We start from the raw sequence: 72,089 nt of genomic DNA on the forward strand, positions 1-72,089 counted from the left end.
TATCTCTTGGTTAATGAATTGTATGTCCGCATAATAAAATAAAATTTTATTACAGCTGCAGCTGTTGCATGTTGCATGTTGCAACTAATGAATAAGTGTAAATTCTAATGAAAAAGCGTTAAAGCTGCAACAACAGTCGCAACAAGAGCAAAAGAAGACATCTCTAAAGAATACCAACTATGGCGAAAATTCAATTAAAAATGTAAAACAACTCTAAAGCGCAAGCGGCATGGAGGCGTATCAAGGGGGTGCGGCAGTGGGGCAGGGCGACAGTCCGGCAGTGGAATGGCCAGCTGGATGGAGCGCAAGAGCTGCGACAACGCAAACGAGCAACACAGCATGCAATTAGAGAAGGAGGAGGAGATGGAGATGGCGGCCAGGACAAACGCAACGGATGAAATGAGGCCCAGACGCAGTTGGCTTTGATTGCTCAATATGCCACACGCCACACGCCTTCCTCACACCAAGTTGTTCACTTTGTTGCGTATTTATTGTAACTGCGGCTTTAGTGCGAATAGTTGCCGTTCACATAATGCCCATGGAATGGGCAGCTGGCCGACTGGCTGTCCAACAAACTTGACAAAGAACTTGGCTAAGCCGAATAGCATCTGTGGGCAGCGGCGATTGCATTGCAAATCATCGCAGGCCGGGTCCAACAATCTGCGGGGGCTGGGGGCTGGGGGCTGGGACTTGCTACTAGGCTGCTTGCAACGAAATAGGAAAAACATGGCACAATATGGGGATGAAGGTAAATGTAGTATCACTATGCTATTGTTTTTATGATTATGTGTTCGTTTGTAAAGGGTACAAATTCCAAGTAGCCCGAGAAGTGGCAAATGCCAGTTAAGTACGAAATAGTAAACTGATAGCTTTTACTGCTCAATATTAAATTAGCAGTAGACCTCTCTTATGGGAAAATGGACTAAGTTAAACTCCCAGTTAAATTTTTGTGCTAATAAATGTAAGTATGTACAATTGTTTAAACATTTTTCGCCTACTTCAAACTCCTTTTCTGGCTGAATGCTTTTTACAGTAGCCTTATCGATTTTTAGCATTAGCATTATCTATACTTGTCGAGCTTTGCTCCAAAGTCAATCTTTTATTATCCTGTTTAAACAAATTAAATTTAGCGTAATTTGGAGTAAATCCCTTTTTCGGCATCTTCTTTCCGTTTACAAATCACAACACTTTTACCCGGGGCTATAATTTAAACCGGAATAAAGAACTTTTACGTATCTCCCTCGCTTTCTCTCTCTCACTCTCTCGCATTTTGTCTGCTTGGCCTTTTTAAGCAGTTTGTTGCCAAGATTTATTTGTCGAGATTTGAAAAGAGTTGCCGCAGTTCCCAGTCGCGTGATTATCCAGTGCATTGAACGCGGCCAGCCATTAATTACCAGCAGCTGTTGCTGCGGGGGTGCAGATGATCGGATCAGAGATTCCCCAATGCCTCTCTGCCCATTATGAAATATTATTTTAGTGGCAGTAACTAGAATGAGGTGAGCATTTCTCCACGATGCAACAAACCAAAGGAATTTCCGTGTCATATTTTTCTTGCGGTTGCTCGCCCCAAGAGAAAATCTGAGCAAATATGCTTGTAGGTGTAGGGCGCCTCGGATTTCCATAATTGTCTTGTGGATTGTGTTTTTGTACATTGACTTGATGTTGAGGCGTGTTCCACCCGTTTATGGGGCTTCTGTTTTTATGGTGCTAAAGACATTAAAACTGTCATAGCAGCGGGCACTTAATTTGATATTCGAGTGCGGCATAATTGGAACAGACCCCGACAACATGTGTAGGAATGGGTATACAAACATCCAAACATGGGGTAAAAACTGTTTCGTGTGGCGACGAGTATTAATTCTGACGTGTTTGGGGTTTCATGGGTGGCCCACTCACACTCACACACACGCACACTCAGCCACACACACATACACTGAGCAGAGGATGGCGTGGGAGTGACTTTCACTGTGGGGGCCACTCGACATTGAAGTGGCTGTGGGGATGATGCTCTATTTTTGTTTTGCGCCTTGTTTTGCTTTCAGGATGCTGATACCTGAATAAGCATTTGACATGTTTATATTTAATGTCTGTTTACTGGCGGTAATGTGAAACGAACACCCCAAAAATTACGCACATATTGTCAATATTAATTATTGTTTTTTTTTATTCGATAAAAAGTCGTCGTATTTCATAGGAAATGACGAGCTTTAACGTGTCTTTAACCCAAACATCATTAACGGCAGTAAAACTCAACAACTGCTGACTCAACCAGAAGTATTTTTACTTGTTACTTTTTCCTCAATCGAATTTACACAGAATACACTGCTGTAATTAACGCTCGTTTATGTCCATTTAATAACTTTTTATGTAGTTGATTTCAGATAGTCATTCTTCCTGGAACTTGCTCACATTCTTATTCTAGTTGATTTTGGTCTGTCGCTAACTAAAATTATATGATTTTTTTTTATTTTATGGATCTAAGTAAAAAATATGTGAAACAAATATACAAAAATTTTAGGCTGCAAAGTAAATACTTCTTGCCAAGAAGAATATAATTTATCTACATTTAAACTAGATAATATCACTTTAAAAAATGTTTCACAGTCATCTCATTGTAGCATTTAACAATAATCAATATTTAATTCTGAGAGACTTAATTTTGTATTATTTTAAAATTAAGTAAAGTTAGGAGTAGAAAGAACTCAGACAGGAATTTAATTAAAATAAAATTAGTTGGGTCTGCAATGTCTTCCTCATATAAGCATGTTAAGTAATTACTCTCGACAATAGCACGACCGACTGTTTCCATTACTATCTTTCTCTCTCGCAGTGCAGACAGTGTTCCAGCTTGGGCACATTCTTATCGAAATCTCTGGCATAAATCAGAATCACAATCCTCACTAGCTGACGTGGCATGAGCAGGGCCTCACATGACCATGAGCCATGAGCGGCGACTATTCCCACGCTTTGCCACAAACAGTCATAAAGTCTGCCACCCAAATGGTTCGCGAGCCGTCAGCAACTGGGTGGAGCTGTCCACACACTAAGACACACTGAGGGAGGTGAGGGTAGGGTGGTGGGGGCGACCATGCTGTTGGTCATAAAACAAACAACGCAAAAACGCAATGTCCTCGATGGGTGAAGCACACATAAAAAAAAGTTCTTCAACAATATAATAAACAATTTCCTGATAAATCGGCAAAGACTGGCATACAAGTCAACCTCAACCTCCACCTTAAACTCCACCTCCACCTCTACGTCCACCTCCACCTGCTCGTGCTGCTACTCTGTCTCATTGGCATGCCGAGTGACGGGTACGAGTCAAAATTTATGGCGCACACAAATTTATGCATTTTAAAATGTAAGCGAAATATTTAGAAGCCAAATACGAGGCGTACGTGTCTAATGTGCGAATAGGCCAATGGGCTCTAATGAGTGTTGAAACTGGCCCCCTCCAAGTGGCTGTGCCAGGCCAATTCATTGGTCGATTGGTTTGCCTGCTGCACGCCGCATTGTTGCACAAATAACTCAAGTTGCAACTAATTACGACGCATTTCGTACTTTACAACTGTGGCAATAAATTTCAAGCGTGTCCCCTGACACGACATCGCCCATGAAGCAACTCTCGGCTCCACACTCCACACTGCCACCAGCGACTGCCAACTACCAACAGTCAACTGCCAATTTGCAGCCGGCGACGACCGACTGGCGACTGGGGGCCGTTGCCAGGCGGATTTCAGAAACTCCTCTCCTTTAATTTTTTTTTTTTTTTTTGTTACAGCATTTAACACGCCTCGTCATCATATTCGGAAGCAATGCATCATTCGGCGAGGCAGGCCAGCATCAGCTACGCAGAGGCCGAGGCAGCCGAGGCATGTGTCATGGCAGCCCAGGCACTTGCCGCAAATTGATTTGCATTTCGCTGAGAATCGCTACGATGCTGTGGGCTGCATCAGTGCGTTAGTTATGTTGCATGTGTAAATTTTGCGCATGTTGCGCTTTTTACATGACACGTTGAAGGAAGAGCGGAAGCGAGGATTGTGGCAGATCAGGGATAGTATGCATCAGGTATGCCAGCAAGCTGTAAATGAGTTTAATGCTGATGAAGAAGCTGGCGACACGACAACTACTCAGACGGCATCCATTGCGGAAGCCTGGCCAAGATGTCATTGTCACGCTGACAGCGCACACATTCAAATGTAATTGGGCCTAATGCAACATGTTCGATGTGCAACGAGGTGAGGTAAGAGTGGTGGCGGCGCAGTAACAGTTGCACTTAACAAGAGAGAGATAATTAAGCGGACATAATACTGCAATACATTGCATGGTAAATATCCATTAATTATTATTGTTATTGTATTATCCGATTTGCCAGCCCATCCTAAAATGCAATTCAATCAAAATGCATCGCACCAGTAAAACAACATTTTTCGCACCTGACCACAACACTTGCAGCCCACACAAGTCACGCCCCTTTTATCATATAACAACATGGTGTACAAATTCGCGACAAATTTGATAATGAGTTGTGTGTTGTAAATGCATATACGAATGTGTGTGTATCTCCGTGTATGTGGGTATGAACATACACACATTCGCTATTAATTGTAAGTCAAACATCGCAACAACTGCCGGTCACGCACAGACCCAGACCCCAGACCCCAGACCCCAGCACAGACCAAGACCCAGAGCTGGAGACGCGTGGAGCTGCATACGAATCGACAGCAGTGACTGCTGCCACGCCCACCTATCGCCTAATCAGGCAAACACATGTGTGCTCCATAATTACATTGGAGCTGTATACGTGCCCGCCACCGAAACCCAAAATTAAGAGCACTGCAACAGCAACAGTGACAACAAAAACAACAACAGCAACAATAGCAACAGCAACAGTAATAGTAACAGCAACAACCGCAACAGCAACAACAACACCAAATGCAGCATGGCATTATTTTGTCCAAAATGAGCTACTCTGGAATAGTGCAGTGGAAACGGCAACGGTAAAGGTGTTGCATAGTTGAGCACTCTCGTGTCCCTTTTTGGCTCGGGGATGTGCACAAAATCACAGAACTTGTGGTTTTTCATGGCAAAAGTTTCCAATCGAAATGCCCAAAAAATCACTGAATATGAGTAAAATTCTTTACTCTAATTCTGGTGAAAGTTTATGTCCGTTGACCAGAATTTAAACTACGCATTGCTTGTGTCTGAAATGGAACAGCTAACAAAAAACTATTTTAAAGTTTAACTAGACTCTTGATACTGGAGCATGAGCAAACCACAGAAAATATTTAAAAATGAAGCACTTTTATGACTGGATAATTTAATAATGGTTTATGGTTGACATTAAAAATTGAAAATAATATTTAATAATTGTAATAGTTGTAGTCATAACCATTAAAAATATATAAAAAAATAAATATTTAGCTGCTAATTAAGTTGAATGAATGAAACTACATTAACTGTAAAACACAAATATTTTTTTATATATTTTAGGATGTGAATAGCTGTGTATTATTAAGCGCAATTGTTGCGGCATTCATTATTTAGTCGTATGTTGAAAAATGACATTGTTTGCAAAATCACAGTTGCCAGAATGACTCATCCCTGTTGCCCTCGGTTGCACGTGCAAGCAGCAACAACAAGAACAACAACAGCAGCAGCAGCAGCAGCAACAACCAGAACAACAACAGCAGCAATAACAATGACTACAATTGTAACAACAACCGCACAATCAGTTGACACTCGTTGAGCCCCCTCCAATCCCCCCGTCCCCTCGCACATTCATGGCCATCTCCTGGTGGCACTTCCTATAATTCGGCTGCGTAAAATCACTCAGTGAGGAACATCGGGTCGACGAGGCTATTGAAGTTTTATTGGGCAATGCCGGCGGCGCTGCTGCCGTCGCCGAGTTTCCGTTTGACATTTTGTTAACAATTTCGACCACAATGCGTTTTCATTGCAACGCATATTGGGCCAGGGGGATTGGGTGGGGGGATCGGGTCGGGACTTGCGTGTGAATGCGAATGAATGCATGAATGAGTGCGACGCACGCTGCAATGGGACACAGGTCGAGAGGGGCTTCCATGGGTTGTGGGAGCACAATCAAAGGGCCGTTGGCCGGGAGCTGATTGGAAAAACGGAGGAGGGGGTAAGGGAGATGGATGGGGGCAAGCAAAGTTATTGCCCGAGTGAAATCAAACGACAAATGTCACGAAGCTAATGAATTGAAACGTGCCAAAGATTTGTTCGCATGTGACTGCAACCGCGACTCCGATGTTGATGATGATGATGATGATTATGTGAATGTGGCATGTACAATGTGGCTGATGTGGGCGTTTTGAAGTGAGAGTGGCATGGGAGGAAAGCGAAAAGTGTCAATAGAATTGCTCTTGATTAGATGAGCGAAAAGTTGTTAGATTGTTGTGCTTACTGAATGCAGTCAGTTTGAATGTATAGAATCAACTGGCGTCGATCTTATTTACACGTGGCAACTTATTGAAATTTAAAAACTCATTAACATGTAAAAAGTCGGTGGTGGCAAGGCTAACGAATGGAAGGGCCAAATGGCATGGAGGATAGAGAATAAAAATCGTTGATAGAAGGGCAAATTTCTAAGCGGCGAACCCGCGAAAGTGGCCCGGCTAAATAAATGTTAAACGCAACGAAGAAGTGTTAAAATATTCACTAACTTTGTAACTCTTTTTAACGAGGAATCCGGTAGGCGGTGGGCGTGGCAACTAAAATAAACACACTTAAAGCGAAACTTTATGCAGAGCCAAACTCATTTGCATGTTAAATATTTTACCAACGGCTGTCAAGAGGTGGGGCAATCGACTACAAGGGATAGCAGAGATTCCAGGGTGGTAGAATCTCCATTTAGGAGCTGGAAAAGTGTCTCGGAACTTCACACTTTAAGGCCAGAATGAACGAGCACGAGAACTTCCACGAGAAAAAAAAACGACAAAGCGCTACGAAAATTTTAATTAAAATTTGCGCTCAAGACGAGCGCGTTGTGCGTAGAAAAGTGGGCGGGGTCGGAGCTGGGTGGGCGTGTTGGGAAATTTCAATTAAATGTGCACATGCCAAAAAAGAAGGAACCAACAGCCAAACAGCCAAACAACCGACTACCGACTAACGACAACCAACAACTGAAAACCGAAAACCAAAACAACAACAAATTGAGTGCAGGAACTCGCAAAGGATTGGAAGGGAGTCGAACACTCGAGTTTGCGGTAAGCGATATAGATAAACACTTCAAATGACTAAAGGATTTTGGCTTTTAAGCTGCTCTGGGGTGTGGCTCCAAAATGGAAATGAGTCAAAGCTTTAAAGCCAAGCGAGAGTTGAGATGAGAAGCGGTCATGTTAAAGACCGTCAAAGTAATCCAAGCCAAGGCTGCACCATCCACTCGGGAGTGGCAGTAGCCGGGTCTGCAGTCAAGCGCTAGTCAACTGTCTGCTTTGCGTGCGCGGTACAACTGCAGCCTGATGGGTTGTTGTGGGCTGCACGGTCGCATGGATGGATGGTGGGGTCGACTTGGCTGCTCAGGCAGTTGGCAGTTGGCAGCTGGCAGCCACTTGACAATGCTCAAGTGTTCCGCTGGCATGTTTAAGATTAAAGCAATGCGCCTTGCAACAAAAGTTGCACTGACAATGGGCGGCCGGGCATGCGACGACGCTTACAAGTGGGACCCGGCTAAGGGAAGGACCCACAATGAAAGTGCTTCAAGCATTTTGCAAAAGAATGGCAACGCAATTGCAATGGCATTTTGGAGTGTGACAGAGGCAGCTACAACAGCCAGCAAGGGTCTATTGCATTGTTGCAAGCAAATGGGTGCCCACTGGGCACGAGGGTTGCTGGGATGCAAGCGGATGTGGTGCGGATGTTGATGCGTGTCCTTGTCCTTGCTCAACCAGCTGGCAGAGCCGATGGATGCCAGCCAAGCCGAGCTGACGTCACTCACTTTGCAGATTTGCTCTGCGATAAGTAGTATAAAACTGAAAGGTTTCCACAGATCAGCACTTGGATGTACTGCACACTACATGGAGATGTTGCCACAAGGGTCCTCGCCTACGATTGTCTAATATCTGTTTTAAGATTTGGCTCAAGTGCTTACATAATTTTGGCAGCAATAACATTGAGTTGCAAACTTACAGACTTAAGAACAATTTAGATAAGCTAGGTGAGGGAGTACTTAAGCACTTGATTATTACTATACATAATCCATGTATAAAACAATAATAGGTATAGGAGTATCAAAGCCATTTTGATCAATAATCGTTATTGTTCCTTATTATTATATTCCTTACACACTCCGAGTTGCTCTTAGACAATTTCATTGGCATATTTTATATTAGAAATACCGTTTAATGGAACTTTAAGTTGCTGTGACCGTCACAGAATTGAAGTGTTGGCCTCACTTGAAATCTTGTCTTTATAATTTAAATCATTTCGTGTTCGAAGCGATTTGCACAATTGATTAATAGATGAAACTATGACACATCTATAACAACAAAAAGAACAAGAACATCAACAACAACAAAATCTTTGGTTGAGGCCCCACCCAGGAAACTCTTCGAAAGCCACAGCTAGGCGTTAGCATTACGCTTAGCTAAGGCCAAAACTTTTTGCATTAGCAGCTGCTTGCATGCAACTTGGCCAACTCAGCAGACTCGCCACCTCCTCTCCCGTCTTCTCTTTCCCCTCTATCCATGGCGTATGGTACTTTACTGCAGCTTTGCTCCCTTGGACCTGATTGCAACTGGTGTCTGTGGCATAATTGATTCAGCAGACACTGCTCGGTAATACGTGTGGGTGTTGGTCTATGTGTGTGTGTTTGTGTTTGTGTGGGTAGTTAGAATAACTCTCTCTATGTGTGAGAGTGAGTGTGTGAGTGTGTTGGTGTGTTTGGGTTTGCCACTAAACGTTTTGCTGACAAGCAGTCACTGCATCTGTCCATGTATGCAACTCAAACTTCAACTCCAACTGCATGTCGGCAACTTTTGCCTCAATGCCGTCCTGTTAGTCAATCAGTGACTTTTCCTCGGCAACAAATTTTCTAAATGAAAATGCAACATCATTTATCAACATCAAAGGGCAAACGGCAGCACATTGGCCACATCAAGTGGATGCCAGCTGGACGCCTGTGAAGTGACTAAGGCTATGGCTGAGGCAAAACTTTAACTTTTGAAGAATGGCATTATGGAGTTGATGTTGCTGCTGTTAAAGTTGGATAAACTCTTGAGCAGTTTGGTGCCACACCTTCGACCATAGCTCGAACTCATTAGCTGAAAATCAGAGGCGAGTCTCATCTCTCACCAGTGGATTTGCATGCACTTCATTAGCCACAGCATTCAAACGCCCACAGGACCAAGAGAGAGAGATAGAGGGAGATGAACTTAAAGTGCTCATCGGTGGAGTCGTTACCACATCAATGCCCAAAATTGCAAGTTGTCTTGGCTGTCTGTTTGCCTTTGTCTCCACGCCGGGGTAAGTCAACATGCCAACATACCAACAACCGGCAACAGTCAACAACGGCTAAGAGGCAGAGGAAATAAATTACAGACGACTTTGTCATGTTGTTCACTTTGCTCACAGCTCACAACACTTGGGCAGGACGAAGAAGCCACTGCCTTCTTCATCGCATCGCACATTTTGGCTAAATAATTGCAATTTTTATCAGAGAGCACAATAAATGCCAGGCGACCAGTCACTTAGGAATAGTATCCACCATCTCATCTCATCTCAGCTCAGCTCAACTCATCCCCCATCGAGATAGTTATTATCCTCATAGACATCGATGATGTTGTCGGTGAAAGTTGTCGTTGTGGTTTTGTGTTTTATTTGCTGTTTGGATGGTGTGGTGCTGTGGTGACTGCTCCCATCTGGCATCGGGTATTTAATTGGATTTCTGCCCAAATTGCGTTTATTACTGCGGTCTTTATGAGGTGTGAAGGGTCCAATTATGGACAACATTTTTGGACCAGCCGCTGACCAGAGAGTAATTAAGTTCCTCGACGCTGTCCATTAGATTGTATTTGGTTGGCCTGTGGTTTGGCGGTGCACATAATGAGAGACAACTGCTTAAGGCGAATTGTCAATAGGCAACTTCCTTAAAGTTCAAATTGATATATGTATATTTATTCTTAGTGACTTCCTTCCTAGGCAAAATGTCACTTCATCAATCTGACAGCCGAAAAATGTAATGTCAATTGCAAGACATAAGTCAGCGGCAGCAGGCAGCAGGCAGCAGCTAGCTGCTAGCTGATGCTATGAAATGTAAATGTAAATGCTTTGAAAGCCACCCAGGCATGGCCTCCATTTATCCCACATGTTTATCTACGACCGTGGCTCCAAGTGGGGCGACTGCGGCTCATCTCGTCTTCTCGTGCACAGCAAATGGCGACAATTTGTGAAAAGAGTCGAGAGAGCCAAATGAAAAAGAAAAAAAAGAAGAAAACAGAGGAAAAAACTTCAATGGAAACTGCGTTGGATTGCAAATACTTTCATGTTCATGCCACATGCTCGTATGAGGAAGAGATGACATGCTACCTCTGCTCTTGCCCCCACACGACCCTCCCTCGAGTCTTTGGATTTTTATTTGACTGACCCACTTTGCGGAGCAACGACTTGATTACAGTTTTCAATGCATGCGACTTGAATGGCGTTTTGATAGCCTCTAATGCAGCTATCTGGCATCGCGATGCAGTCCACTTAGTGCCAGTTAAGCTTGTAACCTCCTCACCTCACCTCACCAGTTAGCCCCAACACATACCCCCTTCAGCAAATATCTCACAGACACTTTCACTGCCAGTTTGGAATACATTTCACTTATCTTTAGCAACAAATTCTCTGCACTTGCGTGCAAATCCTTGCAGGCCGCATAGTCCTTGAGCTACGAGCAGTTGTGGACTCAACTAGATACAACTGCTTCCCCTCCAGCCCTTATATATCTCTCTTTCTCTCCCTGCCCCATTTGTTACAGAGTCGCCTCGTACTCAGCTGCCATAATGTACTTGAAATATTTTTGCATCTTCTCGTCGTTGTTTCATTTGTGACAAAGTGTCCACATCCGGATCCGTACAGCTGTCATTCTGCTAGCATATCTCTGAGTTATATATATTAAAAACTGCCGCTTCGTGTTTAGCTTTGGCTTTAGCTGGTGTTTTTATGGTAGAGAGAAGCACTTGAAATTTATTGTCCTGTGATTATTGCTTCACTTGTCTGCAGATATCGCAGCCTGCCTGCACATAAATCCTTAGCTCTGTCGCATTCGTCTAGCACTGAAATAAGGGCATTAGACTTGTTTAAAGTTTAAGCCGACAACTTCCTTTCTCTCTATCTCTCTCTCTCTCCCTGTCTCTCTGAATCTCTACTTTTACCTCCCTCTGCGTCTGTATCGTTTCTGTTACCTCTTACCACGTGGCCATGCATTCATCCAATTAGACGCTTAATTGTCTGACAAGCAAATTGCTTTGTCAATATTTTCATCAAGTCATCTCTCGTTCTCTCTGTATGCTATTTGCCCGTACCCGCCCCCGCTCCCGCCACACCTCCTATGACTGTCTGACACACGCACTTACTTCTGACAGTTTCAAGTATCGGACTTTATTACCCAACCCACCAGCTGGCTCCGTGAGTCATGAGGTAACCATCAAACAGGCTTTCAAGATTGACCACAAGTGTTGTTGTTGTTGTTATTTATTGCTGTTATTATTGCTGTTGCCTTGCCCAAAAAGCATCCTTTTTTAGGGGGGTGTCGGGAGCCAGACTCGTGTCACTTATAAACTTCACTTTAAGTTGTCAATATTTATAAATATTTACACGCCCAAGAGGCAGACGCTTGAAGGGATGAAGGCTTGTCATTGTATAATGCCACTGCTTGAGATGTCTCTCTGCTTTATATCAGTCAGCAACAGAAGCTATTTTCAAACTGACATCGAAGAGACTTAAAGGTCGCTGGCTCCAATCCAAGAACTCTTACAAATTCAACTAGATAATCCCAGAGAGAGAGAGAGCTCCTTATGTTTGTTGAAACGAAATAAAGGGGTCAATTTACATACCTGCTGCGCCATCATTAGATATAATAAATATTCTTTCACATCTATGCTAAGCCATTGTGGCTCCTTTTTTTATGTGCCCAGATAGCCCATTTTGGAATTACAAAAGAAACCATAAACAGCAACATTTCACTTCCTTAAACCCGGTTCAATAGCCGTAAAAACCGAACATAATTTCCAGGCCTCAACGATGATTTTATGCAAATCGTAATCAAGAGTGAAAAAAGGGAGCACACATATGCCCAGCAATTCGGTTCAATAAAAGGCAACAAATGCCTCTTGATAAGTGTAAAATTTACAATTCCAATTTTTACAACAGTTGTGCAGAGTCTTTAAAATGACACCCCGACACCCCAACCACTCCCCGTACCCTCAAAAAAAAATAGGACTTAACAATGATATGAAAAAATTGCGTAGGCTTACAAAATGCGCCGTTAAATACAACGTTTGTATTCGCAGCTTGAGGCCCAACAAAGGGCCCGCAATTCAATTGAAAAATCTGTCGGAAAAGGGGTTGGGCCGTGGAAATTCTCTCAGTCACCTAATGCACAGCTGTTATACTGCAAGAACATTCGTACATAATTCTCAATTGTCTGAGCTGTTGCTTTTGACGCCGGGCAATCAAATTAAAAATTAAGACACACTTTTTTCTCTCTCTCTCTCCCTTTTGCCCCGCATAGACAGGGCGGATCAGCGGACTTAAGATAGTCGACTTGATTGCTGGCATTGTCGAAAAGGGGTGGTTGCTCAGCTCCTCTAATGAAGTCATTAAGGGTAGCTGCCAGTCATAAGTTCTCTATGCATATCTACTACATCCTAAAAACATGTGTGTGTTTGCCAGTGTGTGCCAGTGTGTGCCAGTGTGCGTTTGTGTGCGGTTAACTTTGAGCAACTGAGGTCCATAAATGTTGTTGCTGATGTCGGCAAATGAATAAATTATCAACTATGCGAAGGTACTTACGAATAGAATGAGTGCTTCTGTAGTGGCTGTTGCTTTTTGAGGGTAGTAGTAATTGCGAGCGGCTTGTCGTCTAGGCCATTAGAACCTGGCACTAATGGGCCTGTTGCCTGTTGCCTTTTGCCGCTTACCACCCAACTTACGACTTGCGACTCCTGACTAAAGGTGGGTGGTTGGTGTTGGTTGCCAAATTTAAGTTAAGTTGCTACCCAAAAGCCACAGCGATATTAGCGCATAAAAAAGGCATTTGTAAGACATGAAAGGCACTCAGTCAATGGCGGGCAGGTGGCTTTTAAGGCAGATGCTCGGTGGGGCGACCCAGGGATACCCAGGTCCGGGGACAAAAAGGAAGACAAATCAATGCAGGTGTCACAAATGTCAGACGACAGCTTTGGCCCGCCCGTGAGGATATTAATGTCGCTGACTGAATTGATGATGACGATTGTTGTTTGCTTGTTTGTCGGGACGAGATGGGATGAGATGCGGAGAGGGATGTGGCAGACGAACCTGAACTTAAGCCGATTTGCCATCTTATCACAGGCGCACGAGCAAAAGCGATTCCGATACCAATCTCCGCCTGAAGCGCCTCAGTCAGCTTTCATAATGTGCTTTTCCTGCCTGGCTGCCTGCCTTCCTGCCAGCCAGCCAGCCAGCCTGCATGGCTGCCTGACTGCCTGCCTGTCAATTGACAGGCATAATAAATCATGTGTTATAGTATTAATCAACTTGAAGCCTTCTTGTTGCGCCCGTCTTTGTAGATGTTCCATGTGTTGCTGTTGTTGTTGTTGCGGTAATCGCATGACATTTATTGCAGTTACCGTTCTGCCTGCCACTCAAACAGCCTTCACTTTAAACTTCCTTAAAGCCAACTTTGTCTTTGACTTCAAGTATCATTTAATTGTGTATCGCTGCTCTCTGCTCATTGTCCTGTTGCTCTAACATTGCCATTGTCTTGAATGGTTTCTCTAGTTGCCACTTGTCGCAAAGTCTTCTTAGGGTTACCCTTTCTGTCTGCCACACCCATTCCTCAGCTGTCTGGCCGGCACATTAAGAAGTTGTAAAGTTAAATTAAGTGTTTCGTCTTCTATGCAAGAAATTAAAAGGCAGCTGAATCGTGTGTGGCCAGAAAAGTTTCAACAACTATTATTCAGTAGGGGTAAAAGGGAGTTGGCCGTTTGTTTAGTGTTTGAATAGGGCTTGCCTACTTTATGTGTAGTTAGTTAGGAATGTGAACAATTCTTCGATATTTTGGATACCAGTGAAGCAATTCACATCTTCGTTCCACAACAATTGAGTCAACCCATGCTAATTACTGGAAAATTATTCTTCTGCTGCCACGCGTTGGCAACTACAATTGAAAATAGCTTATTATTTAATTTGCAGACTGTAAAATGTAATGCAATTAAAGGATTAACAGGGAATGCCATTAGGCTTTATTGTCATCAACACACTTACCGCTAGCGACAGGTTGGACCAAACAATTCACACGGACTTCCCCGTCTGCTCCTAATGAATGGGACTATTGAAATATTCTTTTCCATCTTAAGTTCCTGAACAATAGGCCACAATTTGGCTGGGTTTTGCAACAATTTCGCTTCAGTATTGCTGACAATTGATATATTTTCAATTATTGAAATGACAAGCAACAAATCTGAAGTGCTTAGACAAATTGTCCAAAATGTGACAACACGACACAAAAAAGGGCAAAACTGAAACTATCTGAGCCTTAATGTAATTGCTGCCCCTCGCCTCGCCTCGACTCGTCCCGCCCTGCCCGGCCCGTCTCCATTCGTTTCGCTTCGGTGCTTGGGGACACGACACGCAGTAGGACCACAAACCGAAACGAACACCGTGCTGGGGCGGGAGTTGTGGGCGGTCAGATGGCGGCATTTAAATAAACCAACGTTGACTTTACCAACTACTCACACAAATACACACAAATATGTACGACACAATTTTTCTAAAGGAAAATAAATTTCTTTGCATTTTATTCTGTTGCTAGCAAATTTGATTTGATTTTTAGGCGAGAGTTGGTTCTCCGTTCTCCGTTCCCCGTTCGTTGAGCTTAGTTCTTCAGCGGATATCGGCAAAAGTCGCAAATCAAATAAAGTAAATTGAATAAAGACAAACGACACGCCCCCTCCCATCCAAATGCATCTCAACCAAAGAGGCGAAACTTCTATGGAAGTGGGCGTGGCAACGGCGGCATGAAATTAGTTGCTAGTTCTCTGACTCGTGCCTCCCTTCTTGAGCATCGAGCTTTGAGCTTCGAGCTCCGAGCTCCGAGTTGTAAAGGCGAGGACACAAATCGAAATCAAAATGTTCCCATAAAAGAATTATCTGTGCTTAAGTTAGATTATCTCTGGCCATAGAATCCAATTGCCAATTGAATGGAAAGATGCAAGAGATTCGATTTGTCGAGTTGCCGCCGAACGTAAAATTTATTCGCCCCCCAATCGACAGCCACTTGAGAAGTTGTCCATATTCTTCTTAAATGTTTATTCGTCTCTGTCTTTTTATCGATTGTCATTTGATTTGGTTGGGTCTAAGCACAAATTTATGAGACACAAACATATGTTTTGGGATTTGAGGGTAGTTAAGGGTTAGTCTGACATTAAATAAAAGTCTTTAAGGCAATAAGATGACGTAAGACAGTATTTTTTTTTGCGCAATAGAATTAACAAAGCTTTCAACTTTAATCATTATTCACACATAAATTCTTCTTCGATATCGGCAGATTTGCCGCCTTTGTCTTTGCCTTTGTCCAGCTCATGTAAGACGAGCGTTAGAAGCTCAAATTCACGCTTAATAAAATCTAAGCATTTCTCCACTTCGCGCCTATTAAAAGTGGCGTCGATATCTATGTGAATATCATTGTCAGGTCATAAAGTCTAGGGTGTTAAGGTGTTGTAAGGCAATTAAAGAGAAACGCACCACGACGCTTGCACAGCATGCGGTAGATTATTTGAATGCCATCGAGTGCACGTTCCTTGTCCAAATCATTGCTCCTTACAGTGTCCTTGCAGATGCTCAATGTCTTCTCCCACTTGAGGCCTAAAGCGCGCGATTCGTTATAGGATCGCTCCAGCTTGGCCAGATCATTCTTAAGGCCCAGCACTGTGAGAGCCGCTTCATTGGTGATCTTCACCATTCTCTTGCGCATCTCCTCGATCTCCTGCAGCTTTTTGTTTTCCAGCTCAGTGATCTCAACCTGGGCAAGCACTGTGCAGCAAATTTAAGCATAGTATAAGGATCTGCAAACGGCTTCTCTAAGATGTACTCACTTAAGGCATCACAACGATCAATGCAATCTTTGGGCGATACGAAAATATCGGATGCGTCCACCACATCATCCAGGACTCGCTCGTATTGCACAAATTCGCTGACAGTTTGCTTGAGAGCAGCTCGAAATGTATTCAGCGAGCTGAGCGATCTTCGGAACTCATCAATGCCAATGGTCAGCTCGTCATGCTGGGCTTCCTGCTCTCGAATGATCTTCTCGGCAGAACGCTTTTTGTCCGCGCAATCCTTAATGAAGCCATTCACCTCAATGAAGCGCTTCCGCAGCCGCTCCTGCATCTTGTACATCTGTGCGATGCGCTGATTATTCAGCTCCTCCTGGTGCTGGGCATCCTCCAGCAGCTGACGCTGCAGCACTAACATGGCCTCATGCTCGCGACTATTAGCTATGTACAGCATCTCAACGGAGTCACCAGCCGAGTCCCAGTTAGGCGGTTTCCTAGGATAGGATGACGTTGAGTCTCTCAAGCAAACTGACTGAACCGTTGGAACTTACACGAAGAAACGATCCTGTTGGCGAGATATCATATATTCGCCCACCGCAGTCTCGGGACTTAGATCCAGGTTACCGAGGACATCGGTCTTCGTGGTGGGCTTACGGCGTGGCATTTTTCGAAAATTTCACCCGAACTTTATTTGAAAAGATATAATATTTATATTTGTTTTCAGCGATCTGTTGTCGACTGTTTGTTTGTGTGTGGTATGAACAATGTGACCAGGTTTTAACTATTTGACAATAAACACACATATGATAGTTGTATGGAAAGAAAGCAAGAAAGTTAAACTTAAGTTAGTGAGATGGAGAAGGGTAGCGAAAAATCAGTTATATATATTTCATGATATTGCACAGATACTGGGTATAATATACATTGTTTTTGACAATTTCAACCAATTAATTGAAGCTCTGTTAATGAAGATTTGATGTTATGCTTGAAAATAGTGAATAAACTGCGCTGTACTTTCACCATTTTGCAGCTAATTCTACATAATAATATATGAAATATATAATATATATATACTACTATGAATGCCGGATGCATTAAAATAAACACGTTTACCTGGAGATGGTTGAGAAAATTGCTTGTTGGTAAAATTGGCTGAATTTCTGATGTTCACTGCTTACCCAGTTAGAAACTGCCCAGGCATGGATAAATGTTATAAACAGTCGTTGCCATTAACTCATCATTGCCCAGGCAACCAATGTTGTTGAAAATAAAACACAGCTTGGTTGGCAACGTTAAACATGTTACTTATACATTTAATCACTTTGAACACTTACAGAGTTTATTTTTTCTCGTTACTTTATATTGCAATTTTGGAATGCCACGCACTAAGCCAACAAAGACTCTCGATGTCCTGGGCAATCTGGATTTGCGGCCGGAGGAGGCGGTGGGCGACTACTTGCTATCGAAGATACAGGACAAGTATTTTATGTAAGTGATTCGTTTATAAATCCCCCAGCAGCAGCCATTGTTAAGTACATTCCAACATTCCACAGCAAACCGCCGCTTGTGGATACCGCTGGCGATTCTATCGAGCTCCTCCACATACATAATACCCGGGAGCATGATAAAATGCTCGAGCTGCAACAGGAAATGCTGGAGAATTCAAAGCGCCAGTCTCAAATAAATGAGGATCGAGTGAAACAGATGTATCAGACTCAGGAGGAACTCAGACAACGCTTTATCGATGTGAACAGCTTTATCAAGGACTGCGCTGACAAGAAGCGAATCGCTGAGAAGGCCATTCACGACGAAGAGCAGTTGCACGAGGAGCTCAGCGAGGATATCAAGAAGTTCAAGACCTCTATTAGTGAGTTAACGACTTTTCGAGAGGCGCTCAAGGGCACCGTGGAGGAGTTCCAACCCTATGAGAAGGTTCTCGAGGAGGTGGTGAAGGTCTCTGATATATTCAGCTCGCCCAAAGATTGCATGGATCGTTGCGATGCACTCAGTAAGTGTGGAATAGGCATTAATTAACCTGGACTAACTAAAACCTTGTGGCTTAGTGCTCGCCCAGATCGAGATCAGTGAATTGGAGAACAAGAAGCTGCAGGAGATCGAAGAGATGCGTCAGCACATGGTTAAAATAACAAATGAAGCTGCTCTTACCGTGCTGGGCCTCAAGAACGATCTTTCCAAGCTGGAGCGATCTTATAATGAATCGCGTGCCTTATGCTTCAGGTGGGAGAAAATCCTTGCGAGCACTAAGGATGTTATAGCCGCCAATTTCTTGGACAAGCAGCGAAGTCTTGGGGCGGTTAATGCATTATATGGTATTCTATGTCGCCGACGCGGTAAGTTAACTATTCATTACAAATATCTTTGACTTTTCTGAGCTCATCGAAAATAAAACCACAGGTATTAGTACTGATATTCGACCCCAACATATGGAAGCACAATTGGATTTCATCAAGATTGAGCTGGAGTTGCTACAAGAGCTACTGAGGGAGTTTGAAGAGGAAAATGAAGCAAAAGGCAGATTGGAAATTTCAAAAGGGCATTGAGTCTTACTTCTGATTTGAGACAATCAAATTTCTTGCATTATATTAAATAAATATATGGGAGATATAAAAGGTTATCGTGTTTAGCTCGTGGAATTTGGCTTGCTTAACTTGTTCTTAAATAACCTTTCAACTTGTTATTCCTCTTCCTCTCTCTGTCTCTCTCTCTCACTCTGTTTCACTATTACACTTTCTGCTTTGTGCTTTCACCCTTGCTGTAGCTCTTAAACGTTATTAATAGTGCCCCACTGCAATCGCTTGTTGATGCTACTTTCTAATTGCTTTTACCTCATAAATCTTGCTCCACTTGGACGCTGGCTATTCTTTCCCATCCTCCATTTTTTTGTTGGAGTTTGTGTTCCACTCGGAGTTTTGTCGTTCTCTCTCTCTTTGTCCCGCTCTGTCTCGCTCTATCTAGCTCTGCAGCTACAGTCGTCATAAGTCACAAAATTGTCGGACACTCAAGACAAATGTGTCGCTGCATTGGCCGTTGGCTCATTTAATTAGAAATCTGGAGACAAGCTGAAGAAAAGAGCTGGAGAGTAGTCGGTTCTATGCGGGACTGCAGTTAACGGCCTGTCGCATCAATTGCACATTACGAAGTGCACAAAACTCCGCTTGACGGCATTTTAATTACGTCAGCCCAGCTATTTCCCAACACTGCTCTTTTCCAATTCCCTCTACCTAGCTCACAATTAGCGGAACGGCTGACAAAAGCTAAAAACAGAAAACAAAAACGCTAAGAAAAAAAACATTATCAATTGCACCAGTTGACACTCGTCGGAGGCATATTGAAAAACTTTTTTAATTACCCCTGAAAAAAAACGACGGTCGCTGGATTTCAATTATTCATTGACAGGCCTTCGTTGCGCCATTTAACCTGTCGACCACTTGACATTGTGGCACGAACGATGCCCCAATAAAATTCAACAAAAGCAACAAAGTTCTAACCAAAAATCAGTGGCTAAAGTGTTAAGCTGACGACTTCTGGTTAAAAGTTGAATGCATTTTTGGCCTCAACTTGACTGTTATTGTTGAATTCTCAGGCCGAAATGATATTTAATATTTTTATTAACTGCCAGTTTTGTTATTAAGAGAAAAATGAAAGAAAAAAAAACTGAAAATAATTAAATTAAGAATACGATTACTTAATTCTGACAATTTCCATTCCGCCGAGCAGATATTGAAAAATTAGTTTCCTCCAACGCGGCGACAAATTCAATGCCCAAAATAAATTTCAAATCTCCAACTCTTTCGGCTGGGAGTTGGGGCATGGGGGAGTTTGACATTTTTATGCCATGTCGTCTTGTGTTCGTGTTTTGATTCCCATTGCCGAAGACATTTCCGCCCGTTGGAGCTTGAAAGGTGTTAGAATTCAGTCGTTGCCGCCGCCGTTGATATATAGACGAGTTTGGAGTATATGAAAACATTTTAATTAATGCTGACAGCTGAAAAAGTCGCGGTTGCTTTTGTTGTGTAAATTTCTCAACTCATCGAGGCATTGGGGTCGATAATTATTATTGGATTTCCTTCTGCATTCACTACTGGTTTTCTTTTCGCTTCGGCTTGTGTGTGTGCTTTTTTTTTTTGTTCTTTGCTCTTTATTCGCTTTTCTATTGAGCAACACGTCAACAAATTAATCCGCTTAGCCTCGCATTTTTACCTTATTGAGTGGGTGCTCCCGCTGGGGTTGCCAGACTAGACAACTGCCAGACCCTGAACATGATTCAGAACCAAGAAAGCAGAGCCCAGACGTATTGCCAGACGGCTAAGCTTTAATCCTTAATAGTTGGCTCCGGCTCTGTCTCTGGCTCAGGCTGGATGGGGGTAAACCAGAGGCTAGTGTTCGAGTTCAGGTTTTCCTAGGGTTTCCTTTTGTTGTCGCCTGGTGTCAAGGTGAATGATTGAGCCACTGGGGAATGTGCCATGCAGCAGCAGCTCAGTTAATTAATGATTTCGATTGTTAAAGCATACAACCATAAATTGTTGCGATAAGCAGGATTTCTTGATTATATTTATCAAATGACTAAGCAGTCCACATAAATACATAAATAAATCACGTATTCAAAGTATAGGATAGGATTTGAAGCATTAGAATTCAGAAATTCTAGAAATATACTTGAATAACTTTGTATTTAACAGGAACGAAATATCATTCTGGTTGGATATGGCTTAAGCTTTACAGTATTCATCGCATCAGGATAGTGGTAAATATCTTAAGATCATATCTTTATATTCTTTGATAGTGGATAGTAGTTTGTGTGGCATCAAATAAGCCTTCATATTTCTGCCATTATACAAATATATATCCAAAATCTTAGTAATTTCGGCAAACTATATATAAAATTATATATTTGCTGATGCAAAGTTTAAATAATGTGAAGAATCGAAGTAGAGTTGCCAACTTCAATGGACGTCTATAAAATCGACTTGTCATGTCATTTGGTTGCTAACAACAACATTTGCCTGTCGGCCAATGCACTCTCCTAGGGTGCAGACACAGCAACTACAATTTTCACTCTAATAACAATATATAACACACAAATTTGAATAACAAATTAACTTGCACACAAACACACACACATACATACTCACTCTGCCATGCAGTTAGTAAGGCAGTCAGTCCGTCAGTCGAGGCTCCGACTTGCGGTCACAACATAATTGAATGCCTGCAGGACACACACGACAAAGCAGCGCAGGAGCAGTGTAGAAATACATAGAGCAATAGCCACAAAATATTTGCTTATGTCGCTGGCTGGGCTGGCATAAGGCAGCCACAGCCACTGCCAGAGCCAGAGTCACAGTCACAGCAACGGCCACAGGCTGGTCATGAAACGTTCCAGTCGCACAACCACCAGATTACACCATCCAACGTCCATCAAGCATCGAGCCATCGACCAATGCGACTTGCAGCAAAGTCAACGTCAACGTTGCATAAATCAACACAACGACAGCAGCGACTACTGCGATGGCAGCAGCAACAATGTTGCAAAGGCAACTGCGCTGCCAATTTCGATGCAGTCAGTTGCTGGCCCCAAAGTTGATTGAATATTTCAAACTATGCATCTTTAATAAAGCACAACAATAACAGCAGCAACAACAACAGCAACAAGGACGCCTGTGGATATTTGTGGGCGCAAATGCAAATGCCCAGCAGCAACAACAGCAACAACAGCAACAGCAGCAGCAACAACAACAGCAGCTACAGCTGCAGTGACCCTTAGTCAATGTAATTTGGACTTTTGACTAACTGACCGTTGGCCTAAACCGGCCCATTCCGACTTGGCCTTAGACTGGCTGTCTATCTGTCTGTCTAGCTGACTGACATCCAAGACGCCTCCTAATCAAATGGCCATCTGGAGAAAGATTTGCTGGAATTTTTTTTGCCGGCTAAAAGTTGAAGCTATGTCTGGGACTTGGCCGCTACTGAGCAGCATCTAATTGAATCCGACCGCATCAAGATGAAGTTTGTCGTCTTTTGGCGACAGTTTTGTTTGGGACGAAAGGCTGTTGGTTGGGTTGGTTTTCTCTAGCACTTTGTGTTTGTTTAGTTGACCACAGTCAAAAATAGCTTTGAAAAAGTTTCTACTACGAAACTCTCGACGTTGCTTGACGCTGATTATGCGTCCCGTCCAAAAGATTCCTTCGCATCTTTGTCAAAGTCAGAAAGTTTGCCATAGTTCAAGTTAATGTTGTGTGACTTTTGTGTACTTTCGGCCACTGCTGTCAGGCAATGAACCATGTTTGATGCCTTCAATGATGCCCTAACTGACACGATATTGGCAAAAAGTTTCAATAACTTGGCCAATTGCCTGCATAAATTCCATGTTGGCTAATACAAAGTTTTCAATATCATTGGCCAATGGAATAAATCCTGTGATCATGAAGGGAATAAGACTGCATATCAAATCCTATTTAATTTTAAACTGTAATGTGCTCCAGTGCTCAGAGCAGACTCTTTAATCATCTACAGTTTATATTTCATTCTTGAGTCTTTAAAAAGGACAAAGCAGCGATAAGCAACAGATAAGAGTCCTGGGTATCTCTCAGTCATACAGCAACATTATTAGCTGTGACTCTTTTTGTGTGAATGGTGTGGCAAGGGAACGATGAAAACCATTTTATGACCATAGACAACAAGCGCTTAATTAAAATTCTGTATTAAAATTAACTACTGCGGCAGCTAATGCGAAATAATTCCAAGCGCTGCTCGCGACGTATACGCAACGTGGCAAATGTCTGGCCAAAAGTTGCACTGCGGCAACCCAAACCCATCCACAGAGAGCCAAGCAAATCAGCTTAATGCGGCTCAGCTCAGCAAACCTGGCTGACCGGGTAGCTGGCTGGCTGGTTGGCAGTCCATCTCAGCATTTTACTGGCAAATGAAAAACAAAATGAGGAAAAAAAGAAACTAAAATTTGCTCACAATGCGAAAATTTAATTTAGCTTTTGCTTTTCTCGTTGTTAGCACCATGAATAGGTGGCTGTGGCAACAGCAACAGCAATTCACTCGCAACATGAGACGCATTACACATACGCAGTGTTATCCGTTCGAGTCTCTATTTTACCTCTGCCCCACCTCTCTCTACGTCCTCCTTTCTATGTGTACTCGCAACTGTGTGCGAAACCACAGGAGATTAATTTCGTGTCTGTGCATTCTTTTTACAATAGACCATGGACAAACCACCGACAACAATGGGTCGAACGACTGAACACGCCCTAAGCCCAAAACGGGGCAGGGTCAAAGGCGACGCATTGAAGTCAATAGTTGCGACATGAAAGCCACGCCCATCCGTCACAAACATTTCAAAATTATTGAATAATTCCAAGAAAATTACAAATTTCTTGAGAACTGCTGACAGTCAGTTGCAATTAAAATTTCTTTGCAGACTGTTGCAGACAACTTTCCTCCCCCCACGCCAACCGTATGATAACGTTGAAGGACCCATGAAATGCCTGACAAATATCACACTCAGGCACAGCAGGTGTCCATTAAGTAGCAATTAGCTGCACGTCCGTTTAGTGGCTGCCTTGATTACTGCTGCTGTCATGTGGATAAGTGGGCGTCTGGTTGAGTGGGCGTACCCGGTAGGCTCAATCAAAATTACACGCTTTCCAATATTATAAACACGCACCAGCCCATCCTCAGTGGGGGGATAACCTCCTGCTGTGCATTGCTGCTGTTGCTGATTTTGATGTTGATGACATCCTGCTGCTGATACATTCGTGCGCCGCAATCTCAGGCGACCTCCCTACTTTGATATGGGCAACTGTGTGTGCTGCGGTCCAAAAGGTGTGACCAGTGGACACTGGATACTGTGCATAATTGCCAAATTGGGAAATAGTTGACCAGCATCTCAGAGCGGCTGCCTGCTGCTATGAAAACGTTAAGTGGCTTTTGTCCAGAAGGCAATGCACAGATCCTTTGGTAAGTGGTCACCTAATTTGTATTTGCTTCAAGAGGAACTGATATCGATTTGAAGTACTGCCGAGTCGACATTAAGGAAGTATGATATTATTATCAGAAGATATTCCAAGAAAATAACATAATGTTACTGTTATTATTGTTTATTCTGTTTTTAAATCAGCACATTCCTCTCTCTTTCTCTCTCTCTCTCTCTCTCCGAGGAACCATCTGCAAAACTTGATGATATCAACATTTGTATTTTAACAAAATATATCGAGCAACTAATATACATCTACAAAGCTAATGTTTGTTCCCCCATCTCTAAAAATAATTCTACTTTCCCAGAATATCCGATTTATCGCTGTTAGGTGATTTGTTTCACGCCTTTTCTAAAACACTTAAATTTGGCGAAAAACCACCTTTCAGCTAATTGCCGTTGAGCACATCAAACATTATTCTTGCCAAACTTTGGCATCTCTTCCAACCAAGTCTAGAAAAGTTTCAGCCCCTCGCAGCTTTTGCCAAATTTAACTAAAAAAGTTTGTCGGCGTTGCCTCATAAATTTCAGATTTTGGGCATAAAAATAAGTTGCCAATTTCAAAGTGGGGCATCTATTAAAGCCTCCCACAGGACGTAAATCCAAAAACTCATTACGATAATTAAGCATTGGTCGGATGGCGGACAACAAACGTAAAGAGACAATAGATAATAGGCGACTCTGGTTCTAGGACATTCAAAATACCCAATATTGAAATTGATTTTTGGCCACAAATCCATCCAATGAGTTTGGCTATCATTTAGACCAATTGGCCATACCCACAAAGAGATGCGCTAACAAATTGAGAAATTTCGAGTATGATCAACAAGCTCTTGGACAGTATATCGAGTGGCAAACTATATACACATATTACCACAGAGTGCATCAAATGTCAGTTGCATTCTGACACGATTCCGCAACCGAGCACTTTATAAATAATTATTGATTGCAGTTGTTGTTAACGACAATTGGATTATAATTATGAGTTTACATCGATAAAAGCGATATAAATTGTATTTAAATCCGTTCACTTCAATTCATGTTAATAAAAATGTCGTATTATTATTGCTCATTATCGTTGTAGTAGTTGCGCCTTAATCGCATTTAAACTAAAGTGACTTTTACAGACAATAATTAAGCGGTTTAATTGCATGACAGGCCATTGAACTGTGAATATGAATTCGACACCACACGCACTTATATTTGTGGGTGCTCACATACTTGCTAGAGAGCCGCAGAGTTGCTCTTCAAGTTTCAATTCTTCTCATAGCTGGCAGCTATGGTGGAATGGACTGTCGCTCGCAGCTTTTGTTTGCCTTCGCCTCTTCAATGGGCGCCATTATGTTGTTAATATCTGTGCATGCAACGGACAGAAGGAGCACAGCCATGGCCACGCCCATAGTGGCGTGTTGGCTTTTGTTCCCAGTGGCGCAGCGGCAAACCGCATTAAAATTAACTTTAGTGCCATTTAAAGTTATGCGCTTCATAAATTGCGAAAACAGTTTCAATTAAAATGCGGCCATCATAAAAGGGAAATGCTGTCGACTGGCACAGCTCCTACAAATGCGTTGTTCTCGTTGTTGCGGCTAGAAACAAAAGGCATCAGCCGCCGCTCGACACTCTAGCCAATAATGCATAAAATGCAGTGGCGTCGACCTCCCAAAAGGGGTTAACGCAGCCATGGCATTGTCTGCATATTTCAGCCAATTCAGAACACAAATGAGAAGCTGAATTTCAGATACATTATGTGTAAGCCCCTCTTTCCCGTTAAAGCACTGCCTATGGTAGCTGGTGTGTGTGTTCTGCGTACAGTTGGCTCTTCCGTCATGGTCATCGGCATAATTTAAATGCAACGCATTTAATTGCAAACTTGCATTAATTATTATTGAAAAATGTTTTAAAATGCGAACGCGCACAAAGCGTGCCCGAGGCATCAACTTTTTGCGGTACCTGTTATCTAACGCCCACCTTAACCAGCCTGCTTCAAGCCAATTCCATTGTCTGCTTATCGGCGCTTCGCAAGAAATTCAAAGAGCCCGCGGCGACGCGCTCAAGTTTTGATTTCCGCTTTTACGTGTTTCGTTCACATTTCTCGCTTATCGGCCATGAAATTGTGTAGGCTTTTCACATCCTGGTTCTTCCCGCAGTAATTGTTGCTGTTGTTGTTGCTATTAACTTTGGCATTGCTGCCGGCACTTATTCCGATAAAATGCGACCAAGTTCGGCGGTTACATTTTTTGAGTTCTTGTCCTATTTAAGCGAGTCTCGCAAATGTATTGAATTTTACAATGTGGCCAAACTTTTGAAATGGGTGTGCGCTTTATTTGGGGAGAGGGATGACAGAATATTAAAAACTTTACACAGTTAATACTTGATACTTCGCGACAGGATAGTTGCTATATATAGTAAAAACAAACATAAATAAGCCATTTAAAGCCTTACAACATATTTCAATAGTATTCAATTAAGGATGATATAAAGCTCTCAATATTCATGGATTATCAGGCTAATGAAATTATATGTGTCCACAACGTGAAACCTTCGACCTAGCACAGACGCAACCTGTTAAGAGTTGCTGCTGGTCCAATCTCTACCGACACCACCAACCAACCAATTGCATTCACAGTTGTCTGCAACCAAAAATGTTACACTCGGAGAACATTCACTTTGTAAAAGCCTATGACAAACAGGCCAAATTCTTGTTAAAAATAATAATTCCCTATTCACTTCTGTTCATGTTGTGTAGAGTTATTCAAAGAAGAGTATAACTCTAGATTTAGTATGACAATTCAGTAAAGGGTATTCGTTTGTCGACAGACATTTTAAATATTCAATACTTTCTGCACTTACTAAAAATTATAAAAATTAAATTTACAGTTAATCTGCTATAAACAAACAGAAAAACGAAATGAAAAACCTGGCTAACGATGTAGACACTCGTTTATCCCTCTTACCAAAAGGGGTTGAGGGTTGGCTATCGATAGGAAACCATTGCGCACTTTCTGCAAAGCAGCTGCCGTCAGCTGAACGGCTTCTGTATTCGTTTGCCACCCACTTACACATCCCACCTACAACCTCCCACCTGCCATCAACCAACCCGCTTTTCCGCCTGCCAACGAGCGCAGCACATTGAAAGTCATAATTGTTGAATTTGCCATGGAGGCTGCCTATAAAATAAATCAAGGATAATGCTGAGCGGAATTAAAAATTAAACGAAGTGCGCCATTTACTTTTGCACACGGCATCGATCCTGAAGCTGGAGCTGGAGCTGATGCTGAGGCTGGAATCCCAACTGGATGAGGATGCGGGTATTCTCATATTGCATATATCGGGTGCGTGCGTGTGCGAGTGTATGTATGTGTGTGTGTATGTATGTGTGTGCATTGCCGATTTTTATAGACGATTTTTATTGCGCATTTCCATTGATGTTGAAATTTTCGCCAATTTTTTTTTTATATATTTTTTCTGCTTGTCTTTCGCTGAAATTTTTTCCATTGCCCGCTGATTTTATTTGAATGAAAATTGGCGAATTGTATGATAGACGTTGGTGTGGGCGTTGTCGATATGGGCGTGGCGCAGCGTATGCGTAATATTTTACCAACTGATAGGGTCTAGAGTGTGAGTAGGGAGGGACAGGGCGAGGAGGTAGCAAATGTGTGCATTGAATTGAGTGGCAAGCATCGAGGAACGAAGTGCGGATAAACATTTGCTTCGGTGCGCATCTGTTCAAGTGGCTGATTATATTTAAACTCGTGGATTGGCAAGCTTACATACAGCGATGAAGGATGCACTGGAATGGACAGGCAGTTGTTGATCTATTCGTAAAGAGTCTGCATCAATTTTAGATGCGAATCGATAACAAAAAAAATAAAACGCTTACACAACTCGAATGTGTACCATTCGATTCGGGCGCCCCTTTTGGGCCCCACGTGCCATTCAAAAGTTGGCAATGGCCATTTGCAGCGCCTCGCCCGCATCTCAATTTATAACGCAGCAAATTTGTGGCAAAGACAAATTTGTCAAAGCGAGCTCACAAATGTGTGCAAACAAATAACTTAAAGGACACACGCACCACTCACCCACTCACCCACTTATTCACTCGTCCACCCCACGCACCCAAGCTGCTCCCCACGGCATCCGCCTCTGCTCGCCTGTATCGCTTATGCCAAATGACCCTCATTATTTTGTCTTATTACCAAAATAAATTGAGTTTGGCTTAAAAACTGTGTGTGGGGGATAGTGCAGACTGTGCAGACTGTGGACTGTCATATGTAGAGCCAAATGTGGTTGGGTGGGCTTGCATTGAGACAAATGGCACCTACGCAGATGGAAGGCAAGTTTTGTGGGACAAAAAATTAAATATTAAATTTCTTATGAAATTGCTCTGAAATTGAAATGAAATTGAATTTACCTGAGTGGGCTCGCCCCGCAGAGGCGCATTGTAAATCCATCAGGGTAGCTGTCAAAACGGCGCTCCCTCCCCAAGCCGCCGCCCCTTTCCACACCTATCAAAAGGCACGCACTTTAATTGATGTTGCCATTGCCTTTGCCTGTAGGCCTGGCTGTCAGTAAAGTGGCAGAAATGCTAAATCAAATATTGACGAAAGTAAGTAATATTTTAGACTGCTGCAGGGTATCTTCCACTTCTTCGGCTTCTTCCGCATTTAGTAAGTAAATTCGATTAAGCGCCACGCCCCGAAGCCATTAGAAAGGCCTTGTGCGAAATTGAATTAAAAATGCATCATGAAAAGGCCGAAGATTTGATTAATGGCGCCTACCAGCGTACGGCAAAAATGGAAACGAAATGAAAAGTGTCATGGAGAAAAGGTCCTCGAAATAAATGGCACAGCAGGCATGTCGGACCGACAGGACAACTAATCATAAAATGGTCGCCAACTTCTCAACGGCAAACATCCCGACAAATGGCAAATGGGAAATGGGAAATGGGAAATGGCAGCATCCCAAGTAAAAAACAGCAGCCCTATCACTTGGCTAATGAAGCCATTCCACTGCCTTTTCAGTCTTGACTTTCAGAAACTTGAGCTTCTAAGTTTCTGGGGAAGGCGCATCGTAAAAATCAACAGCCATATGGTGAGGTAACAAAAATAACAAGCCCTCGTAACGGGTTCCCTGAATTGCCAGCTACCCCTAGCGACACATTACCGTTCCTGGACTATTACCCGTTCCTGTCGTCCTGTCGGCCTGGCGTCCTGGCGTCATTGTCCCTGCTGCTCACAGGAGGCGTGCGTCTCAACCGTAAAAAATATAAAAAAAACGTATATACATATATTTCAATTAGTTGCGTTTATTTTCTGTGAGTGTTTCGACTCAAATGAGACCATAAAATGTCTCTGGAGTGGTTTCCAGTTCATTTGTCGGAGTCCCTCGTAAATTATGCCAAGGCGATCGTAAATAATTTTGACTTGTAATAGGTTTTTTCTCTCGACAAAACAGATGTTCCCCGCAATAAAAAGAGAATGTCGCCTGATACGAATAGACAAAAAGAAGTTCATGGAAATGAGAGGTACATAGATATAAAACAGACTGTTCAAATCATATTTTATATCGAATTTGCCAGCACATTAAGCGCATTATAAGGCTATCGCTCATAACAGCCAGCCAGTCCACCCCTCCCAGCGGTGGGATGCCGCTTAAACCTGTCAAAGCAATGCAAATAAAATCAAATCGAATTATTTTCATCTGCAGGACAAACTAATGCAGATATGTCCTCTCAGCAAACACATAAATGTTGCCTCGCAACTATCAGCCGACAACTGGCAACTGGTGCAGGCTGAAATTGTATTTTGTGTGCATTGAAAATTCGCAGCAAATAAATTCAATTTGTGCGTTTAGAGAGAGAAAAAATGCCCATCACAGCCCAAACCCAATCAATCGAGCGAGCGACTGACAACATTTTGATATGCCCAAAACAAATTGAATTTGTCGTAACCGAAAAGCTTTATAGTTGTATATCAGATCCCCATCCGCCCCTTATTCACCTGGCCGCCTCCCAACTGGCAGGCTGGGTTCTTGCTCGGAAATCACGGCAGTTTCATGTCTGGACAGCGTCTAGGCCGCAAGGTTCCGTTGGGCAGGCATTGGGTAAGCCAATTTTATGCAAAATTGCCTGAGAAATTGAAAAGCAAAATAAAATAGGTTTCCTTGTTGTTATTTTTATTATTTTGTCCTGTTTTGTTTTCGGTTTTTACGCCACTTATGTCATTATTTTCATGATGTTGACTGCGGTTCGGTGATGAAAGTAAATAGAAAACACGGCAATAGATATAATAACGCAGAGGCACATCAACTTGGGCGTGTGCTTCTGATGAGCCTGTAGTGTGGCCGCAAAACTTGGGGTTGCTCTAGCTCTAAGCACTGTGCACATTCGAGCACCCAGTGGTGAATGAGCCAGAAACAGAATTGGATAGAGCCGAACTTACAATCATTTTACTCTCTTGATTCAAAAATCTTGAATGAAAATTATGAATTTTAACTTACAATTCAAATTCCGAATCTGTACAAAAGGTGGTTAGGTCTAGAATAAACGGACTCATGACTTAAATTAAAAATAAAATTCTTTATATGCAATAAAAGTGGCAATAAAGGTGGCAATAAAAGTGGCAATCATACTATGTTGATAGTATAATCTCTCAATAATAGTTAAGCGAATAATAATACTTTTCATCTATTGAAGTGTATCTCCTTCTCAACTTCTTTCACTCAATATTCTTTATTGCAGTGCATTATATTTCCAACTGGGATCTTTGGCTCTGCTCTGTTCAGTTGTACTCTGCTACTGGCTTTGCTGCAGCAGGCAGTAGGCAATTTCAGTAACGACAGTCAGCAAAATAAAATGATTTCTTTTAGAGGTTGAGCGGCGCGTTTGCTAAAAGAGAAATATCATAAAATACGTAACGACGATTTGCCTGCCATCTACACGACCGTTTTTTCTTCCCAGCTTTCTGTGTGGAGGCCCACATGCGTGTCCTGTGGCTGGTCGTAGTCCTAGTTCCCGTTCTGCTTCTGGTTCCGTTTGGTTTATTTCTTTTTGTTGCTCTCGGTTTTTGCATGCTCAGGCAGTCGACAGATAGAATTTTAGCTTTGTGTAAAAGTTTTTTTCCCAACCGCCCCCTACTCATGCCCAGCGAAGCGCATAAATGGCGCTGACAATGGACGAGGGACGTGAGTATTGCGTGGAGGGAGGGCGGCAATGGGATGCGGTGGAGCAACATCAGCGACAGTGGGAAAATTCCATCTATCAACAAATCAGCTGCCAAATTCTTGTTGACGCGTGTAGCCGTTGACAATAGAGTTTCCCGTTTTCTCGTTTCCCGCTTCCCGCTTGCCGGTCCCGGATTCGCGCCTTTCGTTTTCCAGCTCTCCAGTTTCCGATTCCTGCTGGTTATGCAATATCATCGCTTAGTCTTTCACTGCCTCTCCCTCTAGCTTGCCCGCTGCGCTGTCTCTTGTCTCACACAAACTGCTGACGCATGCGGCTGGCAAAAAACAAAAAAAAAAATATATCAAACAAAAAGCGCAAAAACAATGGCAAAATGGCGATTGGCGAAATCAAATAAAATCGTTAAATTGAATTAAAATCGTGAGCTGAAAAACTGAAAAATATCTGCGCATTTAATGCAATTGACAGCCAGTGGCTCTCCCGGAGCCTCAGCTGGAGGCCAGATGCTACATTTTGACCAAACGAAAAAAATGATTGCGTAATTAATGGCCTCTCCCCCAGTCTGTTGGGCAACTACATTAAGGCCCACATTAAGTAAATGACCAGGCTACATTGTGGCTGAGGAAAAACTCAAGCTGAAGTAGTGGAACAGGTGGGCAAGTATCAAAAGGTAATTTGAGGTGATTTGCAGACTAAAGATTAAAATGATCAAAGAAACCTTGAAATAAGCTACGCAGTTCTTTTAGTTAAGCTTGGAATAATAGCAGCGTCTGCTACTGTGTTGAGAACTCTTGCTCTTGCTCATATTTTTTCAAGCAGTATTATTATTCAAAACGCTTATTAAACGATTATTTCAACAACATCTTTAATTAGAGAATAATTTATATTGGATTTAATTTAATTTACGTAATTTATATTGGACTTCCTAACATTTTGTTCTTGAATTTACTCCATTGCGCTTAAGTGGTCAACTCCGCTCCTTCGAGACTCTTTATTCAAAACTTTAACCTGTACACTGTGTAATTAAGCTCGAGCAGCTGTGGTCAAAAGTTTTTCTTGATTAAGCACATTCAAAAACGTACATTTGTTTTTCTATTTCAACGCAACTACAAATTGTATTTACAATTGCAACTGCCAGCCTCCGAAGCGACGTTGGGGTTCTTGAAAAAAGCTGAAGTCCAGAACTTATTCGATTCAAGTTCAAGTCATTAAAGTTGCGGTAAAAACAAAAAATCAAAATGGAAGCAAAATCTTTCGTAAAGTTCATCGCGTCCCGAATTCATCTCAATCTGGAGAGACAAGTCTCAAGCGGCGATGTACACAGTTTTTTGGCCATAGTCTCAAGCAGTTCGTGCAATAAATGCCACAAAAAGGCGATGCGGCGTTGAAGACGAATCCGAAAAGTGATGTTTCTTCTACCTCAGGCCAACATAAACGCAGCAAAATCGTCAAAAATCGCACTTATCGCCGCCCAGCGCAAAAGTGTCTGGCGTGGAGCGCAATACAAAGAATGGGTCGATGGGAGGAATAAAAAGGCTGTGATGGTCCCCCCTTGAAACTTAATTTCCGCCTTGACTGTGTGGGGGGCGTGGGTAAAGTTTATGGCACAGCCGAGTCCTTGGAACAACAAAATGAAACTTAAAATAACAACAACTATTTGCTCGTAAACAAGAAATTTCGCTCAACGCCAGACACTCGAAAATGAAAGAAGTCTGGAGTCTTGGGACTAGCTTATTCCGAGTTTTATAGATGAAAACTTTGAACGAAAAAAGCAGAGGCAACAGCAACATCAACAATAACAACAACAACAAATTCACAAGCCAGACCAAGAGCAACACCAAAACCAAACTCTGAATTTGTTTGCCGGAAATCCGCAGGAAATCGCTGGATTTTGTCTCTTGTTTCGAGACATGAGACAAACTACAAGTTAAACTGAAGGGTTGTCCACGTCTCTGACAAATCGACTGCACTTTCCCTTGGTTACCCCGCAAATTGTCTGGTATTTAGTTGAATTTCTTGGCCCTTCCTCACGTTCGCCTCGTAATTATGCGACCAACAATTGCCGTTTGTTGCTTGAATTGGATTGCCAAACATCAGCATTAGCATCCAGTCCAGCAATCAAACAGACAAACAATCATACAAACAGCTAAGCAGCCAAACATACAATCAGCCAAACAGACAAAGAGCCAAACCGTTTTCCCTCTAATCGTTTGACGTACAAATAATTTCCAATGAGTTTGCAGCTCATTGAGTCCTGGACGTGAGCAGTGAATTCGGCCAGCAGCTCCTTTGTCCAGCATTGAGGAAATACTCATGAATATTTCAGCCAGAGATAGAAAGAAAGACTGCTTCATTTAAGCACAAAGCTTGGAATTGCTTAATTCTTTTAAATGGAGATCTTCCATCTCGTTAACATTGCTTGCTAACTGAATGAATGTCTTCATTTGCGGCCAACTTTAGTTTTGTGGAAATCCAAAAACATACATTTTTTCAGTGGCAATCAAATGATTTAAATATTCATATATTATAATATCTAATTATACGCCTAAAAACAAGCATGATGGAAAGCGAGAGAGAGAGAGACAGCTTATCCAAAGCAATTATAAATTAAAGTCTTCAGTTATAGCCATCATTGCTCAAGTTATAACATCATTCAATCAATTAGTATTTAAAGATATTTGTTTATGTATTTTGTACAACTTTCAAGATTAGCTACATTAATTTCATTAAAGAGACCCAAAAGGAAACAAGATACGACTAGACTGATTAGAACAATAGAGGATTTAATGTTCGTATCTTATTGCATTTATATATATTTTTTTTGATTGCCTGATTCATATCATCTCAAACTCAGCTCGCCATCTGTTAAGTTGTAAAAGTCGGCAAGTTAAAATACATTTACTTAACTTACCACATACACCACTCGTACTCATTATTCGACAATTTTATAGTTACTTCACACCTAGCTACTAGAAATTTGTGCCCAGCCACCCCCCATTCCCCTTGAGTGTCATGGAAAACTGCCACTTCTGAAGTGTCGCGACACAAATAAGCAGAAGAAGGAGCAGCAGCAGCCGCAGCTGCAAATGCAGGGCTCTGAGTTTTGCATTTTCATAAATGCCACAACATAAAGGAAAGTTGCTGAAGCTGTTATTAAGTACATAATTTTCGCAGGCATGCCACGCCCACCTGCTCACATTCTCGCACACACACACACACACACACTCATTGCAGCATTTTTTCATGCATTTTGTTGTTTCTATTTAATATTTTATGAAATTGCAACGCGACCAAAGCTGCCAAAAGGAGGCGAAACTTTTGCCATGGAGGTCGTTAACACGTTTACTCCACAGACCCTCTCCAACCCCCACTCTCACCCACCGCTCTTGTTTTACGTTGCAACGTGTTCGACGTAGGAGCAACAGTTAACGTGGCGTATGCGCAACGCATGCATTTAATTTAATTTCATTATATTTATGCGCATCTATAGAATTGTGGGATGCTACCGTTAAATGTGAGAGAGAGAGAGTGGGTGGATGGGTGGCCATATGGCTGCAAGCATGGCATGCATATTGTAAAACTTTTGCACACTTTGTTAAATAATTGATGCATCAGTTTAAGAGCAGCGTTTATGAATTTAAGATTAAAGCATAATGTAATTGCAATTTCAATATATAAATTTATTAGCTCGGTTTTTTTCTATTTTTATATTTTAAATGGTAGTAAACATGTTTATCGGACAATTAAATGAACTAGCAACAAGTTTGTGCTTTAAAAAGCTACTAATATTATATAGATTGCTCCACAGTTTCCATGAAAAACATTTGCGAAATTTTAAATGTGCATATGAATTTAATTAGGCGTCCAAGAACCCAAACCATACCAAACAGTTTGTTAATTTTCATTTAGATTTTAACACTCATAGAATACCATATTTGAATATGCATTTATCTCACCCCATCCTCATCCATAAATTTACCCCGAGCGTGAATAGGCAAATTTGCCGTCAAAGTTGGGTGTCATCTTTAGAGGCTAGCGACACTTTCATAAATAAACATTTAACGAGCAAATTTATGCAGTGGAATTGCGAATGCATTTGGCTTTTAACTCCTTTCTATGCATTAATGTTATTGCAATTTAAATTATGAATCAAGCCTTTGGGATGTTAAAGAGGCGCCTGCCAAAGAGTTTCACAAAATTCGAAGGATTCGGGAAATTGCTTGGTGGAATTTGTTTAAAGAGATAACGACAACTTCGAGTTGCCAACTTCTAAGTGATTAGCGGTCTCTGTTTCTCTCTCAGTTTGACTCGTTCGCTCTCATGTTTGACCAACTTATTCACAAGCGAATTAACTTATTATCCATAAAGTAAACCCCATTTGGAAGCTTTTAATGTAACAAGCAAATGCTGCTCTCGACGCTGCCTTACTTTTCTTTACCTCATTGTTCGACTTGCCTGGACTGCAGTTTTCAGGCCACAATGGAGCAGCCATGCCAACGACGTTGATGCCGATTTTGGAATTCACAGGAGTCGTGGAAGTCAAGCCAAGCGGAAATGCAGCTCTTAGCTAGTTTTTAGCTCGTTTCCACCAGCAGTTGTTGCATTGTTTTTTATTTTTGTTTTCTCTCCACGAGTAACACAGTTTTTCAGGTCTTCAGAAGCTATAGTTATGGCTTTCTATTTTTGTTGTTTTTCATACAAGTCACTTTTTAAGGCTGCTGCTGTTATTATATAGATTCGTTAGTTGCCAACAAAGTGGCCAACGGATCGCATTAGGGGGCGTGGCAGACCAGTGGCTCATGTAAATGTGAATGATTTAGTGCGCGAATGGAAGCGCTAAGCACGCTTTTAGCTAAATTAAGCATCCGCCGCGTTGGCCACAGATGCGACAACTATTTTAACATGCCAACAAACCACTCAAGCCTTGAGTCGCATCATTCTCTCTCTCTCTCTCTCTCTCTCTCTATTTGTTTAAATATGTATATTAATTGCACAGAGGAACGATATGTAAGTCCAACAAACATGCTGAAAAGCTCATTTGATTGCTTAACCCCAAAAACAATTCCCTTAATAATTGAATTTCAACTGGTAGGCTATGTCTCTCAGCCTTATTTATTTCTCTTTTTCCATCCTCTCTTTCTCTCTCTCTCTCTTTCTATCTCTCATTGTCTATTTGCTATCTTGTTGTTGGTCCAAACAAAAGCCATAAATGCGCGGCAAACTTTTTAATTACTTTATGTTCCAACATTTTTTTGTTGATTTAAATAAATTTTCAATTGTATTTTTGTTGTTATTCTTTCTTGTGAGTGAAATATTATCATAAATTTGTATAGCTCGACAGTTCCATCCCTCGTTCTCTTGTTTTATTTTTATTATTTTTTTTTTCTCACTAATTAGAAGTGTTTTTCTGTGTGGGCGTGTCACCCACCGCCCTCATGACCCCCGAGTACGTGTCCGGAAGTTTTTCCACAAACTTTTCCACATTTCTCTGTTGATTGCTTTGACACTTTTGAGTAAGTTACTTGTTATGTTTTGCTGCTGTTTTTTTTCTCAAATTCAATTGAATTGTTTAACAAAATGAAATATGGATATGATTGCCTGGCATTGTTTTCCGCATCCTTGCAAGACAGACAGAGAAAAACTTTTCCTTTTTCGTGCTTGGCAGTGAGGAAAATGCAGATGAGATATAAGATATAAGCTTTTCTTAATTTGATTTTTAATGATTTTAAGACATTGCTTGAAGATTTCACCAGCAACCCAAATTATATTTGCTAATTCGCAACACAGCCAACTTGATTTGTCACTGGCACTGATTTTGAATTCAGGCATGAAGCAACAGCTAGAACATTGAAAAACTTTGCATTCCAGCTCATTAACTGGGACAAAGTGCAAACATTCCGTAAAATAGGAATGCTCAACTTAAACGCTCCCAAACCACACGTATTTGACCTTCTAACAACAACGCTGGCAAATAACTGCAAAACTAAACACATATTTTAAGAGCCTGGCTGCCAACTTGTTTGAAACCAGACATACCTTAAAACACAATTGGTGGAGTGGGGGAGGGGCAAATGGGGAGAGGGGAGAGGAGAACAGTTTTTGAACTTTCTAAGCTGAACAAACTTGTTCAGAAATTGATAAAATATCTTTAAGTTGCCCCGGCTGGCATTCCGAGAGATCAGGGACCTGATTCTCACTCGCACTAAGTTTAAATACTTATGCAAGCAAATCGCATAATCATTTGCAAGTCTCATTTGTGCCAAGCAGTAGAAATGATGGCTCTGGGCGCGGGGTGTTGTTGGTGGCACGGAGATTGCAACCGCACGCAGTCGCAGCAGCAGCTGAAAATTTGCATTTAAAACTGTTGACGGCATTTTATTAAGTTGAAGATAAAACCAGGAAAGCCACAAACTAAAAGTAAAACACGAAACTTTGCCAAAAACATCCCAAGCGAAGCTGTGAAACAACAACAGTAACAGCAACATCCACAGCAATTCAAAGAGAAACTCTGAGAGGAACGGGGAGCAGAGAACAGCTGGAGAGCCGCAGAGGCAGCGACGCGCTCTGGTCGCTCCTTCAGCGACCGGCTCAGCGGTCGGCTGTGTGTAAAAGGATATGTAACTTGTGGGCTGCCTTACACAACCGCCACACCGATTCCCCCTTCCCAGCCAACCCCATACCAGCTCCGTGATCCCGTGGCTGCTCGTACATTGGTTGCTGTTTTCGGGTTCTTTTGGGTGCACAAAAAAGTTGCATGTAAACGAAAGTGTTTACAAAATGAAGTTGCCACTTGAGCGAGTAAACAAATGAATGAATTCATTGCTTCCTGTAAAAGCAACACAACACCCCTCGTCCCTAACCCAGCACCTAGGGTTGTGTTGTATTTGCCCGACTCGTAGGTGTCAAAAGTTAAAGCATCGGAGCGCAAAAGTTGAGCAAATTTAAATGCTTTCGCATTTATACATTTGTGAACGTTCAACTTTTGGGTCGGCTCCAGGCAGGAAATAGGTCTTAACACATGCAGGATGTGTCCGGGGTGTGCGGTCATTGCTCGAGTGTGTGTGCCAAAGCAATTATTTTAGCTGACAGCAATTTGCATTTGTCTTCCAGATACGTTAATAGATGAAGTGGGGCCAGCAATCTGCCAGATGTTAAAGCGCTAATATCGTGAGTGGGCTGGTTAACAGAGACCACCACACATATAGGAGACTTAATTAAACTTAGCGACCCCTACATAAATATAAAACATGAGGGTCGTCTCTGCTGCGGCGAATTAGCAAGTCAAATCTCAAGGAAGCCACTTTTTAGGGGAGCTCCAATCTCCATTAAAGCTTGAAGTCCAATGTGTATTTGTGTTTGATTAAATATAATTCATATTCTTTTCGGGCTCATATTCTTGCCCAAGTCTTTTAGATAACTTTGTTAACTTAAAGCGCTTTGTCCAGAGATTAGCTGCAATTCTTTTACTGATTAGTTCTAAACTAATTTGAAAATGATGCCGTCTGCAAGTTGAAAACAGTTTCATATTTTCCACTTTCGCACTTCATGACAATAAAGCAATTGCTTTACGCCACGCTAACGAATTAGACCAAGCCCAACAAGCCAACATTTACAACCCAAACAAAACCCCAGAGCTGAACTGAACTGAACTGAACAGAACAGAACAGAGCCAAACTAAGCTGAAAAGAACAGACTGGAGAAGCAAAGCTGAATACGGAACCAACTTGAACTTTCGCCCCGAAATTGCGAAACAAAATGCAAAAGTCAAATTCTGCGGTGCCTCTACAGGAAGTAGGTGGCTATAGGGGTGGTAGAAAGGGGCGTGGCTATAAAATGAGCGTTGCCAAAAATTCGGTGCTGTTGAAACCAAATGCATGCATAATCAACTTTGTTTAAACTTGAGCTCCATCTTCATAGTGGCTGTTGTTGTCTCTGTTGTTGTTTGTGTTGTTCATATTGCTGTTGTTATTATTGTTGTTGCTACTGTGTTTGCTCCAATTGCTATCAGCTTCATTGTTGTTGCTGTAACTGTCGCTGTTGTTCTTGTTGTTGTTGCTGCTGGCGCCTTATCTCTGGCAAAAGGCGCCAAGTTAAACTCAAGTTAAAGGTTCATTTCATTAATTTGCAAGTCGCATTTAGTGCGTCGATGTCGACTGAAATTTGCATTTAAATCCCGTGGCAAAACGAGCAGAAAAAGCAACGACGTCGAGAACGACTTGAACGACTTTGCCAGGCTGCTTGGCTGATGCTGCTCAATGGGCGATTGCCTGGGAGTTGCACTTGGCCTTCGACTTATCAGGGGAATTGGGGAACTTACAAGGAGAATGGGGCTGTGGGGCAGGATTGTGGGTAATCATATGATGAACTGAGCACTGCTTAGCAACTTGAGCCGTTGGCAACATTTTGATACCCTAGCCAAAATCATTAGTATGATAACTTTGTCAGTGTGTGTTAATAGCAACCTATTAGCGCAATGTCAGGCAGAGACAAATTGGGGCTTTATTATCATAGTATTAAATTGACACTAACTGTAAGCTAGTTTGTTGAGGAATAGGAATGATAGGAAGATTTGTTTTATCAGTTAAATATTTAGTATTCTACAGCATATCACATATGCATATTCTCTTATTATTTCATATTTAAAGATGTAGATAGTAGACAAAAATAATATCGTGCTCTGTAAATTCAATTAAATTAATAATCAATGTTGAAATAGTTGGTAGCTTACATTGCATTATAGAAATATATTTGTAAGATGAAATTAAATTAGTCTACATCCATATATATGTGTGTCTAACTAACATAATTGATGGATTTATTTTAGGACTGAGCTTGCTCAATAATGCAAATTTATTATGCAGAGCATCCTGATTTCGTATACCGCAAATAGTTTTCGCCTCATCCTCACTGGCTTATTTTAAGGCAAATTGTTTACCAAATAAAGTTGTTACTTGAGCGGATTGTATGTATCCTCTCTTTCACTCTCTTTATCTGCTTATTAGTCATTAATAACTTGATATCGATGAGCTGGCCAAGCCAAGGACCGGATATAGGGTCAGTTCGGCAACCGCAGCACACAAATGAGAGGGGGACAGCGCTGCTTGGGCAAGCGGATGCCTGCGGTTACACACAAAATTATATTTGTACGGAGTGCGCGTAGTGGCCAGGCTTTCGTAATTGACTGGCATTTAAGGCTTTAAGCTGGACAACACGCATACGACGCGTGCACCATTACAGGACAAGCAGCTCACTTGGCAGTTGATGCGCGCGACGTTCCTTTGCATAATCAGTTGAGGTCCAGCTGCCGACAGTGGTGCAGTGCTGAAGTCGTCTCCTTTTAGCTGGAGGCCATTAAGTGCCGCGTGGGAAGCGACGCAGCTGTCGGAGCCTTTGGGATATTAAGCGTCGCAGTAGCTGTTAAAATAAACACAAATTATTTGTGTAAACTTTGCACAGATCTCTCGCACTCGTCCACTCCCGCCCCACACCCATCCCCATCACTTCCCATCTAGACAACCCCCGCTCCAAGTTGAATGAATAAAAGGTTTTTGGTGATGGCTAAGTGCCTGCTTCTGGTTCAGGCCTCCAGCATTTTGAGTACGGAGAGAGCATGACTTTGATATGGGGATGGCGAGGCATTCATCCAGCAGTTGATTGATTGAAATTGATCGTCTAGTTGTACGGGATGGACGGTCGGAGATGGGGCAATACCCTTTTTTGGTACTTTCTTAGCCGTATTGATAGCAACTGAAAAGCAACTGAAGTTGGCGTGCGCCTGTTTGCAGTTCCGGTTTTGGTTAGACCGTTGTATTACTTTCCCTTGTCTGGCTGGGCGAAACATGCAAATCGATACGTCAATTTGTCATGCTATTAGCAAGTATGTCAGCTGTTGGAATGGACATGCAAACGGAACTAAACCAGCTCAGCAAACTACTTTTGAATAGTTGTTCTCCTTGTTATTGGGTCTGTTTCTGGTTCTGGTTCTGCTTCTATATCTTGTTATTGTCTTTGTACTGTTTGTTTGCCGCTCAACTTAATTGACTTCTTCTACACTTTGTGCTGTATTCGGTTTTGGATAAGACAACACCCACGCAATGGAAAATTCACTCGTAACTCATTCACATTATAAACGATGACAGGCACGGTGCGTAACAGCCAAGCACCTAAGCCATTTTCACACAAATCTCCGACAAATGTCAAATTCTACACCAATTTTCCGATCCGCCTTCCCCTGCCCCTGCCCCTGTCCCTGTCCCTGTCCAGTCTCTATTCGAGTGTCGGTTCGCTTCTTGTTCTTTAAAACAACGCCGCATATTGTTGTCATTAATTAAAACGTTTTATGGATTACATGGCCAAGGGAGCGTGGAGCAGCGGGGAGCGTGTGTGTTTTTGTCTGCATTCACGGTCTGTGCTATGTTTTTCCACCTATCCGACGATTTTTCACAATTTTTCAACTTGGCGTCGGGCAAACACTAAATCACTTTAATATTCAACAATTTCAGCAGTTGAATACGCAACGAACAAAAAAAAAAAAAAAACAGAAAAAGACACACCAAATTCAAACAATAAAACATAAAAATGTCAGACAAGCGCCCGCGACAGGAAATCACCAAATGCAGCCCGAAACTTTGCCCCGGCAGTGCTCGATGTGTGTTCAATGCCGGCTAGTAAGGAGATTTGGGGGGGAAGCCCGTGTCAGAGAGCGCGCAATGCTCGCTATAAAAATGTCACAATAAATACCCAAAATGCCAAGACGAACTCTCGTCCAGGGCGCGTAGTTTTCGGGTATTGGCTGTGACCCAGTTTTCTTGGGGCTGGGTATTTGGCTGGTTGTGAAGAGCGCAGGAATTTCAATTTAGCCCAGCGGGATGTCTGCATGTCTCAGCTGCCTCGTTGCCCCAATGCCTCGATGCCATTACCGGCGGCAGCGGAAATTAAACCCAATGACAGGCAGACCACGTGGTGAGCCAAAGGAAGGATGTGCACCCACATGAGCGTTTTAACCCTTTGTTAACGCCAAGCAACTTCGCTCACACACGCCTCTCACGTCAATGCCTGACTGACTGCCTGCTGCCTGCCTGTTTGCCTGCCTGCCTGCCTGTCTGCCTAAAGAACTCCTTCACCTGTCACCTGTCCCGTATTATGTTTATGAAAAATGCCGAGCCCGCAAAACGCTGAACTACTTTTTGCCCACTCCATTAACTGTACATCAAAGGCAATTCCAGGTAGACTTCGCTGACAACAAACGCAAACACTTTGCCGTTGTCGAATAACAACAGGTCTAAGGTCTGAAGCTGCTTTTCGGTGGCCAACTCATTTACTCTGTGCTGAAAGTGACACGACAAAGGCAAAATGCAAATGCAAAGTGTTTTCCATAAAGCAGTTCCCATCTTTTTGTAATTCATTTTATGCAACTTGCGAAAATGTCAAAGGCATCTATTTCCAAACCCCCGCATAAAGTTCTTTCATCGACTACAATTTTTAGACAGAAAATGCAAAGCTCTTCTGAAGTTTGGGAGCCACTTGACAAGTCGGCAGTTTTGCAGCTCTTCCAGGCAAAATCAAATAATGGGCGATAAATTAAAGTTAAGGGAACAAGGCCGTAATAAGAATTGAATTATTACCGAATTGGTTCTCTATGATTGGCTACTGTTACATTGCTGCTGAGTACTTTTCATTTGCTCACAATCATTGACTTAATTAATTTATATAAATTTTAAGTTATGATGTCGAATTGCAATGCCACTTTTTATGTGGTTCAACTCAGATCTTCATAATCACTTCTTATCTAGAAGTGTTGCATTTTTATACTTGTTTCTCATCTCAAGGCAAACAGTTTTTCAAAAGCTATCATTGTTCACATTATCTGATACAAGCACTCCACATGTAAGTTTCAGGCGCGGACTGCAAGTGTCAAAAACTTAATTAAAATCGCGCTGCCTCTGCTGCTGCTGCTGCTGCTGCTGCCTCAAATGCAGCTTCTTCTGTTTCTTCTTCAACTTCGACTACTTGGCGCACTTGATAGTGGTGGGAAAACAAACTTAAAGATACTTCTTCGCCAGGCACTTAATTAGACGTTAAACACTTGTAAAATGCTCAAGGATAATGGATGCGAGTGAGCTAAGGAGTCGACAGCCAGGACCAAGCTAGTGGCCTGGGTAATGCGAATGCAATTGAGTCGACTGAATTGATGAGGAGAACTGAATATCTGATACTGACAGACCATTGGAACTGGGAACTGAATGTTGTTGTCCGTTGTTTAAGGCCAGATTTAATGGACTGACCAATTAGCAAATTTTAGTGATGCATAATAGTTTTTAAATATAATCTATGTGGCAACTAAGTTAATTAATTACATGCATGCATGGCCGTGTTGCACACGCTCGACTGATTACCCTACCAGGACAGGTTAACCCTCCTCCGATATAATATGTACATACATAGATGTTCTTTCTGTGTATAATGCGTGTATGCAAAGTTGGTCATTAGTTAATTCACTGCACATACAACTAGCTAACCATCTAACCATAAATGCGAAGGGGAAATTGAGTGGTGGAGGGGGCAATATTAGAAGCAGCTATCGGCCTGCAGTTAGCAGCAGCAATACCAAATGCTACTAGCACCAGATGCCAAAGTGAAATCGTGTAAATTGGACCACACAGACACCAAAACAAGCCAACATGACGACCAGACCAGATCCAACCAGACATACATTCCAGGCTGTAAGCACCACCTCCGAAACTGTGGAAAGTTCTGCATGCATTCAAGTTGCATGAGAGTGACTCTGAGACAAAGAGTGAGTAGCTCATATGCACCACATATTCACGGGGAGTCAGGCCATGCATATCTATATATTTTGCATAAATTATCATCAGAGACCTGGCCACAGAGAAGTGCGGCACAGCAAACAAGATAATGCTACAGCGGCGCAACATCATTAAGGAAATTACTTGTAATTCACCAAACCAGCAATATCAGGTACTTACTACCCTGCTTCCACTCCACTCACACCACATACACTACACCGCCTGGGCATGAGGGCGGACCTGAAAGTCAACCTGGACATGGATGGCGACTAGTGGCTATCAAACAGCTCGCTCCACTAACGACTGACGGCAGCCCCATTCCTGGCATGGGGGACACGGAAAATTATCATAACTGCGACGCAAGGCAAACTCCGTACTCAATATTTTAGATGCGAAAATAATTAATGTGAGAAGCTTCAGGTCTCCCTGGTTCGCATCTGCTGTGCTCGCTGGGTACCCAGCTCCCTAGTTAGTCTGCTTCGACTTAGCCGTGTTACCGTCGTCTTAACGTGGGTAGCCTAATTAGTTGACTGCACGTACTCTCTGCTCTGTGAATCTATGCGGCTGTGGCAAAAGGCTTACAAATTAAGCTATTTGCCATAGTTGTTACGTTAATTAGCTCGGGTAGACAACTGCAGCTAGAGGGGCTAGAGGCAATATGAGTGCGAATAAAACCAGCACGATTAAGAAACTTGCTTAAGATTACGGCTAAAAGTTGCTTGCCAACTGAAACTGGGAACGTTTAAGATTTGATCTCTAGTTGATATCAATGCCAGAAGGAAACCAAAACATGAACTGTCAGAATACAATAATTTGTACATTTTATACCTGGCTTATACTTAATACTTAAAGTTTCATGGGTTTCTGCTTGACTATAATTAAATATATATATACAAGTTTGGCAAATGCTGCCCGCATAAAATTGAAAAACATTAAGGCAAAATGTGAAATTGGGCAACTTAAAGGCAAAGTGAACGGCAGCTAAATAATATTTGTTTGATCAGAAACCAAAACCTCTGTCAATATCAAACTATTTTGAGGCTCTCTGACCAATGTGTCACAGCACACAACGCATCCAGCACTTTCGCTAAGCCACAAAACCACGACACAGATTCCCAATCACTTGCCAAACACAAAGATGCTGGAATAGCAACAACAACAACAACAACGCAAAAGCATTCAACAAAACTGCAATAACAACTATGCAAATGATTCAGAAGGAACGTCGAACATTTGGTTTGTTGCTCCGTTGGCTTTGAGTTGGCTCGGTACATGAAATTTGTGCTGCAAATTACATGAGAAATTAAATGCATGAATAATTCGAATGGTTGCTGTGGTCTCAACAGCACAAAATGGCCATAGCTAATCAGGGGTAGGGTTCCATTTTGTTGCATGGTGGGTGGCGGTCGGGTTGGTCAAGGGAAGTGCTCCTGCTTTGTATTTACACTGCATTTTATCGCTTTAACACTCTGACACAATGAATATAAATATTTAGACAGCAAAAACAGCAGCAGCAGAAACAAGTCCAGGCAGCAGCAGCAGCAACATCAGCAGCAGGACGGGACCAGCAGATATGCAATGCTGCCACTCTGTGTGCGTCTATATTTTGTATAAATGTGTGTGTGTGTGTGCGTGTGAGTGTGTATGTGTGTGTGTGTGTGCGTGGACTTGACCTGTGCATAAATTTCAATATAAATGAAAGGTTGTCTGTCCCTTTTGGAAATGTACATTTCTCGCCAATTTATATTTTATTTTTATTTGTCATGTTCATTTCCCAAATATTTCATTTCGAAAAACTACGTTAAGTTAGTTTGCGTTACGTTACGTTGCGTTGTGGCACTTTACGCTACGTTATTAAAGATGCCCATCGATCGATGGAATGGCCCTGAAACGGTATGCGGTATTTGGAATCCGGAAACCGGAAGCCGGTTGCGACTACAAATTTATTGTTTACCATTAAAATTGACGCAAAAAGTCTTGTTTATGTGCCCTTTTAGTTAACAAACTCATAGACCCATAAATTGAGTGCCGAACATGAAGTCAAAGTTCGCTTAAGAGGCACAGGCTCCCAACAGTTTGTCCACTTGTGCCCTTACCCCCTCAACCCCCTGCCACACTCGATTGGCAAATTTGTCCCAGGAAATGTATGCGTATATTGCCGGCACAACTGAGGATGCCGAGTCCTTGGTATAGGTGCCACCAGTTCGGCTTTTTGCAGTGCCGCCTCAAAGCGAAATCAATTTCCGTTATAGAACTGGTTTCGTCCTCTTCCTTGGCTAGAACTTTCTTCCTGTTGCACAAATAAATATTTTGTACCGGATGTTTGGGTCACAATCGCGTTTCGCAGCCAATAGCAGATGTGCTTGCTTTGGCTTTCTGAAATTTTAAGTCCTGCGCCTCCATATGAACAAACAATTGCATTCCAGGAAAATCGAATTGAATTCGTATTCGATTTCTTTTCTTTTGATTTGACTCATATTGGGAATACAGGAGATATTTTTTTATATATATTTTATTTCGTTTTCATTATTATTAAATAATGAAAATTCATTTTCAGTGTTGCAAGAAGTGGAGACATGCTTGGCAGAGACGCGTAAGCATATTTTCATTACTTATCCAATGAAGTTTTCATTTTGATAAAATTATATCAGGTCTCAGTATGTCTACAACAAATAAACCCAGTTTTTATTAGTAGAAGCGAAACTTTTTTAAAAATAAAAGCATCCGTTTAACAGAAATACAGTTTCAGTAATAAAATTAAGCATTTTATATTAAATTATGGTGTAGCACATTTTTTATCAGACTCTTTTATTCAGAATGCAATTCGTGCTCCGACCCGTAACAGCAGATATTGTTGCCGTAATCAAATCTCTTTTTTTTTTTAATTTGAGTCCACATGCAAATAGAGCTGATTATTTACACTGTGCAAGTGCGCTCAAAAATTCGCCCATGGATGTCATTTATTTTTAAATTAAATCAATATATTTTTTCCTTGCATTTAAAATTAGTCATCCATTTATCCACAAATATTTATATTTATTTATGTGCCACATTTTAATTTTAATGCCATGAATCAAATTCAAAAAAAATTGCAGCGATTAAAATGCGGTCACATGACAATATATTCATTTATATGTTTATGAATATATTTGATGAAGCATCGTTTAGCTCCTGGTGGCAACCGGTGGTCCCAGGCTATGTCATATGGAGGTATGGTATACCATACTGCAGGTCCTGGTAACGGCAGTCCGCCAGTGAAACAGCTTCATTAGTTGAACAACACGCAGTCTTTGAGGTCAGGATAAAAACCACAAAACTTTAAGGCACGCACAACCCAAACCAATTTCAGTCTATTCGTATCCTTAGACTGGTGTGTCTTGGCAGTCTCCGCTCAGTTTTCACTGCTCAACGTCTTAAATCACAAAAAGTAGCAAACTTTTTTACTCAACATTTTTTTCGTTGTTTTTTCATGCTTTGTTGTTATTTTTCGTAGTCCTTGGAATGTTACTCAAAGTTTTATTATGATTTTGTGCCACTGCTGTTTTATGTTTTTTTTTTTTTGTATGTAATTTTTTTTATTGTGTGCGTTTTTCCTGTTTGTGACTTTGTGTTGACAATTGAAATTGATTTTGCGGTTCCTGACACCGCCCCACTCAGTTGCTGTGGCCACAATGGAATCTGTTGATTTTTGAGCGTATTCGATGGAAAATAATCACAGATTGCAGTTGAGTTTGCTCTTGATTGCCATATCAGGCATTCTCAAAACAATTTAAATGAGTTTTAAATTGCAATCACAACAGAAACAGAATCAGCATCAACATCCGAATACAAACGCACCTGAATTAAATCAAACTGTGCATGCTTTGGGGAAGTTCATTTATTGTTTGCTCGATATAAAACATAGCAAAAATAAATCATAAAATTGTCTGCATTAATTCAGCTTAATTTAAAGGGTGTTAGATGGCAATTGGATGGAAGGATCGATGGTGTGAGGTAATAAGCCGAAAGATTATGTTCAACATAATTGACATTTTAATGCGCTGATAGTTGGAAAATGATAACAACAGATTTAATATTCTGATAATTTGCACAATAATTATGCAACTTAATCGAATTGTCAGCGGGCTGCATTACGCATGTGGCACTTCAGACTCACTGTCAGTGCACCCAATGCACAACATCTACATGAAACGGATATTCGCTAAACGAACAAATTGACAATAAATTGAATGGTCGATCGAGCAAGTTAACATGATAATGAATAATGGGCTGGCAACAAAATGAAATGCATTGCCAACAATAGAGAGAAAAAAAAATGAAGTGGACATATTTAGATAATAATCTATGGGACAGCATTCGATTGTCTAAATTGCCAGCAACATTTTGATAAATCGAATTAAATGCTGTTAGCTCGTTTATTAAGCATAAATACATTTTCGGACTGCACAAAAGAATTGTTTAACTTTCCCAATAAATTTGTTATCTAGTTAAGAGTTTATCGAAGCCCCCCTGCTAACAGCATCTGAATGCAGCGCCTCATTTAACGAGACAATTTCCACAACGCATTCTTTTCCATTCAGTGTCGGCATGGGATCGCTTTTGGATGTGATCATTGCTTAACTTTTGGTCTATGTAGTATTTAGGGGGACCCCCTCTAGCTGTCATTGCAGCGCTGCCCATGTTGTGACATTTATCTTAAAAGGAGCGCAGCAATAGCTTAATGAAAAGTAGCTCTACCAAAACACATACCTTTTCAAGCCAATTAAGTGCTTAATTTTGTGCAAACACATTTAAGTTGTAAAAATCATGTAGTGAGTTGTACTTTTGTGTATGCACCTGAAACTCACCTGGTTCAAACGACTGCGGCTGTCTTTGGTTGAATCATTTCATTGCCCATATTCATATGAGGCGTTCATGCATTTTATTTGTTTGTTTGTCGCTTGCATTAAATTGAAATGGAAATGCCGCAGACCGCACTATAGGAATGACAGTAAAACAGACAGATGGACAGGCAGACAGACAGATAGACAATGGGAGACAGACGGACAAATGTCTGCTGTTGCTGTTCTGATGATGACAGTCGGCGTCAGTCGCCGAAATATAAGTACAGTACAACCTCTGCATATACGGACTGCTGCTGCTACAGCGAAGTGACCGTTTGCCGTTGGTGCTCACTGTGCCCAATGAAATCGCTCATACGCCACCACAGCAATCTATACGCGATATGCTGCTCTGGTCGAGAGGGAGGCATTGTTGCCAAGAGTTGGGGTAAAACGGGACGGCGGGTAAAACAAACGAAATGAGAGCACATAGTTTCATTATCCCTCGGCTGGTAGACGGAGCAAGGACGTGGCACAGACCTGCCGCTACATGCGGCGCATTACAAATTTTCGAAACGAAACTGAAATCAAATAAGAGACAACGTTACTAGCCTGAAAGATACACCCACACACACACACACACAAGCACACGTACGAGAACAAAAGCAACAACAATGCAATGCAATTAAAATTGGCTGTGTAAAAAAAAAAACAAGATGGAAGACAAAAAAGCCAAATGTGGAATGACAAACATGCTGCGAATTTGTAATTTGTAATCTGTAATATGAATTCGAGTTTAAAACATACATATTTCGACCAGGTATGCCAGGTGAATATGCTGTAGAATATGATTGCATCTCCATTTAATTGAGTTGCTTGAATATCTTTGCCAGCTATGCGCATCAATCGGATACGGGAACTCAAACAAAATGGCATCAATCCAATCAGCTGCATTGTAATTGGTAAAATATAGGATGTTGAATGTGCGAATAATCGAATGTTTGAACACTTTTTGCGGCGTTTGATTGAAACCGGAAATTGGCAAAATAATGCAATGATATATGTATGTGTGGTTTATATATAAGAATTTCACGATTTTTCCAATTAAATCGAGTGGAAATTGTCAACGATTGTATAAAATATCTTCAATTAAATTAATTGTGTGTTATTCTTTCGTTGGTTTGTGAAAGTGTAATTAAATTGGCTATTGTAATTGAAACTAACTATTCATATATAGTACCTCTGTACACAATTAAGCATGTATTAATATGTAACAGGCAACACCATTTTTTTCTTTTCAGAAAAAGTCTATGAATCAATCAAAAACTAAAAACAATTATGAATCAATCATTTAAATTATTTTTTTTAAATATTTTTTCGCATTTCTCTACATAAGTTAATTAAATACGTTTTTTTAAGTTCTTTCAAATATCCCCCATTAATAATATGTTGTTTTTTTTAACAGTCCATCCATAATGGATATATGTACATGTATATGTTTTCCAGATTTTCCGGCTTTGCTCGGAAAATTTGAAATAAAACCTAAAGTAATCCATAAAAAAGTGTTCGATTGAATGAAAATGTATACGAAATACAACTGTCATCAATTCTGGTTCACAATTAATCGAATCGATCTTGCTCAGCCTATTGCTACAGCTCCAACTGGCAATTATAAGAGCCTCCTGGCAAGTCCTTGCAAACATTTTCGCTTTTGCCTCTTTGCTGCTGCTGTTGCCAGCTGCCATTAGTTGGTTGACTGACTGATTGCTTTGTCTTATCATGTGGCACAGGCCCCATTCCCAATGTCGAATACAATTCAATTTGCTTTGCTGCCACACCTACCGAACGCCCTTTTCCCTTTTTGGGTATTTTCATTCTTTTTTTCATCATCAGGCTGTTTGTTGTTGCCTGCTGGTGCTTCTAATCAGAATTTGTTAACAATTTTGGGTGCTGCGTGCATTTGTTTCTCCTTTCTTTGACACTCTCTGCAATCACCCAGAGAGGCAGCCAGACATCAAGGACATCAATTCAAATGATGCAGCGAGGCTAAGCCAAAGAGCAGCATTTGATTTTCCGATTGAATCAAACAATCAATTATCTTGTCTTCTGTCGCTGCTGCCTTTTTGCGATTGTCTTGTTGCGACCCAACTGCAATTTTCATTGCCAACATTTTTGCCTAAATGACAAAATGCCAGAGCCAAAGACAGTATTACCTACTGACAGCAACAGAAAGATAGTAAAAATGTTCCAGATGACTGATAAATTGGCAATATGCGTTTGCTTTAGGTACTTTTCAAAAATGTAGTTATTTGTTGGGGAATATAAACTATATGCAGCATATTATAGTTTAAATATACAATAATTTCCATCTCAAGCTGTTTGCCAATAGAAATACTGTTTAAGTACAACTTAAAACGTATTTTAAGATACCATATTTCAAGTACATATTCATCTTCAATAATATTTGCTTTGCCATCTACTTTGTGTGTTGTATGAAATTGCAACTGTCAGGTTTTCCTTTCCAGCGCTTGTCTCTGCGCGTTTTTCGAACACACACTTAACTATGTCAACAGGAAGTCAAATGGCACACACACACACATGTATACACACATACAACAACATGGCGATGGCAAAATGGCGTGCATAAATATCCGGACCGCCAACCGAGAGCGTTTTATGAGCGTGCGACTGAGCCGAAGATTGTTTATGGCGGCCAACAGTTGATTCATCGTATTTAATGGATAATGCTTGCATATTCCGCAAAAAAACGGAAGAGATACAGCAAAAATATAGGAAAACAAAAAACATAAAGAGAGATGGAAGCGTAGAAGAGTTGCCTTGCCCCTAAGCATATGAGAAGTTTTTATTCTGGAAATGCAGCATATTTTATTGAGTTGAGTGTCTGTAAAATATGGCTTTGCTACAAGCTGAAGCAATTTACTTTTTCTTACTTTCTCCACTGTTGCTTGCAGCCTTTTTGGCCAGGACTTTGGTAGCTAGCCTTATTGTTTTTGGCAAGAGGCGCAAATTGTGTTGTAAGACCAGCGAGCTCCATTCAATGCCAATCCCCAATTGTCAAGCAATGTCGATGGCTTATCATTTAATGAACTGCAGAACAACAGCAACAACAACATAAACACCACATCAATATATACTGTGTGTGTGTGTGTGTGTGTGCGTATATGGGACATATATCAAGTGAGTTGGCCTTTACTTAATATAAGATCTTATTTGGGTCAACTTTATTATATGCACATAATTACAAAAGCCAACAGACTGGTAGCTGTGGCGTGTGTTGGCCAGAGATAAAGCATTTATGATGACAGACATGTGGGAATTGCTGTTGGCTGTTTCAACAGACAGCCAGCCGAGGAGGCGGGCAGGCGAGTGTACAAACAAAGAAGTAGTCGGGTTGACTCAGTCCAAATTCTTAGAATTTCCCGGCCGGCTTGGCTTGCACACTTCCGTCTTTCGTTGTCACCAAATGTCGACTCTCATTTATTTGCGCTGCTCTAATAATAAGAAATAATGTCATCTTCTGTGTACTCGTATTCCTAGAGCCTATTGTCTATGTCCTCGTGTACAGATTGAAGGGAGGGTGTTGAAAGGAGGGCAAGGACTGGGCCTTTAGTTTGCTTTACTGATCAGCCACAGGCTAAAATATTTATGCGACAAACGACAATTTTGGATTTATGTTTGTGTTTTTTTACAGTCGGGCTCCAGCCGGCTCAGGATATACTACATACATACATATATAAAAGTAGCTGGGTTTCGTTTTTCTTTTTTATTTATTTATTTTTTGTTTTTTGGTTTATTTTTTTATTTCTGTGTATATAGCAGGAACTGGTCCATAAATAGCAGCGCCATGGCAACAGCTCTTGTGTGCGAATTAAAGTAGCAATGGGCAGGAAATTGTGTGGGTTTGTCCTTGCAGATGGGGAGGGTTTGCAGTAGCAGGGATAAAGACTGTGTTGGGTGAGGGTGGAGGGGCCAGTAGGCTTAAACATGCGGTTAGAAATTGGAACAGAAAACGAATGTGGTTTATATTAATTTAAGTACGTTTTAAATAATGCGATTTTACAAGTGCGGAGCAATTTCGAGACTTAAATTCCCAATTGAAATATTTTAATGTGTCCAAGTCCGAGTCGGAAAAGTTCATAATTTGGAAAATGTTCGTATTTTCCCCTAACTGTTGTCTTAAGCGTTGCCCAGCCAAGATTTTGTTCTTTTTTCGTTTTGGCTACGCTCCTAATCGTTTCCTTGTTACTGCAAACAATCTTATGGCGCATTATGCCACTCAGCAAACAACACTCAAGCAAACACATTTAAAAAGCATCTTCATTGGAGCTTCGTTTCATGTTCAATATCAAATTTCCCAAAAATTTTGCCAAACAGCAGCCGCAAACACTTGAAAATGTTCCCAGAGCTCAATTAAAAGCCATTAGCCGAATATCGAAAAAAGCTTTACATCACCAACTTCCACCCCATCCACCACATCCCATCGCACACCCCTCGTTGTTGGCTGTGTTGTTTATGGCCAAAGGATATACACGCATTGAATTACGCAGACAAAAGGCCAAGGCATTCCAAAAATTTCCATATGCAAGATTTCTCATAATACATACATGCATACATAAATACTCACTGCCTTGCCGTAGAACCAGTTTTGCCCGGGGCATAACACTAGAGGAAAAACCCACTCCCTGTCGAGTAATTAAAGTTTTGCACAAGTGTCGATAAATTATGCGGAAGATAGAAGATGGAAAATGCCGAGTAGGAAGCTGCTATGCAAATCACTCACAACATACAACTTACAATGCACAGCTGGGAGCGAGACGAGAGCCGTGAGTCGAGAGCAGAGCGACAGATGGACATTCTTTTGGCTTTCGAATGACAGGCACTTCATCATCGTGTCCTTCGGCGAGTGTGTAATTCATCACGCGAACAACCGCAGACTCCGCTACCCCCACCGCCTCCGTTTGACATGACATGTTGAGCCTGCATTTAAGCTGGCCATCTCAGGAAGGGGAGGGAAGGGAAGGAACTGGGCCTAGACTGGAAATTACTGTGGCTGTATATTGCCCGTCTTGGCAGGCCCGTTGAGTTTTGGGAGCCGCTTTGTAAGCGCAACCTGGCTGAAATGCTATTAACAAAGTTGACATTAATCGCTCTGACTTTCTGCAAGAACAGCAGCAGCAACAGCAGCAGCAGCATCTGCTAAAAGAGGCAGGCGTTAAACGTGTGTGTATTTAAAAGAGGCACAAGCAGGCTTCCGGCAAGCTTGTAATGTGAAAACAATTAAGTATGTAAAATGTAAATGGGTTCGGGCCCTGAAAGCTAGTCAACGAAAGCATCTGAAAGCCAGAGTAGTCAACAAAAATAATTGCTATGAAAAGTGGCGAGACTCACTCTGACATCAACCAGCTTCTGACTTGTGCCCTTTGGCAAAAGAGCATGTTTTGAATGACATTGATTCCTAATACTAAATTCGCAGTGAACAGACACTGCATGTCATTCGAAATGATTTTGATGGCAGTATATCAGATTATAAAGTAAGTACATAAAGTAGAGAATATAATTAATGTTTTTCTTGTATTACACAACAGTCTCACAACATTTTTGCAACTACATTTCAATTCTGATTTGCACTGACAACTCTCCATGTCTAAGTAGATTCTTGTAAGCCACTTACAAGGAACAAATAAAGGAAATATTGGTTGGGTAAAGCTATAAAATGGGATCAAATAACTCTAGTCACATAATCTGATGAATGAGATAGATTTGAGTGTTGAATGCACATTGAATGATCACAGCACATCATTCGCAGTGACTACTGCAAACATATTTTCCTAACATAGGTCATAATTTGGAATTCAATAATTTAAATATTCGAATTGATAATCCATAAACAACCTGCTGTTTTTGTATAGAATGCATATTAATTCAAATGCATACAAGCGAAAATATAGTCATAATTCTTGACTTTTTCTGCTTTGTGCTTTTCATTGACTCAATTCCAAGCAACCAATAAATTCAACTCAACATATACTCACACACAAATACAAACATATAAACATAATCACATAAATATGCATACCATTTAGCTGCTGTCAGTTTTATGAATTGGATTTGTATGCTCAGCAAACTGACCAATCTCTGGCTCCAGTCTCTTACGCAAACACACATACTCATAAATAGGAAGTTAAACCCTATTAATTTATGGTGCTGCTGGGAAAATAGTTAACATAGCCCAGAGACTAAGCTGCCAGACAATAAATGCTGTTGATACATTAAACAAGATTAAGCATACGATACATGAACCCAGTTCCCGTCACAGTCCTAATTACTATTATTGTTATTGTAATTGTTGTTGTTCTCATTATGAAATATATAGCTTCTATAGTTTACTGCGCTATTAATGAACAACGAATGCACCCCTGACAATCATCCAACCTCCCCTGCAAGAAGTACACAATTTCCTCTTGCCATTATTTCGCATCGGGTCACTTTGAAATTGACCTGCTGCAAGCCACCTGCTGTTGCAGTATTGCATTCAGGCATAATTGCACTAAATCGAATGCATTGGAGCCTTAATGAACATTAATAGATTTACAATTTATTGTTTAATGTACCCCCTACCAACTGGCCTGTTATTTGTGTATTAATGTTAATGCAATTATGATATTCGCATCTGTCTACTAATAAATGCGAGGCATGCAAATATTATTGCTGCCAACTTGAGATTTGGGATGTTTCAAATGCCAAAAGCCAGAAAGATAAGCAAGCAGAAACTAAGACAATTTCCCAATGTCTGACATTCGATTTGTGAAATATGTGTAATTATAAAAGATAATAGCTGCAGGCAAATGTAAACAGACAGCCACAGAGCTTGGAGCAGAAGGACGAATTGATACTTACAGAAATCGTTATTTGATGCACATATATTCCAATATCTCCCATTTATTTCCATGACCCATCAAATTTGATGCCTAAAACGCCTGGCGGCTTTCTTCTTCCCACTTACTTTTTATCGGCATCGTATTCCATTCCCATTCCCAATATTTTATGTGCACCTCATCCGCAAAACATTATCAAAAATCGCTTACAACCAATTTGATTTTATTAAAACGAGTACCCCAAAGCGTGCCAAGCCCCTCCCACTCTGTCTCCATTCGACTCTCTTTAAGTTGCGCTAATCATGCGAACCGTTGGTGAAACTTGCACCAACATTTGGGCGGTTTATACTCCAATACGACTCTGACGACGATGACGACGACGATTAGCATTAAAGTTAGTTGCGAGCTGGAGGCCCCACATAAAACCGTTTTATGTACGCCCATAAACAGGTGAGAGGCGTTTGCCCACCTGGTGGCTACCGAAATTTCGCACCAATGTTCTTGTCTTCTGCCGGTGGCGCCCACTTTGCCAGGTGGCATTGATGGGAGACGCCTTTAGAGTGCCGTTGACTCTTCAAAATGGCCGCACATAAAAATTATATTAAGCCATAAAACTGAAAAAGGACACATATACATCCACTGGATAAAGCACTTATTTTATATGCGGTCAAGGCAATTCAATTCACATTTGCGGAGTGCGCAAAATGCTTTATTGCCTTTGTCATGCCGGAAAACATTAACTATTTTAACAGAAATGAACCTGTCAAAGTTCAGATTTGTTAAGGCTAATGGAATGACTATAAACGGAACATAGTTACAACATTACAATTGCTGCGATTTTTTATTGTACTCCAGAAATAGCGCAATGGTCTCGTTTTTATTATAAACTTCATACAGAGCATGTCTATGAGTTTGTGTGTGGGTGTGTGTGTGCAAACAAGGCAAATATGATTGAACATGGTATAAAAAGAATGCTCATGGATTTGAGAGATGCATAAATGCAATGCTCTGGGGATTACTTGAAAGTAAACTATGTCTGCATTTGCCCCAAATAAGATTTCAATTCTTTTTTGCAAGCGCATTTCAATTTATGTTCATTCGCTGGCCTGTTCAATATGCCAGTTACATGCAGATGTCATGCCCCCTACATGTTGCCTCACTGCCACACGCCCTCAGCTTGCGGCAGCATAAATCGCAGAGCATATTACACAATGCGATGCGTGCCTGGATGCCTCAATGGAGACGCCCACAAAACAGGCAGCGTCGTTTTCGGTTCGCCTTTTGCCATGCTCAATCGTTCTGTTTGCATTTGCTCTTGCCCCCGGCTGGGCGGTGTGATAGTTGAAGATGAGATGATAGTGTGTGTATGAGGTGGGAGGGCTCGATTGTATTTGCAGGGTAACAATGAAAGAGGGGCACAAACTTTTTATTCTGCATTTGTCCTGTTGCTGCGCACAGGAGCAGATAGTAGTTGGAGAATAGACGACGAAGGTAGAGTCACTGGATAGAGTACATCCTCCTGGTGAATACTTGCCCGTTTCGCCTCTCTTCCGACTCTTCCGACTGCCGTGCTACGTGTTCTGCCTGCAAATACATTCAAATTGTTTACCGTATGAGCGGCGCGCACGTGAAAGCCAAAAGAAAATTGTAGTAAATTTTAAATGGAACGGCTGGAACAGCAAAAATGTGCAGCGTCTCCTCGATCCCCGATCCCCAATCCCCGATACCCGATCCCCAATCCACGACCCACTAGCTGCTGTTTGCCTTGACGCAGTGTAATTTATTGGCAGCACGTTTATCATGCCGTCGTCTCCGTCTCTGACTGACTGTACTCAGAGTCTACGCCTCAGTCATCTGCTACTCTCCACTGGTAAGCCCAAAAAATGCAACCATGCGGTGCATGCAAAAATGCCTATGCCACAGCGCAGGATGCTCGACTAGAGTGGCTGCACTAGTGCTCCGGATCTGCTTGCCCAGCTGCCTGCAAGCTTGTCTGCTAGCCTGGTTGCCTAGCTGCCTGGCTGCCTGACTGCCTGGCTGCCTCGTTGTTGCTTGCCACAACATTTACACAAATTGCATCCACAGCCTTTCCATATCCTTTCTTACTTACTTTTATCCTTGGCCAATGTTTGCTAACCGTTTTGCCAGTCGACCTCGGTGTGGGGAGAGGCTTTTTCATTGTTTGCTTTTTTGGTGCCTCCTGCGCCTGATGCAACATTCATTAAAATGTTGCCAATGTGTTTTTGTGGCAAATTGAAGCTGCTGAACCTTATAACGCCAGACGCCCGAAGGCTCAAGCCCCTTAAAAACATTTGGATATGCATTTTCCGAGTAGTTGCCTGTGCATGCAAAGGATTAGGCACATCCCAAACAAAGTGCGCCACTTTGTGATACATCTGAAAGGGAAAGAAAAATAGTGCAACGATAAGAATAGTAAAAGTGAGTATGAAGTGAGGACAAACACAGACACATCTTTGGCAAAGAACACCAGAATCCAATCTTAATGTATGCCTTAGTGAACATTCTAAATTATTCGTCAGTCCCTTTGAAGGGACATTGAATTCATTTTTGCTCAAAAAACTCAAACACTCATTGCTGCATATATGGAATAAAGTAAAGCAGAATTGGTCTAGCAATGTGATTATTCTAAGCTATGCACTAGTCTGTCTAAGACAGTTTGAGCATTTCTCCTTTTCTTTCTTTGCTAGCACTAAACTGACAAACAAATTGCTTGGTGTCCAGCGGAAGTGACTGTATCTAATTGTTCTTTAAATTAATCATAAGCGCTTGCAATTTGGCGGTTTCCCAGTACTTAATGTTGGCCAGGACACTCTACTGAACGTTGTTCGCAACTGCTGACACTTTGTTCGCAATTAGTTTGGCCAACACGGTCAATGCGGTAAGAGGGGTGTGGGTTGGGGTCAGTGGGTTGCGATGCAGCCTTCAATAAAGAAAATTGCAGCATTTTTTTCAACTAATTGGCCAGTCCCAAAGAACACAGCTACAGAGTGAGAGTGAATGGGAGAATGCGAAAATTGGGTGGTACTGCTGGTGGAAAATTAATTAAAATACTGTTGTCTTTGGTATTTACTCAACAAATTGCTTCAAATGCGCATAAATCAAATTGTTCACACCGTTCGATTGGGACTCCCAGATCCCAGTACTCCATATTAATATCGAGTGAATTCAATTTTACGTGCATATTTCATTTATTTTGTGGCTATGTGTGTATGTTCGTGTGTGTATTTAAAGCCACCGTCGACTGTCGCTGCTTGTAAGGGAGTCTCTGGCTTGCCAGGGCTTTTACCAATGGAAAACAGAAATAATAAGAATACACTGCATGAACACAAGAGCGGTCCTGGAAATGTTGCTAGTGTGCGAGTGTGTGTGCGAGTGTGGTTGTGTGTGTGTTTGGCTATGTGCCTGACAGCCTGACTATCGGCCTGTTTTTGATTCATGCGTTAAATGAAAATTAATCCGATTTAATCTGTCGCTAATTAGGTTTACTCTGGGATTTGTTTCGCACCTCTCATGCCCTCATGGCCAAATGTTTGGTGTCGATTTCTGTTTGTGCCATTTGTATTGTGTATATTGGCATGTAGCCATCAATTAGAGATGGCCAACCAATTAAATGCTAACCATGAGTAATACCATGGATAATACCATTCATTATGCGTCCGTTCCATTTGGCTCTCTCTCGCTCTTAAAGAGTCGTTTGCTTTAAATAACAATTTGATTCGCAACTCTCGACTACCCGATATAACACAAATCAACGCTGATGATGACACTCATACGCACTGTTGCCTCTCAATCTGTTCCTCAACTGAACCACCCACCCACTCAAACCAATCGACACCCCCACACCTCCCTCTTCCCGACACACACACCCACACCCTGCACTAAAAAGCATCTTTTGCACCTGCAATGCTTTCATAGTTGCTGCTGTTGACAACATTGTTTCACTGGTTGGCTGCCTGGCTGGCTGGCTGACTGGCTGACTGGCTGACTGGCTTGCTGGTCCCTAGTCTGGTCTAGTCCTTGTCACTGCCTCATTTCCATAAAGCACACACACGCATACGCACAGTGAAAGCAAAACAAAGCCAAAAATCTGAAGTTTCATTACGAAAGGATGTGCTGCGACTCCTTCTCCTGCAAACTGTTCTCGTATGTTTGTGCTTTCATTTTTGGTCATGTCAAAAACCGGCAAAGCCAGAACAGATTCTGCTCATCGTCATTGCCATCGTTGTTGTCGTTGTCGTTGTCGTCTGGCTGGTGTCTGCTGTGCCTGCCCAGATAATATGCTTAATACGTTTTTATGTGCCTGGCAGGCGGGCTGCCTAGCTAGCTGGTTGGCTGCGACAGCCGCCTGCCCCAACGACCACCCACTCCTGCCACCCACTTTTCATTGTTATTGCCAACTGGTATTGACTGTTGCCTCGCGTGAAATCAAATTTCCACTGTGATGACTTTTGGGCCCGCAACAAAAAGTTTTTGGTTTTTGCTTTCGCACAAATACCATGAATTATGCAAAGGACTCTTGGCAGGCATTGCGACGTCTGTTGGCTTCTCTACTCCAGCCGCTGTTGCTGTTTCTGTTGCTGGCTTTAGTTATCAAAAGCTATTGACCCATTAACAGTCTTTAGTGTATTTGGCAGAGTCACTTGAGAGCGACGCCTGCATTACAAACTAATTAACATATCGCATTAAGCCAGCGAACACTTTAAAATTATGTCAAGTGTCAAGTGGCAATAGCAGCATTGCCATCAAAGGATTATGCTTCACTGCATCGCTGACTGGATGCCAGCTAAGTTTTTTTGCAACGGACAACCCATTTTTGCCCTCATCGATGGGTGCAGTGTGAGAGGCAACGCGAATCGGACGCGCGCTTTGACACGAGTTCCCGACACTTCATGCAACGCGGCAACTACTCAAAGCAACAACTCAAAGCAGCGACTCCGACGCAGACGACTGATGTCAAATAGCTCGCCGCCATTGACATCTTAAGTCGGGAGCAGGCAGCATGGTGCAGGGAGCAGCCTCGAGATGCCTAGCTGCATATTAAACACCCAGACTCAAGTGGCGCCACTTCGAAGTAAGTCAAAGGCGAGTGCATCAAGTTGAAGCAACTGCATGTGCATTCCAGACTTCAGCTAATGAAATCCGCAAAGTATGTTGTGCCAAAGGCTAAATAAAGATTCCTCCAAAGTCTTTGGTTGTAGGTTGGTGGGTAAGTTGACATTTGGATACGATTTCAAAGCTAGTTATAAGATAGGTAAGTTGACATTTGGATAAGATGTTAAAGCTGAGCCACGCTTATTAACATCGATCAATCAAGGAGTGAAAGGAGAGTTACATAATGCTGCAATTTATGAACTGCTGTTTAACAATCACGTAATTTACAATAAATCAGTTAACTGGGACTGTTAACAAAATTAACCGACAGCAAACTTATTTAATTAGCAGTCTCTCAATTTATTCAATAAAACTTCATGTAAGAAACAAATATCATTAAAATTACGCACTTGCTTTTATATTTTATTTAAAATTGGATACACATTTTCATCTGAGTCACAGTTGTGACCCGATTTAATATGTAGATTAACAATGCAGTACTATTTAAACCAATTTATCTGGATTAATTGATCTGATTTTTATACAAAGAGAAAAAAACAATAATTTGTCGGGATTTTAGATGTCCAGAAGATTTACATGTTTGTCATAGATATTAAATATATCTATATTATTTATTTAATTTAACTTTTGATTTAATTTCCCATTTTTTATCTGAAACTTTTTAACTGACTGTTCTCAGTCCATATTAATTAAATAAATAAAAAATGCATTTTTTTTTAAATTTTATTAAATTTGAAAGTTGAACATAACATTTGCTTCTACAGATATCTGAATCCGTATAAATGTTGAACAACTTTTATCAAAATTGAGATACTTATAGATATCTGAAAATCTTGTATATGCGTGGATATTTTATATTAAATAATATTTTAAAACATATTTCATTTTTCATTATTACCTATTTTTTGGCAACTGATTGTGCATTTCTGCGATGTTGTCATATTTGTCGACTTTTTTGACGCTTAATTAATGGAACACAAAGCCGGACATAATAAGCAATTACATAAATGCTGATGTAATTATTAATTATTTAATGTAAATATATGTAGCTATGAAGAAAAGTGTGCATAAATAAATGTGAGGCACGCTGTTACTGGCGACTCTTCGTTAGTCCTGTCGCATGTGTGACGGGCAATAAATGTATTTAAATTAATTGCATAATAAAGATTAAATATTTATTTACACAACGTTTCAATTAACTTTCGGCTTTGCTGAAGCCCTTGCTGCGATGCCAGCCACGCCTTGTTGCGGTCTCATTGTTTTTGTTTCTGTTTCGCACCAATTTAATTATACAATTTATTGCTTAAAATCGCGCACAACTACAAAATGGCGGCCTATAACCGGAAGTAAACAAGTTGAACGACCTTCCCGCATCCGGATACTGGCTACAGAGTCGCTTGTGCACCACCCTGGCTGGGAATGTGCCACATATTATGCGACCAGCTACATATAGGATATAGGATGCTAGTGCGACTGTGCATGTGGACCGTGGCACCCAGAAACCCAGTAACTTGCCATAAATTTTAGCACCGCACGCGCAAATCCAAATGGTAAATGGGTTAAGGATTCCCACAGGCGGCAAACACCAGGACGAGTACGAGAACGAGGACGAAGGACGGTTGGCAGCAATTGCACAATTTTTGTGTAAATTTAACTCAATTGACATTGGCTATGAGTCGAGTTGAGTGGAGCGCCGTTGAGTTGAGTTGAGTTGGGTTGAGACTGGGGAATTGCATTTGTGCTGCCTCTTTTTGGAGTACTTCAAAGTCAATGCAGCTGCTGCCCGGAAAAAATGCGGAAACTGTACGGAAACGGAAGTCGCAGTGGCAGTAGCAGCACCGCCACCATCCCCTACAACAATGGCATCAGCTGCGCTGACCAGTGCCACACTTTACTCTCGTCTCCCCCATTCCCCTTCCCCCACCGGGAGCAGCCGTTGCCGTCCAAATGCCTGTGGAGACAGCCAACGGCTCAGAGGCAACGTGTGGCACGAGAGGAGCGTAGGAAGCGCGGCTGCCGTCGCTTTCAAAAATTCATATTCGTAATTGTTGACTGTATTGTCGGTGGCATTGTTGCCAGCCAGCTAGAGGATGACCACAGTGCACACTCCGAAAATGCGCCAGTAATTTGTAAACTTATTAAAGTTGCTTGCGAAGGGGAAAATTTTTAATAGTATTCCAACTAATAGGGTTATTTAAAGAATTATTTAACTTTGTTCATCAAATCACAAGCTTGTCAAATAAAGAAACTTTATTATGTTATATACATATAAATTGAAGTATTAATTTAAATTTGAATTTAAATTTAGTTGATTAATCACATAGCCAATCTGCACTGTATCTTTAATAGTTTAAAGCCGCTTGTGCATTTTGCACTTTATCTCTGACATTTTTGAGTATGCGAAAATAAAATATTTTCCTGCTAATCTCTTGCAGCGGAACTTTGGACTTCCTGCTCAGTTTTCGAAACACTTTCCGTTTTGACAAACTTATATATATATTTTGGCATATGTCTTGCATATTCTATGTCTGGCAAAAGCATATACGGATTAGATTTAGGACCGTTGAAACCTTATGGACGAAGACTTTACATACTTATGCTCCATATGTATTTGTTGAAATTTCCCAATAATTATGGTTTTTTTGGCTATCATAAATTGTCAAATGAATTTCGCTTTTAGATCGACCCCCCCATACTGAGAACATATATATTTTTAGCTTTTCGCTGATAAGCGAGCTCCGAGAATAGTTGAAACTTGTAGCCCAATGCATTCGATTGCACTTAAGAGAGTGCGCAGAGTGCCGCCTGCATTATTTATTATTATAAGATATAACGACCACACATCATATTTATGCTTATAGAGGCCCATGTACACCCGCACTCGACTCCGGGCCGGAGTCAAGTGTAGAGTCGCCGCCGTTCAGTTAATTGCAGCGGAGGCCGTCGCTGATGAGTTTAATTGAAATAATGCGCACTTCTCTCTCGGCGGGGGCAGTGCCGGAAAGTGTTTTCTTGTATTCGGAGCATTAATAATATTTCTGCTGTCGGGTTTTATATTTTCCTTCTTTTTGTTATTCTTTCGACTGTCTAATGAAGTTTGTGCCGAAAAAAGCGAACAAGAAATGAAAGCGACGCTGTCAAAATGTTTAATTGCCAGCAGCGGGAAGGAAAAAATATATACAATGCTGAAGAGGGTGTGGGGATAGACAGGGGGAGGGGCTCTGAAGGCGGGTCGAACCATTAGCCAAATGAAGCGTATGATTTGTCACAATTCAGAATTATAGTTATATTCCTGCAGTTGCTCAGTGAGCAGCTTGAAGTGGAATAAGTCACTTGTGAGCAATGCTCAATCTAAAAGAAGTAAGGGGTGGACATAGACATTAATGGGTTAAAGCTCTTTGACATATGACTTAATGCATTACAGCGAATTCGCACTAAATGTAATTGTGCCCCAAATGCGCTTGAGCTGATAATAATTGCACGTCGACTCGTTGCAAGTTTCTGCTGAACTTTGTGCATATTTTTGGCCCAGCCGTGTGCAACTTGAAATGATCTATTGTGCTCAAGAGGTGGGGGGAGGGAGGCGGACCGAATTCTTGGGCGTGTCTGTGCTAGGTGTTGCTATCAGAGCTCGCAAAGTGAACGCACAATAAATGGGTTACCCAAAAACCATTCGACGACGATGTCGTTGCCAAAAACTTGCGACGGCGTCGGCTGCCCGAAAAGTTAAGTGAATTGCGCAAAAGTTTTTCGCTTTTGGGTTCCAGCAAATTTGTGCACTGTTCAAAAGTTTCTACCTCTGACTGTGTGTCTGTGTGTGTGTGATAAAAATAAAAAGAGCCCCCAAACCATACCAGTGACCGGCTAAAAGGTAAATATGCCCCAGCAGCACCAACAATAACAACAACTGTTTCAACAACAGCCAACAACAACGACGAGCAACAATGGCTTTGGCAATGGCCATACAATGGGACCCCATAAAATGTGCTACAAAATGCAAAATGGCTTCTGCGGTTTCAATAGTAACTGCGACGTCGACTACGACGGCAACGGCAACGTCAACGGTGACTGCGATTTTAAACCGCTGACGCAGTGAAATTTAACGTTGTGAACTTTTATGGTGTATGCGCTGCAAGTTGCCGCCAGGTGACTGGGCGACAGGGTGGCAGGGTGACAACTGTTCCATGCAGCCACCAGTTGCATGGCCAAATAACATAAAATGTAAGTACTTATTTTGCTTCCCCATTCCCGGGCAGACACAATTTGCCGTTGTTGCGGATGCGGATGCTGCTGCACTGCCTCTGACTTTGGCCCAGATGAAGTAATAAATGTTGCATTTAATTTATTAGCATGGGCCCATATGATGTGAATTGAGGTGTGTCTGCACAAGCACTCAAACTGATTTGATCTGGACGAGTTGAGTGTGAAAAAGTTTCTAATTACGATAAAAACTTATTCTAATTTGACAGTGCAGATTGGTGAATACATTCTATTCAAATATTCATGATTAATAGATAAATTCTACAAATCGTATAAGCGGACAAATATATATATTTCAAAATTTATTATTGCGTGAATAATACGGAAATATATTTGATAAGTTCAGTAAAACATTATTTATTCCATTAAGTACAATATTTGTAAATAACATGCTAATTTTCATTTGCAGTTAATCTTAGGCTACTCAAATTAATTAATTAATTGCAGGTACTTTTTATAAGTACGAAGAATAGTTTCTTTTTCGGTTACTCATTTTGATCATTTATGTAAAATACATCTTAAGGCAACGAATTTAAAACGTTTTAGTTAATTTTGCTTCGAGCTAAGAAGACAATTTCTTGAAGTAAGACTGATAGTTCCTTTTTCAAGTATTAAATTAGAAGATTTAAGATTTATTTAGGTAATAGTATAACAATTCTTAAATCAATCCGGATGGTCTTCCTAAATACTAATCCAGCTTATACCATACAAGTATCTTATTTAAACATAATATCAATTTTCATTCGTCATTTTTAAAGCGATCTTTAAGCTTGTTTTGTTTTACTATAGCTGCATAATGGGGATTATGGTGTCTTCTTACACCCAATGTCGAAAATGACCACAAAATATTTCGATAGGTAAAAACATACAGCAGAAGCTCTAGATATGCTGAAGAGTCAATCACTTGTATAGCAAACACTATAATCGCATATTGAATACGGACACCGGGACACACTCACTGCCCCTTATGAGCTTCCATTGAATGGTTTTAGGGGCTTATGGCCAAAACCTTGTTCCAGCTTTGGCAGCTTTAGGGTTTCACGAAAGCAATTTAAAGACATTACAAGATGATTGTATCTGGCTAACAGGTACATGGCAAGGTATTTCAAATATGTGCGAACGTAACTCAATACCATAAATCAAGTTGCACACTTCAACTAAGCTACTCGGTTCTGCCGTCCCCGTCTCCGACTCAGACTGCGACTCCTCCTCAATTCCCCCCTCAATTCCGACAATGCAGTAAGCCGACTCGGCAGTCGATTAATTGATTGTCTAAATGCACTTGTAAGCAACTCGACAAATCAATGAAGTGTAGAAAACAAGTCAAAGCTGCAAACAATGTCCAACAGTTTCGCCCCCAACCCAAGGCCAATCCATGCTCAGCTCTAGTCCGCCCACACATGACGCTGCCAACTGCCAACCAGTGATGAGTGAAGAACGTAATGGAGAAGGTAACTCGAAAAAAATGCTGCTGTCTGGGAATTGGATTTTGCGGTTTCACGTTTCGAATTACCATCGACAGCAGCTGACAGATACCTCCGCGCCCATCCCCGGTTAAAGCAAAATACCGACTCCGCGACTGTGTTAGTCATGGTTAATTGTCGCTATCGTCGCTGACTCTGCCTCATTCTCCTTCTCCGCTTTCGGTATGCAATTATGCCATGTTGCAATATTGCGGGCGTATTTGTGTGAGTGTATGGCAGGAATACTCAAGGATGAGGCAAGATCGAGTGGCAGTGACAGTGTCAGTGGCAGTGGCAGTGCCAGTGCCAGTGCTCTTGACGTAACTCAATCGCAGTCATTGCTGACAATTTGCCAGAATTCACAAGCGAGTGACTTTGGCTGGAATCCGCTTGGAATTCGACTGGGTCACGCTTCGTTGGCTGCTCGGCCAGGCAGCTCAGTTTGTTGGCAAGTTCATCAAGTTGTTAAATATTTTAAATTTTTCACATCTTTCTCCCAATCCCTTGCCACCAGTTCTTCTTGCTTCCTTTCTGCCATTCTCTGCGCACTGCAGCACGTTTAATCGTGTTAAACATTTTATGAACGTTACCCCACGTTTGCCCCACTTTGCAACCATTCTGACTGCAGTTCGCCGTTCTCAGTTCGCAGCTTGTCTTTTTTGTTGGTGCACCAGAAAACCTTTTTGCGGTTGTCATAATTGTAATTTTGGTCACTGCAGGCTGTAGAGAGTGCATGAATTTATGATGAACGACGAGCTCTTGCCAGGCCACCCTGTCCCACCAGCACCCACCGCAACCGCCGCACAACTCTTCCTGACACACAAATTCAGTAGCGTCGTCTGTGTCATAAATGCCAGAGAATTGTATTTATATATATGTATATATATATATATATATTTATAAATTTATATTCAGCTTTGACTAGTCAAAGACAGAAAGTAACGGCTAAAAAGGTCCGTAGGATGTGGCTAAGTGCCTGCTGAGTACAATTTTCATATTTATTTTTTTATAATTTCTGATTGAAAGCAAAAGTTTTGATGTGCTATTAAAATTAAGTGCTATGTAAATTGGTAGGATTTTCCAACAGTAGCCAATATGGAAAACCGCAGCTTTTATTCTGTAATTCACACTGAAATCTATATCAATTAAAATGATTGTTTTAAATGACTGACTGAATAAATTATCCATCGAACTGGCAAATGCTGCAATTTAAAACAATTTGTTTATATAGATTTTTTAGCTTGACATATTTCATTCTTTAGTGATTAATTAATCACTCAAAATTCAAAATCTATAATGTTAACGTGAGTCAAACATCTATCTCGATTTTGTCTTTTTACTTTACCAAAACTTAATCATTTTAAACTAAATAATTTCAGATCCACTAAAAATCTGCCTGCTCTTATGGGACTCACAGAATGGCATCGGTTTAACTAAGCTTCTTGTTTATGAACAAAATCAGTGTTGACATGCGGACATGGGAGTCTTGATTGCCATTCATTTAGATTCAACTTGGTGCCCACAGCGGAAGTAACAATTGATCCCATTTTGCTGTTGGTATCTCGGGACCTGCCTCAATTTAAACAGCAAACTTTTCAGCCTGTGCAGCCATGCAATTATTTTTGCCACACATTGTCAAATTGGAGTAAACTGTCATCTCCACATCCGTTTTTATTGTTGGCTGAACATTTGCACAATTTATACATCAACTTTTATTTTATTTAATACGAAAAACAATTTACAATGGCTTAGAACTAGGCAAAAAACCAACGACCATATATACCAGATAGTTAGCGATATGTAAAAATAGCAAAAATTGCATCAACTGAAATTGTTATCCTCGTCTGGCTGTCTACTTGTCCGGATGCCAAGCGGTCCACTTGTCCCGTTGTCGGGTTGTCCGGCTAGATGGCTGTTATCAATATCTAAACATGGCTGAATTGCTCTTAAATAACCAAACAATAACTATACAAAAATTGGGGGGTAAAGATGCCAAGTGAATTGCTGTCCTTGTGTTCGTTTAGTTGTTGTTAGTACAATGGATGCAATAAAACTAAATAATACTCGGCAATATAAATGGAAGTGGTCGCTTCTCTGTAGGCATCAAATATAAAGAGCATATCAACTTACTCAATTGCTGTAAGTATTCTTAGATTAATTAACTACTTATGATATTGAACAAATTGTAAGTGTATTTTGCCAAATATTAATATTGAGTTGCTAATAAAGTGGCAATGTTATTGAAAGGTATTGTTTGCTTTAACGTTAATAATTATTAACTTATAAATATATGAAATTATATATTATAATCAAAATTAAATATAGTTTCTTTCAAAAATCAAAAGGTGATATCATTTTAAAAATCTGAAAACACATTTTCTCTTTATCTGCAATTCGAATATATACTACGCTTTTAGTGCATGCGAAGGACAGCAATTTAGAGGGACAGACGAACCCTCTACGGAGTGTGTAGAGCCTCAATTTATTTTAACGCTAAAAATACAAATAAAATACGCTCATGCCCATCTAAAAAGTGGTCGGTGGAGGGAATGGATGGAGTAGGTCTAGTCCCGCTTCATCCAACGAAGCCCGCATCAATTTGCAGCCGCCACCAAACAGTTTACGTTAGATATTGTAAATTTTCATAGGACCCGACCACGGTCTAAAAAACAACAACTGAAAACCAAAAACCTTAAAAAAAAACGGGAAAGAGAAAAAGAAGGGGAAACGGGATGGTCGAGCCGAAAAAATATGTCTATTTAAATTTGTTCTGTGGTCTCGTTGTGTTCGTCTGCGGTTCTTTTAGGTAATTTGCACATTTTACACGCAGACACGAGGATATCGAATCGGGCGGATCGCCGGTTGCGGGTTGCGGGTCGAGGGTGTAGCCTAGTAACGTAAATATTGAAATATATTTGGCAGCTGCGCCCAAATTCTGGTGAAAAGTAAATAAGAGCGATGACTGTTCCGGCGGCGACAGGAGAAGTGGGGCAAAATACATATGTGGCATGTTCGAGTGGTACGTGATTTGCATTTTAAAGTGATTCCTCCTCCGCAACCTCCTCCTCTCTGTCGCTATAATATGTAATATGTAATCATAATGCAGCGCGAATTAAAGAGCCCAAATATTAATCATACGCCGCGTGGCCCTCATTATGCGGCACTTGAGAAAATTTGTTAGCAAACGCAAAGAGCGCTCAGGGAAAATACTGCGGCTGTGGCCATATTGAAAAGTGAAAGGCTCCAGAAAGGCTCCAGGATGTGAGGAACAAGGCTGTTGCTGCTGCTTGTGCTGCTGTTGCTGCTGCTACGAGGGCGGCTTCCAGTCAGGCACAAACGGAAGTAGGAAAAATTTAATTAAAGCTGGCTACGCTACCAGAAGAGGAACTTCTTTCAGCCAAGAAAGAAAAGTGGCCAAGTGGAGCTACCTGAAGCTGATTTCATTTTAAGCGTTGCGATAGCAAAAGAAGCATGAGTTGAAGTTGCACTCATATTGTGGAAGGGAGGGGAGAGCGGCCAAGCAAGCAAGTTTGAAAAGCCCTTAGGCACAAAATAATAACAGACATTGTAGGGAAGGGGTGTGGTGTTAAGAAAGCAGATACAACAAATTGTTATAAAATACATGGTCTATTGATAACCAAATTGTAAGACTAAAGACTCTGGCAGTATTTCACCTGCAGTTGGACACTTGCATACTTAATTGCTGTCGCAGTGGCAGCCCAACCCATATGTGGAGACGTGGACGTGTGTGTGTGTATATGGGTGGGTGGGAAGATGGTTGGCTTGTGTGCATGACGGTTAATAACGTCATTTATTATGCACTTCTTTCCGGTATTTCCGGTATTTACCGCGCACGCGACACGACACATAAATGTTGCCATAAATTTTAGCACTGGTACGCCACAGGAGTTTGGGGAGAGGAGTGCAGGAGTGGGCGGACGAGTCGAAATGCAACACACGTAGCAACTGCAACATTTGCGACGGCGACGTTGAGTACGTCTTCACTGCGGTCTCAGGTACTGAGCTCTGTGCCCGTCGACTGCAGCAACTTTTCCTCAAATAACTTGCAATTTATTTGGTGTGTTGCGAAAAGCAACTTCCGTTGACGCCTCCGCCATTTTGTTGGCGCGCCGCGAACGCCATTTTGTAAAGGCAACAACATGGCGGCAGCCACGCTAAAAGAAATGCAAATGGGTATGCGAATACGAATATGAATGCGAATAAGAATGGTGATTTCGACGAGGAGAGCGCGTCGAGGGGCACTCGGGGGAATGGCAAACGCGTGCCAGGCACCTGGCTGGCATCTTCGTAGCACCTGCTCACCGCTGCACTTATTTTTATGTATATGTGTATATTTTTGCGGTTTATAAATTTTTACATTTCACTTGGTGTTTTTTGGATTTAACAGCATAAACTTTACGACATTTTATGTGGTGAAAGTGGCTATAAATCGAACAAGGCAAACTTGGCATGGGATAGGTGGGAGGAGGCAGGGAGGTGACGTAACTTGAACTGCTCCTGCAGAGTTCGGGTAGCTTTGGCTTATGTGGCGCAGATAAATTTCCATTTCCATTTCGTTGCAGGCATTTGGTTTCACATAGAAATTGAGTAGATACTCATAAATCTTGGTGAGTTCAATAACATAAATACCAAATTGAAGGTTGAACTTTTTTCACTTTACTGCATTTGCATTTATATTATGCAGACTGCTCAGCTGAAAATGGTATCGGAATATCGGAAGTGCATTAGCTGTGTGTCCGTGTGCTGGTGTGTGGGCTTGTGTTTGCCAGAGTAAACTTAACCTAAACTTTGAAAAAGTGTATATGGATTCTGTGGCTGGTATTTTAAATCGAGCTCAAATCAGTTGCAAAGTTTTTAGCCTCTAAAAGTTAAGTACGATAACTAAAGTGCCACTGAGTTGAAAAAAGTCAACAGAACGAAAAAAAATAAAACGATTTTAAATTATTCCAATAGTTTTGCCCAGTTCTACTTCTACCTACTTGTTGGCATCTTGAAATTCTGCTTGAACAAAAGAAAGTGTAGCTTCAGCATATTTTTTTTACTCATTTTCAGAAATAGTTTGATTTTTATATTGCTCTTTCAAGCCTATCGAATGATATATTAAATAGAAATAATCACCCAATTTCCGATCGAGTAGCTTAACTTTATAAAATCAGAGCGCAGACAAATCAAATCAAATCTTTCATGAGAGTACGGAAGTGTCTTGAGCGCTTGAGATATTCAGGGGTATTCTGTGCTATCAATAA

At 41.4% G+C, this 72,089-nt stretch overlaps 2 protein-coding genes across 2 annotated transcripts; one reads left to right on the plus strand and one right to left on the minus strand.

The window, feature by feature from the left end:
- Positions 1-15,654: 15,654 nt before the first annotated feature.
- Positions 15,655-17,067, minus strand: LOC6566849. The gene is made up of 4 exons (XM_001992765.3): positions 16,814-17,067; positions 16,302-16,756; positions 15,952-16,239; positions 15,655-15,877 (listed from the first exon to the last, which is right to left on the minus strand). The coding sequence occupies exons 1-4, from the start codon at positions 16,924-16,926 to the stop codon at positions 15,720-15,722; spliced, it is 1,014 nt and encodes a 337-aa protein (XP_001992801.1). The 5' UTR covers positions 16,927-17,067; the 3' UTR covers positions 15,655-15,719.
- A 531-nt stretch (positions 17,068-17,598) lies between these two features.
- On the plus strand, positions 17,599-18,887 carry LOC6566850. The gene is made up of 4 exons (XM_001992766.3): positions 17,599-17,750; positions 17,816-18,270; positions 18,326-18,613; positions 18,678-18,887. The coding sequence occupies exons 1-4, from the start codon at positions 17,638-17,640 to the stop codon at positions 18,821-18,823; spliced, it is 1,002 nt and encodes a 333-aa protein (XP_001992802.1). The 5' UTR covers positions 17,599-17,637; the 3' UTR covers positions 18,824-18,887.
- The last annotated feature ends 53,202 nt before the right edge of the window (positions 18,888-72,089 follow it).

This window comes from Drosophila grimshawi, unplaced genomic scaffold, assembly GCF_018153295.1.
Source record: "Drosophila grimshawi isolate 15287-2541.00 unplaced genomic scaffold, ASM1815329v1 contig_1377, whole genome shotgun sequence".
Lineage (NCBI taxonomy): Eukaryota > Metazoa > Arthropoda > Insecta > Diptera > Drosophilidae > Drosophila > Drosophila grimshawi.

Excerpts from the sequence above, each read along its gene's own strand:
- LOC6566849 (XM_001992765.3), bottom strand. The coding sequence starts at position 16,926 with ATGCCACGCCGTAAGCCCACCACGAAGACCGATGTCCTCGGTAACCTG. Across the intron at positions 16,240-16,301 it reads TGATCGTTGTGATGCCTTAA|TGCTTGCCCAGGTTGAGATC; the intron begins GTGAGTACATCT and ends TTTGCTGCACAG. Across the intron at positions 15,878-15,951 it reads CATGCTGTGCAAGCGTCGTG|ATATCGACGCCACTTTTAAT; the intron begins GTGCGTTTCTCT and ends ATATTCACATAG.
- LOC6566850 (XM_001992766.3), top strand. The coding sequence starts at position 17,638 with ATGCCACGCACTAAGCCAACAAAGACTCTCGATGTCCTGGGCAATCTG. Across the intron at positions 17,751-17,815 it reads ATACAGGACAAGTATTTTAT|CAAACCGCCGCTTGTGGATA; the intron begins GTAAGTGATTCG and ends AACATTCCACAG. Across the intron at positions 18,271-18,325 it reads GGATCGTTGCGATGCACTCA|TGCTCGCCCAGATCGAGATC; the intron begins GTAAGTGTGGAA and ends CTTGTGGCTTAG.